The sequence below is a fragment of the Dreissena polymorpha genome, chromosome 11, assembly GCF_020536995.1.
Source record: "Dreissena polymorpha isolate Duluth1 chromosome 11, UMN_Dpol_1.0, whole genome shotgun sequence".
NCBI lineage: Eukaryota > Metazoa > Mollusca > Bivalvia > Myida > Dreissenidae > Dreissena > Dreissena polymorpha.
In genome coordinates, this window is record NC_068365.1 from 32,158,601 (window position 1) to 32,230,689 (window position 72,089).

The 72,089-nt window shown below is 32.6% G+C and overlaps 2 protein-coding genes across 5 annotated transcripts; one reads left to right on the plus strand and one right to left on the minus strand.

The window, feature by feature from the left end:
• Positions 1-11,004: 11,004 nt before the first annotated feature.
• LOC127851751 (uncharacterized) lies at positions 11,005-29,080 on the minus strand. The gene is made up of 9 exons (XM_052385623.1): positions 28,979-29,080; positions 21,779-21,805; positions 17,792-17,925; positions 16,413-17,395; positions 14,717-15,457; positions 12,731-12,808; positions 12,322-12,512; positions 12,076-12,129; positions 11,005-11,407 (listed from the first exon to the last, which is right to left on the minus strand). Exons 1-9 carry the CDS (start codon positions 29,036-29,038, stop codon positions 11,306-11,308), a joined length of 2,370 nt encoding a protein of 789 aa, XP_052241583.1. The 5' UTR covers positions 29,039-29,080; the 3' UTR covers positions 11,005-11,305.
• LOC127851748 (uncharacterized) lies at positions 16,559-53,084 on the plus strand. Of its 4 annotated transcripts, none has more exons than XM_052385613.1 (16): positions 16,559-16,706; positions 34,434-34,648; positions 35,074-35,202; positions 39,346-39,441; positions 39,813-39,955; positions 41,940-41,976; positions 42,516-42,568; positions 42,678-43,546; positions 43,723-43,837; positions 44,212-44,369; positions 45,948-46,017; positions 46,287-46,424; positions 47,654-47,829; positions 48,160-48,328; positions 48,418-48,531; positions 48,690-53,084. In XM_052385613.1, exons 2-16 carry the CDS (start codon positions 34,440-34,442, stop codon positions 48,878-48,880), a joined length of 2,667 nt encoding a protein of 888 aa, XP_052241573.1. In that variant the 5' UTR covers positions 16,559-16,706; positions 34,434-34,439; the 3' UTR covers positions 48,881-53,084. The 4 variants fall into 4 exon arrangements, with proteins under 4 accessions (XP_052241573.1, XP_052241575.1, XP_052241576.1 ...); XM_052385615.1 differs by having other exon boundaries at positions 45,951-46,017; XM_052385614.1 differs by lacking the exon at positions 16,559-16,706 and adding an exon at positions 29,800-29,886.
• Positions 53,085-72,089: the final 19,005 nt, after the last annotated feature.

The following is a 72,089-nucleotide window of genomic DNA, read 5'->3' on the forward strand; positions in this document are numbered from 1 at the left end:
TACGTGCCGCCATACATTGTAACTTAATCATTTAATTAACTGTAACAGGAAGTTCAAATAAATTGGAAATGCAGTTCATTGGTAGTTTCGGGTGTCCACGTATACGTTTATCGTAACGTTGGCGGACATTAAAGAATGGTTTAAATGTTAAAACTGGAAAAAAGTATACTTTCTTCGCACCAAATGTATTTTTGTGTACCAGTCGTTATTACAAATTTATTTAAATTTTACTTTTCGTTTAAAGTATAAATGTATACGAATATGCAAATAATAGATAAATGTTATTATATATTGAAATAAATTGGGATATTTAAACCTGAAGGTAAGTTAATGCTGCTTTACCTTTATTTTATTTTTAAATGATTAGTAACAAAAACAAAGAAATTCAAGACGTCACGGCAAATATATGGTTTTTTATCAAACCAATGTTTAATAATATTAATTGGATTTCTCAAGGAAAAGTGCATAACAAATACTGATAAGCATACCGAGTTACAATAATGAGATTAAGTTTTAAAGAGCTAAAAACTTAAAACCACGTATATCCTGTTTTTGTACATTTAATTAAAAGGAAATTACTTATCTATTAATGAGTCAGCTTTGTGAGAATCAACGGTTTCCTTTATATGATTAGTTTTACAATTTGTTCATTATACCTTTTAGTACTTGTATCAAAAATATTGCAAAATGCTTCGATAAATTACCATTTATTTAAGTAATGCTAGTCCGGTGCGACATATCAGTCGATATGGAAAATAAACCGCATCACTAAATGCCCCATACAATACAAAATTAGGTTGGGTACCAAACCAGACATTATATTCAATCACAATAATATCAAATAACCTTGTCGGATAAGGTTTTGGTAACTTTCCAAAAACAAAAACACATTTTATAAGATGGATAACTTTCACAATGTCAACCATATTAATATGATATATGAAGCAATCACGACTATATTTGAATTACAACAATGTGCGAATGGCAAATAGCTCACTTGTGGAAACAAGCACATTCAATAGTACGGATATACAGAGTTCATCGCTTTAACCGCATCTGATGAATCAGGTATTTAAACTGTACTTAATCTATTGTTTGAACAATCCAATAATAATTTTTTTATCACAGAAATCAATATGTTCACGAGTGACGCAGTCTGGGCGCAAACGTAATGTCTAGACAGCATTGTTATCGCTTATCATGCAAGTTTAAAATATATTGCCATATATGTTCGTCTAGAAGAGCCTTGCGACAGACCTGTGTCGCCAACGCACTGCTCGTTAGGAAGTGTGACGCGCGCATTGTATTTATTCCTAGTTAAATTGATTCAGTAATGCTTAGAGATCAAATGTCAAATACCTAAACAAAACAGTGCGTGGGGTCTTGCAGTCATGAACAGTTTATTGTAAAAAAAATCGCAATTAAGGGTCGATGTGACAAGACGCCGTGTAAAAGCCCATTACTTTAAACGCCAATCTCGCATAGAGGGATCAAAGCTCAATAAAACGTTCTTATATTTTAATGTTCGGACGTTTGTTCTGCAATCAAAATATCCCGATTTCAATATTATTAAAATATTTTTTGACGATTTTCACATGTTATAAAGACACAAATTGCAACGCCTGGAATGGATGAGCATCAACCGGTATTCATAATATATTACGGGAGGTGTTGCAACCTGTCATCAGATAAATGAGTTGGTAATACTAGTGCCTAGATACTTATTGCAAGTTTAATGCTTAAACTATCAAATTACTTTCACTGAAATTGTTATTTTTAGACTTACTCGTTTTGTGCTTTTTTTAATAATGACATTGATTTTGAAAATTAGTAGCGCTGTAACAATGCAAGAATGGTATTATGTTTGCGGTTACAATTTATTCTTCCCACAAGTTTTATGGAATGGATAAAGGATGTTTTTGTGAGTTATACAGTGGAGTTAAATTGAAGTGAATACCCGTTACATTTCGAAAGTTATATATTTAAATAGGATTTTGTAATTTCTCTTTAAATTTACAAAGAACTCTTTCACAAATGGGATAACAGGTATAAATCATTGTTCCATGTTCAACTTTCAAAGCAATATATCAAATTAGTAAAACATTAAATAATATTATGTATTTAATTGCTATTCGCCCTGAACAGTTTTATGATTGATCACTGATAATATATTAAACTATCTTATATTGAAAGCATAAACACTTTATATTTCAAAATAGCATATGTTACTGTCAATAAAACAATGCTGATGCGATTGACAATCAAGTAATTTAATTTTACATTTTTCCTAAGTTTAACATTGACACTGGTACAGTCCTGTGGTTACCGTGTGCAAACATTGGCGCCAAGCTAAAATGAATCATTTAATACATCGAAAATAGAACAAAAAGCCATATATGCGGTGCGTGCGCTGACTTGTTTATGAGCACAACACCTTATAATTTAGATAAATATATGTGCAAAGTTTAAATACGTAACCTTCAATGTATGCGGAAGTGAACGAAGATGCTCTTTTATTTATACATATATTACATCAAACGTTGCGATGTGTGAGAAAAAAAATGACATTGAAATATTCATAACAACTTTTGTTGTTTTGTTAACTCGTATGACTTCAGAATCTTAAATTGTAGAACAGTTCTCCTATGAACGTACTTTTACGATGTGACGTTAATAAGTTCGCGAAATGCCAATCATAATTCGTTAATAATTTAACAAAATACAATCGCGATATGATACTTCTTAGGTTTGGCTCACATGTTTAGTTTATTTTTGTTCAAGTGTTCATAACATATACGGGTTAATTCGATCAAACTGATAAATATTTGGTTTTTGAAGCCTTTAGTATGATTGTTTGATAAAAGAACAATGCAAATGTAGAGCTAGGTTTAGTGATTAATGATCTTGTACTAAAATATTTCCTCATAACAAAAAGTTTATGTCAATAGAGTAACCCCATATTGGATTTGAATAACGATATAGGTTCACAATGATATAACCAGGTAACAATTTCTAAAGCAAGTATAATACTACGTTTACTTAAATGACGCGTGGCATTTAAGGTAAAAAAAATAGTCTTGGTTCAGGGAACCCGACCGACCCTTTTTTTTGCCCCCGACCCTAACGATTTTTTTGGTCCTCGGAAAAAAATCCAATGGCGATGTTTTTCGCCGGTACGGTATGGTACGAGTTTTACCTATAGGGCATTGTATCCGATAACGACAGATCCATTCGTTTACGCTTTATAAACATTGCGGCGTTCACGTCTCTACTGTTGGCGATAAACATCGCAAATTGTGACCACAAAAAATAAATTTCATCTCAACACAATTCGGTTCCCAAGTAATAGATTCATACCAAAACATGTGCTAAAAGTCGATGTAACATGGTTAACACCGGAATTGAAGTACTAAATTGTCCGTCAGTGTTTACATTACCCGGACGTTTGCATTTTGGTAGATTCTATTCTAATCACTGCTTATTAAAACAGGACAATGTTCAAGACGAAATCATCGATGATAACATATCGGATGTCTAACACCGATTGGAATAAATTCATAAACTTACTTCAAAATAAGTCAAAATTTAGCGCATCTCAACTTCAGAAAATAAAAATCTATTTTTAGCACAATGCACATATCTCTCTTTTGTACATCCGTGACTTTTCTGAAGTTCAACAGTGACTTCCAAATTCGGCCTTACCAGGGATGGAAATTAGTGGTTGCCCGTGAGCCCGGGCCAGTACATGTTGACCTGAGCAACTCAAATTCAAAAGTTAGTAGTCCGGCTGGGCAACTTGCTTTTTAAGCTTGAAACAATTCAGTGCATTTTACTCCTTTTAATATGAGGTCGATTTACATGACATATTACGTCTAATTCTTTGGACTAAGTGCATGTAAACATTTAATGAAAATGGCGACTGTGAGTTAATAATTAGTTTAATAAAATTCATTTATCAAAGCCAATGAAACGATTTAACGCAGACTTATATTATGACATAATACACAGAAAGTTTGTAAATTAAGCAATGTTGTTGTTTACTTATCTTTTATTTTATTTTAAGAACTTCTTATATACACACGACCCTACATGTTCATCGTACTGGACTCGTTAATCTTAAGCTGGGCAACCAAAATACTAGAAATGGTTGCCCGTGTGGGCAACCAATTGTAAAACGTTAGTTTCCATCCCTGCTTACACTACTAAATTAATACTGTTTACTTTGCGATCATTTTCGCGGTTTTTATACATACTCAGTGCACTGTTTTGAAGTACAGCAAGACCTAAGCTAATGCCTTACATGGGTCTCTGTGAATCCTCTTACCATGTCACCATGTACACATGTTACTGACAGAATTCACAAAAGCCAAATATGTACTACAAAACAATCATTTGAATATGTGATAAATGTAATACCTTTATGAATATAACAAATATTGTATTTATGGATGAAAAATGAATACATGACGTGTTCTCTTTTGTTAATTCTGTGCGCAGGTTAGCATTAGTACAGATGGTGATTAAAAGGAAAAAGGTGCATGAAGAGCTAGGAATGATGAAATGATGAATATTATGCAACGACCTAACACCACATGTGCAATGTTAATCATATGGTCAGTGTTTAAACAATCATGGGTGCAATAACTGACCCTTTTTCACCCTGAAATCAGTCCACTGGTAAAAATATTAATAATAAAAAGAATTAAAAAACCTACCTACCCCCCTACATTTTTCTGGCCATGTTCCCTGAACCAAGACTATTTTTTGTTTGGCCTAACAGTGTATTGCAAATGGCATGCAGTATATCACCCTTTTTATACCGTAGAAGTTGAATTGCACTGTATGAACTGTCATACATTAGAATCAAAACTAATTCTGAATGCAATATAATGAGTTTACCTTTATATACGAGTTTGTGATAAAATACTTTAAACACAATATTAAAATATGAACCTTGATGGCATTGAAATAAATTGGAATGCGAATAGATTTATATTACATTTTCTGTTCTACGAGATTAATGCGAAATAAGAATATGTATATTATTGATGTGAATACCCTTTGAACAAAAAATTGATTATTAACGTAAATATAAATTGAAGGTGATGGCCTTCATACACGGATTTGAGTGTTACGTCATTCATACTATCATAGTCTTTCTGTGGAGACCAAATACGAAAACCATATTCGCCAGTTATTCTGTCGCTCGTATCATTAGCGTGTTAGCCAAGAGAACGTTTGCTAGTAGCAACACTTGTGACTTAACGTGCTAAATTGCTAATGTATGCTGTTATCTTGGTGGTGTTGACATAATAATTTACGCAAACAGTCGCTTATTTAAGATGCAAACGCATTTATTCAAGCTGATTTCATTGGGCTATTTGACGGTAATGAAATAGCTGCTATCATGCTTACATTCGCTGTCTGTGTCGTGCTCTAAGAGTGCTCAAAAATGGCGAAAGCCATGTACATATGTAGCGTGAAAACTTAATCTGAAGACTGTTAGCCCGCAGTTATGTATAATTCAAGAACTTAAAAGCGAGTGGAGGAGTATTTTAAGATATGTGGCCGAAGAAAGGATGTAGATAAAGGCAGGGTATAAATCCTTTAAGTATTGTATGAATGACGTTAATTCCATGGGTTTGAATGAATTAGGACAAATAGAGGTTATATAAAACTATAGTGTTCGCTTTCGTAAGAGATTATATAAAATATAAAGCAAGTGTATGTTAGATGGCTCTTCCATTACGAAACTTTGCTTTCTAATGTAAAAATGAACGACGATTCTGTAACAAAACGCGCTATTTCAGAGCCATTTAGGTAAAGATTTGAAAAAAGTTTCAAAATATTAATTATTTGTGGCATTTTAACTTTAAGACATCGATCGTGAGTGCGCCATTCTAATAAACTAAGCTTGTAAAGTATATCAACCACCAAATTAAGCACTATTTTGCGATCCTTTGTCCTTGGAGTATAATCACCGCCAATAAAAATGAATGTTAAGACTGACAAAACGTCATAAAATATATGTCATTTCTGGCACATTACTTGACAAAAAACCCATGTGGGAAAAACATACACTCAATGCATAACAGTAGGATATAGATTATTATATTTTACTTTTATATTGAATTCATGTGGCAACATTGAACCTTATAACCTAGTCATTGCATGTGATGAGACACACCGTCTTATAATGCTTGTCAATTTTGCGGAGATATTTGAAATTCCAATCATGTCAGACAATTAATACTCTGCACAAAATGTGATTTCACTTTGAGCATTTCTTGTGCGTTAAATGCCATATAACAATGATAAATAATGAAACAATACTCCATGGTTTAATTTCTCCATTTATGTTCATTAATAACTTTCCAGAACATTTCGATGACTCGCAGTTAAAATCCCGGATAGTTAAGTTACGAAATATGGAATGTAAAGTATGCAATTTAAGGTGTGAGAAAGGTCTTCGTTTTTAAACATGTTTTATGAAAATATTTCGCTATTTCAAACTAGATCACATTCGTCCAATAGAATAACCTGTGCTGGTTGTATATTAGTTGTGTGTCTATGCATTTACCATTAAAATTTAGCACGAATAGAGAATATTTTAATGGTTGAAATCAAAAGTACGAAGCGTAAAATGTACCACAATAATTCAGTTTTCTTTGTCTGTCAAATTAAGCATATTATTTATTTAAGGCAATGCTTTAACATAATATTTAATTTTAACACAAAGAAATGTTATTTATTAATGAACGTTTAATAATTACTTAATATGACTTCATAAAATGAATGTACGAGTTTATCTTTAAAGTTCAATGAGATTATTGATCAATTTATCCTAAATATCCTCAGTTTTTAATTGGTTTGGCAATCCGCAATGTAAAGGTTGGTATGCACTCGTCAACTTTATGAATCGACGTTTGTGTTCTTGATTTTCCTTGTTTGATTTAAGATCTTAAAAGAGTTTGAAACATGTTTTGATATTCTTGAATACTAGAGTCATTCTGGCGTAAGGCCAGTGTAATACTGCAAGGTAAAAGGGTTTGTGCTTCCGATGCCGTATATGTTCCAGAATTATATCAAATTTGAAGGATTGTCATGACACTTGGCTATAATTATCAGTACTTTAGAATGATGTGCAGAAGGCATGAGTAAGGCACGCTGACCCAAGGTTAAGGTCGTTAAATGTGAATCGTAGGAGCTCATGTGTCGTATCCGCACCATATCTGTGAAGGATTGTTAATGACATTGGCTCTTATGGCTACACTGTTCGGTTGTGTCAGATCCTGTGCAGAGGGATTGGGTTTGTTCGCCTAAGGTCAATGTCAAACTTCAAAGATAAAAGCTAGAGCCTTTTTTTCGTGTCCGCTTACTTTACGTTAACATGCGCATAAAGTATTATCGCAGACAAGGCTGTTATGGAAAAACACTACTTATATGATCTAAAATATATACGAGTTAATCTAACGCAAAATCGTAGCAATTACTAAACATGAGAACACATCCTTTAAGTACACACGCTCTGGCGCTGACAATCTTCTTAACATAAAGGGACACACACAAACTGTTTTGATATCAAGATATGAGTGTGAAACTGTTCTATCTCTCAAACCTTATCATTAGAGATAAAATTGAATCATGCTGAACACATAGTAAACAGCGTTGCTAAACAAACTGAAGTATCACTTTTCATAACTTCCCAAAAAAGTCGATTGTATTATATTCATGTAAATGTGAAAATTGTTTGTAGATTGCACGATTTATACTTCGAAAAGTTTCAGGCATACCGGCGCGAAATTTCATATTCAAATTGATTTGCCTCTTTCAAATGTCAGCTTAGGTGAAAAGCTGGGTTAGACAGCTACGCCAAAAAAGGAGCGGTTATGTCAAGGATTTAAATTCTTACACAGATGTACATTGTTACCCAAGACAAAACATAAATGGGCCAGATACTTAACAAGTCCAAACAAAAAATATCATGTGCCAAAACGTTTGAAATTTTGTGAATGATGTTGCCTGAAACGTAACGGAATATGTTCACATATTGGCAAAATGAAAACTTTAAACTTTTCCATGGATTTCAAAAAGAAAAAACACATATTTGAGTGTTCCATGCTTAAACTCTATCGCCAAATTCTTGAATAAAAACACTATTTTAATAAGTAATCTAAAATAAATATTCTTCTCAAGATACCCGAAAGCTGAACCTTGTAAACATCCATACATCTGCAAAGATTACAATAATAAATTGTGTATTATCACATGTATTTTTCTGGCCGTCTCAGCTTTCCTAATTTGACGTTGTGTTTTTCTTTTAGTATGATTTTAAATAATTTAACTATTTTGTTGTACATCTGCTTGCGGTTTGTTATTGCATTCTACTTTCTTAATGTGTTCGTTTTGATTGCAAAATTGATTCAAAATGGAAATAACTGTGATTTTGAAGTGTTGAATTCCGTGTGCAAGACTTCTTAAATCCAAGTTGTTTTGTTATAAAAAGAAGCGTTTCTGTCGTTTCCGGCTCTACGAATGAATTTAACATTATCAATTTTGTATATACCGTCCAACCTGTCTCAACAGTCATCTGAAAACATCGGTAACCTGCCCATAGCGGTCAGCCTATATTCCCCGACGTAAATAATTATATATTTCATTTGGTTAAAACGCTAACCTGCTTATAGCGGCCAACTGTCAGTATGTTGTGCTCCAAAAACCATTTTCACCTATCAACAGCGGTCAAGAGCGTCTTTTTGTGGTAACTTCCTTTAAAGGGACCGTCAACCGCGATTGAAGAAAAAAGAAAAGTTCCGTATTTGTTTACAATTATTAGTTTATATTGATTGAAATATCACAACTCATACATTACATTACTTGAAAAAAGTAGGTATGTTTTCATATTTTCAGTATATTCGGTAATAAATTTTACTGGGTACATGTACCAGGTACCAGTTAACTATAAATAACGCAAGTAGTTTGATCATTATCGTCACGTGAACCCAGGAATGCAAATTGTGCATGCGTAGTGAATTGTCTATATTTAAAATATAAAATGATCAATCTACTTGCGTTATTTTTAGTTTGTATATAGTTATGTCACCTATTTTCGCGATGAGCTTTCGATTTCACATCGCGACATTTTATTACCGAATATACTGAAAATATGAACTTTTTTCAAGCAATGTAATATACTAGTCGTGATATCGTAATCTATATAAATTAATAATGGTAAGAAATACGGTATTTTAGATGTTTTCCTTTTTCGTCAATCGCGGTTGACGGTCCCTTTAATATAATGATGCGGAATACTGTGGAAAAACAAATGATATGGTGTTTAGGACTGTTTACCTGATATAAATGGGGAATCTTAAAAATAATTGTGTCAGCGTATATGATTATCTATTATAAAATGTATATTTGTTTTATTTCCTTTGTCTTTTCCTTCCAATTTTGCCGCTGTTAAGGCCAAACGTTGTTTTTTTCAGTTGTATGGTGTGTTGGTTTGCTTGGTGCCCCGATGTGTTTTTCCTTTTGTGAGTGTCTGTCTGTTTAATAAATTTAACTTTGATGTAGATCTTGGCTAGTCGTATACTGATTTTGCGTTTACTAATTTACAACTGCTTCCTATTGAGTATCTGCAAATTTATTTCCTTTAACACAACTATTGCAAGAAAATCGTCATCCAAATGCTTATCTATTTAAACACATTCTTGCACGATTTTGTTCCTAATCCCACACATCAAATTCTTTTTTTATAAATCATTATACAATCTCATATACATTCTCGTCTAATTTATAACCGTTTAACAATTCTGTAAGCTTGTCTTTCTTCAACAAGATCCATTTTTTAATATCTCGAAGACTTTATCGAAAGCATAGTGTCGAGGTTTTGCGTCGTTTCTTCGTTTATTCAATCGAATGAACAAAATATTCAACTTTATCAATCGCACGCAGAAATTCTTTTCCCATTAAATATGGATCTTTGGTGGTAACGGAGATAATCTTGTCCTTTCGGAATGTTTAAGATTAAATCTGAATGTAAATGTGTTTAGCCATATTTAGAAAGATATTACTGGATTTATATAGTTTCAGTTTAAGGTCATTTTAAGACGTATTTTGTACTAGGAGCAATATTTGGCAGAACGTATTCTTAAATTTTCAAATCTTACTTCTGTATATATCACCTGCATATTTTTTATATCATGGTGAAAGTTCGTAATTGGTTGGTATTGTTTTAATTTATGTATGTAGACAATTTTGGTGAGCTAAAACAACCTTAAATTTTTCTACATGCCAATAATTGACTTTGAATAAATATATTTATTTTCGTTGAATGTGTCCTTATTTACATTTTTCGATAGGACTTCTGTATATTTTTCTTTGTTTTTTTGTGTAATTGTTTTTATAACTATCACATACTTAATTTTCTTTTGCTCATAAAAGCCGACAAAAACGTTAAAAAGAATTAAAAACGCTATAAATAAAATAAATGACAATTATCTTTTTTCAATATGAGAACATCATTTCCTGGAGCATATTTTTCTAAAAAAGGATGGCATGATTTTGTTTCACTTTTTAAAAAAACAGTAAAAAGTCATAACATTTTCAAAAAAATTGTGTGGTTGATAGTAGAGTATAATGAGAACCACACTTGCTATTATGACCATCAATTTGCTATTCCTAAATATGTGTTGTTCATACAGGTTATCCAATATTCAGCAGAAGTGACAATAAATAAGTTTGATCATTATGAAAAAACAACTAATTCAGCATGTCAATCTGCAATAAACATGTCTTAAATTGTATAACAGTGTTTAGATGATAGTATATGATTTGTGAGTATAGTAAAACACAGAGCGCATTTTTTACATTACACGCACATCGTTTTATAACTACAAACAAGTGTAATTTTGCTGATAAATGATATGGTTAATTGATTTCGTGTAAAAATATGATTTGGCTCTTAAAACAATAAAATGCAATAATTGTTCAACGAGTGTAAAATAAGTGTGTTTTATTTTTTTTAAATATTATCAAAAGAACCAAAACAAATAAATTGTTATTCTTCATTTCAAGCAACAAGAATTTTTATTTATCAAATGCGTAACGCAAATTGTATTTTACGTAACATTTTCACAACAATGGTACGACTTTTCTTCTTCACCAAACTTTTAAAGCATGCCTTCATTAACAGTTTTCCACAAAATGGAACAGTACAGACACTTTTCACTACGACACCATTTAAATGTTCGCGTGATAAATGATGCATTTTATTTGTGGCCGTTCATTTATTCTCGTAAAATTAAATATGTACGTTTCGCAAACGTTGAAAAGCTTCAGCTGTCTTATTAAAACACTCCAAAGTTTTTGACTGCCTGGCCTTGTCGCAAAGTTGTCTAGTGTCCTGAAATAAATAATTTGAGGGAAGAGGACAATTACAACGAGCGAGGCATGGTAGAGGGGAGATAACCCTGGGATATGGTTAGGTTAGGGTGATTGTTTGGGGTCGGGTTAGGGTTAAGGAATGGGTTAAGGCTAACCCTAACCAAAACCCGACCCCAAAACCTAATCCTAACCCTTACCCTAACCCTCTAACCCCCCAAGCGCATTACAATGCCATGCCTAGCCCGCTGTCGTTGTCCGCTTCCCATAATTTGATGACAAAAAAATAAATGCCCCAATTTGTGCTGAGTTTCTGTTCGGTTTTATTGTTTTGGATCAATTGTTAATTTCAACAATTAATCGTTGCATCACACAATAGTTTATTACATTTATGAAGTATTCTATTTTACACTTAATTCGATACACTATTTTCAATAGAGTAAGATCCATTGTTATTTGAAGTATTGCTATTTTAAATAAACGTATTTACAGTTGTTACAATAAGTTATTTTTATGTCATGGTTTATAACACGTTTAAAAAACAAAAAGGAAACAATATAATTAAGTATTTTTATGCCTGAGCAAACGAAAACACTAAAATTGTTACCGCATTTTAATAATTAATGCCTTTTTTAAAAACCTTTCAACCCAATAACAACGCTATTTGATAAAATGAAGAAATATAAATACCTTTAAAATATCCAAGACCTTTTTAACATGTTTTTCATCTCGAATAAGCGGACCCTGATGAGGAAAACAGAAAAAAGTTATTTACCGAAGTCTTTCTTTATTTTTGTTTCTCACAATAACGAGAAAGTTAATCTTTGTAACAAATTAATCTTTATACAAATTTTGTAATTAGTATAAATAAGCTTACAAAAACAATATATTTACCAGTCATAGTACTTTTTTAAGTATGATATAGCAAGAACAAACCTGATTACATCTTGCCAATGCATTGCTGACTGCGATCACAGCATTATGTATGCCTCGAATGGTTACTTCTTTAAGGTCTTCATCCCTTTTTGATGTCTGCGATAAAGCGATGTGATCTCCAAAAACTGTTACCAAGTGCACGTCCTTTCCATCTTGCAGCAACAGCTCACCAATTCGTGAATATAATTGACCTGGTATTAATCACGACATGAGAAGAATTATGTGAATACTTTATTTCAATATGCCTTACAATATCAATTTACAATGTTTTATCAATAGAAAGACTAGCATTAAGCTATGTGAAGACTGACTACATACTCTTGGAACAATGGACTAGCGTTAAATATTGTGCATTTTATATCATGAATCAACACTGTATAGCTACTTGAACGATGGAATTATTGATTACCTGTTAGTTTTCCAGTGTTCTTTTTGTACAGCACTGTCATAACTGTATCTGTATCACTTGAAACTCGATATTTAGAATCTACAACAGAAGGAAAACATGATGCACAATAATAATACTCAATTATGGTATATAGTAACCATGCAGTCTTATACGTTCAAATACTGCGGCTAAAACAACATCCTACGATTTACTTCTGACACTTTTTAAATATAAGAATTGAGAGAGGGTTTTCATTTTAGTATTTTTCTCTTGATGTTTTACATGCAATAACGTACAGTACGCAAAGGATATTTTGAGTTAAGTTAAGAAATGTGCGTATTAATGTCTTGAAGCTTTGTTTTATTGAAAAGCTTACATTTATCGGAATACAGCATTTTGTCTCAACACGTTGTCCCTTAATTCAAACTCGTAATAGGACACTGAAACCAACATCCGCTTTTCTGGCAATACAACCATGCCGTCATACCTCTATAGACACACTACTCACATGTCTAATGATTGTGATAATTTATCGGGGATCTATTGCTAATTGCAACTGGTTATAACTGCATTTGTAACGGTCATTTATGGTTTAATATGTTATCACTTAACAATTATTTATAATAGTTTGATGTTTTCTTTTGCACATAAAAGCATTAAGGTATCTGAAGATATGTCTTTTGATTGGTGAATGGATGCTTATGTGTAAGTGATACACGTTTTTCCATTTATCAATAAAAAGCTCATACTTTTGTATAATTACACGACCATGTTTGTAACAAAATAAGTTTATTTGGTTCCCAATTAAAATACTAAACACAAACGCAATCAACAGGGATTCTTATTTATTTTTGATATCATACACATGTGACAGTGTCTCGTCAGCTATCTTAGAGAAAGCAAACGACCTTTAGTATCAATCACTACTAGTATAATTTTAAAAACATTAAATATAGCAGGGCCCTCAATCTATTAAATCTGCCGCCGAAATTTGGCGGCAGTCCCCCACCTGAAAAGTATACTAAATTATAAAAATGCAATGAATATAGTGCAAACATGTACAAATGTAATAATGAGAGAGTAAGTAAAAAAATCCCCCAAAAAGGGAAACGCCGCGAAAATTCCCCCTCCTAAGGGCTGCGGACCCCTTCCCCCAAAGTAGTGTGAGGGCGCTGTATAGTTGTGTCACTTTCTTTTCGAATACCCTTTCACCGCTTTGACAGCTTTTGCTTTTTTCAAAGGCAAAACCCGAAGAAATGTATACATTATATTACACAATATAAAGAAGTGAGAAGAAAGTGTTTACATATCTACACTTCATGGTAATTCTATTTGTGATCTTTATATTGAAACGCTTTTCATTTATGCGATTAGTCTGCTAATTGGAAACATTTCATGCGGGCAAATCGTCCGACCCACAGTATGACCAAACGACCGATTGACTCAATAAACCCCCATCGGAACTTAGTTTGAAAATTTAACCTATTTATTTATAGTCAGTACACATGAGCAAATCTCTTTTTTGTCATATTAGTACTGTACCGTACCCGTTTTAAACTCAGGATGCATCGTACTTACTAGTATACTTTACAACGATATAATTAAAATTACTGCATAATATACTCGCATATGATGCATACTAACATTACTGGTGTGGTATTATCTTCAATAGATTAAACTAGCGGCTATTCACAGAATTTGTACATGCATTCGCATCATAACATATTAAATTTTGAAATGCATATAGGTCAGTTTCATCTTAATATTTGCGAGCTATTTACATCCATCCCTAGATATTTATTAACTTTTCACCCACGCCTCAACAATTTTTCTAACAACAACGAAAGTATCACTACTTGCACATACAGATGACTTAACCTAATGATACCTACATCGCAAAACTAAAAAAGTTCGAGAAAAACAAAAAATGTCTTAACGAACATGAAATCCACACCAAACAGTGGATTCACATATACATAGTATATGTATACGTGTGATATTACTAACCTGTTTTACATCGGTAGAGGTTTATTCTGTGTAAACTGTGTTCAGTACATTCGCTTGTCTTCAGAAACTCTTCATATTGGTCCTTGTTTATCAAGAAGTGCACTACATTAATCTCCTCCATAAACGCTGGAACGCTTAAGGTTGGCGACGTGCTTGATAATTTACCTCTACTTATCTCGTCCTCAGACAAATCACAAGCTAAACACAGTTTTCCTGCAAGCACAAAGCCTTGATAAGCAAATGATTTGTCTATGGTCATCTCAACTGTGACACTTTGTTCTGCTTGCCATCCACCAGAAAGAGGAACAACATACGAGCTGACGTCGAAGTCTGGTTGTTCAGTCCCGCTTGAGCTAAGCGGTAGAACAGATAATCTTAACAACCATTCACGATTTAATGTCACAGAAGTAGCATTTCTTATCGTTACAGAGACAGTAACAGCATTCCCAGTGCTGCTGTTCTTGCAGTTTACATTTGTTAAATGAAAGCCCAGGTTAAGTTCATTGTCATCGTTTTCATTCATGGCAAACATATGTGCTGAAACATTTAACTGATGTAAAGCATTAGTTCTTAACAAACGTTGACTGGTGATTCTCTTTGTTTTTAACGCTTCTTCGTCCATCTCTTTAATATAGTCTCCTATTGATTCACCTCTTAAACACCCCACGCCATTTTTGCTTTCGGTTGTAATTTCTTGTATTTCACAATTTGACATCAAAAGATGCAAAACAGGTGGTGCGTCTGTAATCCGATAACAACAAATCAATAACAATAATTTTATCAAATTTATATGCATTTGGAATAACTAGAGCTGTAATTATCATGCATAAAATACTCTCAGCATACCGCTGTCAAAATACGTTAGTAAGAGGAATGGCTCTTGTGCAATACACTTTCATGCGTTTAAATCTTTAAACATATGAAATCCATTTAAATTTGTTTCGAAAAGTAGTTTTAAGATATGTCAGACAAAACAATAACTTTAACACTCGAAAAGAGGTAATAACTCAACTATAGAAGCTAGACTGATTGATGGTTGTTGTTTACTGCACTACCATATGATGCCATTTGTCTACCTTTTCAGATTAAAGTTGAGACATCTTTTAATTTTTTGAGAAACTTTCCGGAAGAAATTATATACAAACGAATGATTAATGGGAAATTACTCTTAAATACACACATATATATATATGGAAGCAATAATAATGGCTTTTATGCACTAATTGCATTTTTAGGTCTATCTAAGCATAAAGTTTAAAGTTGATAATTATCCTGTTTAACATTAGTCAACTCAGTTTCTGATTATCGGGTATTTTACAACGTTTCTTTCGTCCGTGTTTACTTTCCTGATTACATTCTCTTATGTTTCACATACAAAAAATAAATATAATATTTTAAATTTTCTTTTATAGTAACACAGTAAGCTTCTTGTTTCTGGTGTATTTCATAACGAAAAGAATTCCAGACAGTCTCACAATGTTATTTATCTGACATAAACGTTTAATTACAGTTCACCATACTATTTATACAGGAATGGTTTAAGACAATAAACAGGTAAGATTAACTCACCTCATACATACATAACGCAGTTTTAATTGTTAAATGTCTTTTTCATAAAAACAAAACAAAAAACTTTCATACAAAAATGAAGAATATTAATGTAAAAATTGCATCACATATACTAACATAAACTAACCTGAAACAGTAAAAAATCCCTCTTTTACTTCCTTGTTGATGTGTATAACATTTCTGTACTCCAAGACTTTAGTAATTCTAAGCGCAGGAACAATGGCCTTTTCTTCTCCATTCATGATGTTAAACGTATATTCCAGAAGATTGCGTCCAGTTGAAACATACACCTTGTCGGCCACACTACAAACAGCTTTGATCGGCCCATCAACCATAGACTTTGACATCACGGGCAGAGTGCTGGTATCATCTGGTGTGAACAGAAGGGCGCTTCCAGATCGATCCAGGACCAATAAACAAGGTGAGTGGTCCGAAGACTGCTGTCCATGTTCAGAAGTTGTTGTTAAATTACTATATTCAATAGGAAGCAAAAAGGGAACACCAAATGACATCTCACAAAACCCCACACAAGTGGAATTGGCTGTACGGGTATTGCTCAATATTGAATCTCCTACTTCAGCTCTTTCAAATTGATAAAGTGCGACGTAAGAGACATGTCCACTTGGTAAACATATTAGGAGAACTGGGGACCGTAAAAGCGCTATTTCACTTCCAAATAATTGCTGAAATAGCGTGTTATTAATGCATAACACACTTGAGGAGACACTGTTTGGTAGTTTCCTTGAATGTTCTGTTGTCACAATATACATTTGAATCGCCTGATCGTCAATTCCAAATGATGTGTCGGTCTCCAAAGATGAATAACGTATTTTTCCAAAGACAATTGTTTTAAAAATATTTTCTTTGACTAAACCATTTATCTCCTGATACAAAAACATTGTGACAATACCCTCTGTTTCTACCGCAATTATAATACTTCCTTCAAATACACAGACACAGTGACATTGCTGGTTTTGTTGCAGTATCACGTCAGATTCCTTTAAAATGTAGACTGTATCAGAAGCCAATTTCAGTGATATTTCTTCCTCTTCTCCATCAAGTAAATCAGCGAAAATAGAGCGAGTAGATTGGTCAATGGTGTTGTTGATTCTAAACAAGGATATAAAACAAAACGTTCACATTAACACAAATCTGTTCAAAGGCGTCTTGTAAAGTCTGAATCCAGGTCCCAATATATCATTATATCCATATAAATACATGTTTCAGGAATTTGAAAATGTATACAGAGGTTCAGGAGAAATAATGCAGACTCAATCACAGACGCAAACATACATTTGTAGATACATTATTTATGTCAGTGAATCCTGACAAAAAAATGAATATAATGCATGAGCAACTTAAAAATATGTTTAATTATGCATCCATACACCGCGTCAAAAATATAACAATATGCGTCTATTCAAAACATGATAGGTAAGATTTGTTTACAAAATCAGTTTCCATTAAAATCATTAAAAATTGTACACATTTAGAAACGAAACTTACGTCATAGTTGGCAATATAATTTCGCTATCACACTTGTACAGCTTTCCACATTGTGTAAGGCAATAGAGGTTCCATGAATGATCTTGTGCGACGTAACTGTAGCTTATTATGGCAGTCTCTGAGTACAATGTCAACTGTAAACATAAAGGATTTGTTACCCAAATGGAACGAATAATGTTTAATCTTTCATATTATAAAATAATACATAAAACGGTATAGAATATGCTTAGCAACATAATAATCTTAAATAACATGAAATAAATAATTATTGTAAATAAAAATGATCGGGAGCTGTTTAATAAAAACATATGTGTATAATACGTACAGTACTCTTACTAATATAACAAGACTATTGCCAAGCAATATAGTCCCCTACCGGCTCCATCATTGTAAGAAATTCCACCATTGTCGGAATTTTTTTGTTTGTTTTGTTGCCATAGCAACCAGAATTTTTGACGTAGGAACAAAATGAAATGACGTGCGTAATGTCCATATTGCCATCTATCCATGTTTCAAGTTTCATGAAAAAATATTAAGAACTTTTAAATTAATCGCAGGCTCCAGAAAACCACCATTTTCAGCAGCATTTTTAGTCTATTTGTTGCCATAGCAACCAGAAGTTTTGACGTAGGAACACAATGAAATGACGTGCATAATGTCCATATTGCCATCTATCCATGTTTCAAGTTTCATGAACAAATATTAAGAACTTAAAAAGTTATCGCAGGATCCAGAAAAGTGTGACTGACTGACAAAGTGTTGGTAGATTTTCTACATAGTTATTTGAAACTTCATCCATGATTATTGAAGATTTTCTCCAAGCCATGTGTGACCATTGATATTTAAGTGTGATATTGACCTTTCCTGGTACCGAACCACGCGCTTCTTCGCGCAATTTAGATAATCTCTTGAAAGCGCTTTGACATATTATCGATGGCTGAACAAGTTGTATTCAGGAAAAAAACTTTTTTTCTTCAAAATGTAATGATTCTATCTGCTGCCTATTTATAAAAAGTCCATTGTTTCTAGATGAAGATATGCTTTTGACAATAAGTGTTAAGGGTTGGTCAAAATGATAAACAAGAGGGCCATGATGGCCCTGAATCGCTCACCTGACTCATTTAAATCAGATGAAAACTGTGACCTCTATTGCCTACACAAGGTTTTTCTATGATTTGACCTAGTGACCTAGTTTCTGGTCCCAGATGATCCAAATACCATTTTCTTGTTCTATATATTTTCTAATGAAATGCTACATTGTTTACATTTATAAATAGCAAACTTAATGTCAACGTCGTTCTTTGTGCAAATTGTTGTATCTCAAAACGGATTGACCTACTTGCTACTGCAAGTTAGGAAATCCGACCAATCAGAGCCATGTTTTTAAAATGCAGTCAGCCAATAAAAATTTCGCTTTTTAACAGCGTTAGGCGCGGCGTTGTCCAATTAATGTGTATTGCGTACACACTGCAAAGTATCTTATATTATAAATGGTACAGCCCAGTATAATCGGGCTGACCATATGGCCGTTTTCGGCTTTTTAACGCAGAGTTTTTATGTTGAGCAGTGTGCTTGGGCAATGTTTTTTTTTATTATCCACCAGACGTAAGTTGTTAATCACAAAATATAGATTTCAGAAAACGAAAGTAATGTTTACAATTTCAGCATACAATGTCAAGGTCGATCTATAAATATTAATATGCGTGGTTCAATGCTGGACACTTGCAGACAGGGAATATAGCCGTAATGCTCTAACATGAGACCCTGTCTGTTTGGAACCTCATGAGAATTGGGCTATGAAGAAGAGACGACCCCCAGAGTGGCGTTAAGACAATATTAAAAAGGGATAATAGTAATAACCCTTACAAAACAACAGCTTGTCACAGTAGTGCCAAATCCCCGCCCTAATGTGTTTGCTTGTATGACAACATTTGTTTTAGAGAGTAGAATATTTGTAAAAACAAATAAAAGAAGAGAATTCATTATGCTCCGGACAAATATTAACTTTGAAATTAAATAAAGAGATATAATTCAAACACTAAGGTAGATAGAGTTATGGTTCCTAGTCACTGCACTTCTCCTACTTGCCATCTGTTTAAGTTTGAAGTTTCAAGTAAATCCCAGTAGATTTAGAGTTATGCTCTGGACAAACATTTAATTTAAAATTATATAAAAGGGAAGATAATTCAAAAACTAAGGTAGATAGAGTTATGGTTCTTGGTCACTGCACTTCTCCTAGTTGCCATATGTTTATATTTCAAGTTTCAAGTAAATCCCTTTAGTAGATTTAGAGTTATGCTCCGGACAAAATTTACTTTAAAGTTATATAAAAGGGGAGATAATTCAAAAGCTAAGGTAGAAAGAGTTATGGTTCTTAGTCACTGCACTTTTCTTACTTGCCATCTGTTTATATTTTAAGTTTCAAGTAAATCCCTTCAGTAGATTTAGAGTTATTCTCCGGACAAAAATTAACTTTAAAATTATATAAAAGGGGAGATTATTCAAAAACTTAGGTATATAGAGTTATGGTTCTTGGTTACTGCACTTCTCCTAGTTGCCATATGTTTATATTTCAAGTTTTAAGTAAATCCCTTCAGTAGATATAGAGTTATGCTCCGGGAAAAAAAAAATACTTTAAAATTATATAAAAGGGGAGATAATTAAAAAACTAAGGTAGATAGAGTTGTGGTTCTTGGTCACTGCACTTTTCCTAGTTGCCATCTGTTTATATTCTAAGTTTTAAGTAAATCCCTTCAGTAGATTTAGAGTTATACTTCGGACAAAAATTTACTTTAAAATCATATAAAAGGGGAGATAATTAAAAAACTAAGGTAGATAGAGTTGTGGTTCTTGGTCACTGCACTTCTCCTAGTTGCCATCTGTTTATATTTCAAGTTTCAAGTAAATCCCTTCAGTATATTTAGAGTTATGCTCCGGGCAAAAATTTACTTTAAAGTTATATAAAAGGGGAGATAATTAAAAAAATAAGGTAGATAGAGTTATGGTTCTTGTTCACTGCACTTCTCCTAGTTGCCATCTGTTTATATTCTAAGTTTAAAGTAAATCCATTGAACAGATTTGGAGTTATGCTCCGGACAAAGTTTCAGCCGGACTGACAGACGGACGGACAGACGGACAGGACCAATGACTATATCCCCTCTGAATTTTTTTTCGGCGGAGATAATAAGGGTAATGTCTTACGTGTCGTCAAACAGTCACCTTCATAGGGCCACATAAAAATTATAAGTAAAACAATGAACTTTACAGTTAAAAATAAGACAGAACAGATAAATTTATACATAAAAGTAGATAATTTACATTATGTACAGTGCTAAATGCATTTATTTATATAAAATACAAATTGCCACCCTGGAGAATTAGAAGAAGGAGAGATTTGTAAGTGTAGGCTGGTGTGAGTGGGGGATTAACCAGCAGGGGCATTACCACTAGGTTGGTCTAAGGGAGGTAATTGTGGAGGTGGAGTCTACGACAGTTGTTTCCCCTGGACCAGAGGGAGTGCACAGTAGATAAACAATTTAAGGTTAATTAAAACAGTGTGATATAAAATTGGTAAAAAGACCAAATAATACCTCAATGCAGTGAAAAACCCACAAAAAGCTCTTATCCAACCAATATTATTTAAATATAGGGGATAAAAAGAGAGAAAATAGTACAAAAGTACCTTATCTGCTATAAAAAATAGCAATTTAACACAAAAATAAGGAAATTTGCTATATAAAATAGCAATTTTAACAAGAATTAAGGAAATACAAGGAACAAAATTTGCTATGATGGAAAAACAGCAATAATAAGAAAATTTACCATAACACCAAAGAATTGATATTACCCTGGATAGGGCTTAATAAGGGTTTTGCAAGGTATAAGGCCCTGCACTGTGCACTCCAGTCCGACATGGCTCTTCGAGTTTGAAGGGGAAAGGGTGGGGTGTCAAGGGGGAAGGGAGGGGGTGCAATGCATTCAACATACCTGGGTTACTGGACAGCCTCGACCTTTCTTTTAAATAAAAACTGCCATAAAATATGAATATATTAAAAAACTGAAGAATGTAAATGGTGGACTCATAATTTTTTTTTAAATAAGGAATACCCGGTCAATACCATTGGCCTGATTTAGAAAGGGCAAGGTTGAACAATAATCCTGTTAAAAACTAAAACAAAGTTGTGTCGAAATGACACAAATCCAACACAATTACAATGACTACGTCAGATTTGTGTAAAAATTACATGGTTTAAAACAGAACAGTCACATTACTTCAAAAATGTCACTGTAGGGTATATATATCACAACATAAAGTGATTTGTTAACAAACCCATTTTAATTATAAACAAGAGTTCCGCGGTCGGAGATGACCGCATTGAAGCCGGATTTTTTATTTAAATGACAGGAAAGTACCTTTCGTGTTTTTGTCAATGCAATACTTAAATTACTGAAATATTGTTCAAAGGTCAAAATGAAATGTAAGTACTTTTCAAGGCATGAGCAAACCTTGTGTTATGTTTTGAATGCATGCATATACATGAACAACAATAACATTTAAGGTCACAAATATGAACTTGAATTGACAATTAGGAAAGTTTGATCTCAATTTTTTTATTAGCAAATTAGTAACATATTGTTTGAAGTTTCCATCAATTTCATTATCAAATGTAAGAAAATAAACTTAGATGAAATAATACTATTTATTGTTTTGCTTTCACATACCTACACAGAAATCCAGACAGCCTTATGATCACTCCAAAAGGTTTCTATCACACCAGTTCTAGCAGATAGATTGGACACATAAATATGAGTTTAAGGTTTTCAAGGTCAAGTTTGAAGACTCTATGTCCAAGCATACCAAAGTTATAACAATTTTAACATTTTAACATTTAAGGTCACAGTGACCTTGACCTTCAAATGAATGACATTGAAATGACCAGTGGTCATCTTCTAGTACTGGCCAATCTTTATTTCAAGTTTGAAGACTCTAGGTACAAGCATACCAAAGTTATAACATGAAATAAGAACTTTAACATTTTTACATTCAAGGTCACAGTGACCTTGACCTTCAAATGAATGACCTTGAAATGTCCAGTGGTTACTTACTAGTTCTGGCCAACCTTCATGTCAAGTTTCAAGACTCTAGGTCCAAGCATACCAAAGTTATAACAACTTTAACATTTTTACATTCAAGGTCACAGTGACCTTGACCTTCAAATGAATGACCTTGAAATGTCCAGTGGTTACTTACTAGTTCTGGCCAACCTTCATGTCAAGTTTCAAGACTCTAGGTCCAAGCATACCAAAGTTATAACAACTTTAACATTTTTATATTGAAGGTCACAGTGACCTTCACCTTCAAATGAATGACCTTGAAATGACCAGTGGTCATCTGTTAATCCTGGCCAACCTTCATGTCAAGTTTGAAGACTCTAGGTCCAAGCATACCAAAGTTATACCATGAAATAAGAACTTTAACATTTTTACATTCAAGGTCACAGTGACCTTGACCTTCAAATGAATGACCTTGAAATGACCAGTGGTTACTAACTAGTTATGGCCAACCTTCATGTCAAGTTTCAAGACTCTAGGTCCAAGCATACCAAAGTTATAACAACTTTAACATTTTTTATATTGAAGGTCACAGTGACCTTGACCTTCAAATGAATGACCTTGAAATGACCAGTGGTCATCTGTTAATCCTGGCCAACCTTCATGTCAAGTTTGAAGACTCTAGGTCCAAGCATACCAAAGTTATACCATGAAATAAGAACTTTAACATTTTCGAGCACGCCGCCCGCCCGCCCCCCCCGCCCGCCCGACAACATCAATCTATAAGCCGAGATTTTTTCGAAAAAAATCCGGCTAAAAAAAATCAAAAGGATATGAACTTTTTTGAATTTTATAGGATTTTACCAGTTTTCACAATACCTTGTTCTTTTAAACAAATACAAGTTTTTTTTTACAGTCTTTCACTCTCATTATAACAATGAAATTTGTTAATAGTAACCAAATTGAGATACTTTTTGTATCATTTGTTAAAAATATATAAGTGAATAAAGCATTACATGCTTATGACAACCTTTGTATGAAAAACAGTTTTCTTCACAATCACAAAAGAACTACAATGTCAAAAGTCTGAAACCAGTTCACATTATGTGATTCTACCAACCAAACCAAATATTTCATTCTCATTCTATATTAACATTGATTTATAACATTTTATCAACATTTGCCAAATGAGAGTAAATTAAAAACAAAACAGTTGATATATCTGCCAGGTATGCAATTTTGTAACAAAACTAATTTTTTTCACATTCATTTTTACCAGACACGTGGCCTGCCAGTTTTATCAGAGGTCCAACATCTTTTGAATGGATTATTTTCACAAGTCAGTGTTTTTTTTTCAATCAAATTTTGGGCCAGTATATGGCCAAATTCCCAATGGAAAAAAGTACATGTTTTCCCAAAAGGTACCTAAACATTCACAAATGAAGGTTTAAAAAAATTAATATTTTTTTAGATCTTAACATTTAGTTCATCTCCCATCCAGCTCTAAAAGTTGAAAATGCATTGATTCATGAATGAATAGTCACCATTTGATATTGGTAAAATAAAAGAAAGTTTGCAATGCACACATGCTTTTCAAACATAATTATTTGAATAATATTAATAATGAAGCATGTATAATGAAATACTTCAAAGGCATATTTTTCGAACACAACTTTGTTTTTGAAAATATAATTATTTAAGACTTATCATAACATTATCGGTATATGTTTGTGAAAAATATTATATTTTTACACAGAACAAATTCCACTCTTTTCTGATATATTTCGCCTAAATAGGCTTTTTCAAAGTTTGTTTTAACAAATTAACTACATTTTCTTTCTGTTTCTCAACAAAAACAATTATAAAATGACGTAAAAAAACAAATAAACAGGAAATGACGTTAAAACGGCTGTGATGCTTATTAGCGCCAGAAACACATGCATGTAAAATTCACTGTAACAGTAATAATGATAATGAAAATATAAATATTCTTATAATGAGATAATTAATCATAAACTAATTATGAAAAACTAGATACATGTAATAATAATAATAATAATAATTACTAACAATAATAATAATACAAATAATAAATATAAATAATAATAATGAGATCATTAATTGTATAAAAAATGTCATTAATATAGCATATTGACAAGTATAATAATTATAACAAGAAATATCTTTAAAAAAGATATACGGCGTAAATAGTTTAATGAATGAGATCAAGGATAGCGAATGTCTTTTTCTGTGCAGTTCTTAGCTGCATCACACGCAGTACGGGATGTTACGGGGAGTTTTCGCGGCTTATTTTACATTATAACATATTGCTGGTCATAAACCTATAGATACAAAACAGAAAACCAAAAGAAGAATGGAAGTGAAATTTAAACATATGAGTCAACCGGCCACACGAGAAGTATCCGTATTTATAGGCGCGTTCTTCGAACAAACCTGTTTTAGTGGTTTGTCGGGCATTGCTATTTGATTCGATTATTAACAGTATCAATTATCATCGTGCTAATGCTTAAAGTGATATTATGGGCATTTTGCACTGTTGAATTGAGCTGAAAAGAATTAACAGGTCAAAATAGTTAGTTAAAATGTGGTTACTGATTAATTATCTGCAACTCACCTTGCTACCAGTTGTTTATAAAAATATATTTTATATTCGATATTCTTACGTGACCCACCCAGTCCTGTAAGCTGAAATGATCCGTAAAACAATTTCGTGTCTTTGTGTCGTATGAACAAATCTGCACTAAAACTAAATTTAGGTTCAACTCGTAAACGCATGATCAGTTGTCAAACGAAAGTACGGTTGATATTCAAATGCATTATTTTTCTCTTTCTGGTATATTGTTTTAGTATGATGATGCTGCATTAATTAATATAAGTGTATATGAAGTAGAAACATCAAAAATAATCAACGGTTGCGATAGACACCTATAAACTGTTACATGCTCATAATATCACTTTAGTACATTAGGCAATATGGACGAATAATTATTGTTAAATTTATCAACAATAATATTTATCATTGTATTGTTGAAAACACATTAAGAATCTATTATTTACATACCATAATTATATTGCTGAATATCTTCATTTAACATATTCCTGGTCTAAAGAAAATTCCAGGTCACCTAGTTCACGGATAGCGTCTTTATTATTTAACGATTATTTTACTGGCCGCCAACTCCGGTGATGACCTGTATATAAACTCTGAATGTCCGCGAATTGACCCGATATACCTCGCGAGTTGAAATGCAATGCTTTAAAGTGAGGCCTCGCTTCCATTGCTCTTTATACTTTTACATGTTAACAGGAATAAGGAAGTAAGTACTAAATATGAGAACATAGCCTTTTAAGTATAAACGCTCTTGCGCTGGTAATACTCTGAAAATAAAAGGTGTACGCACAAACTGTATTGATGTCGAGAATTGAGTGTAAAACTGTTCTATCTATAAAGCCTTTTCATTCGAGATAAAATTGTTTCATACAGTAAAACAGTGTTACAAAGACGCGGATATGTTTCCAATGTTCTGGTGGTATACTCAAATCAGCCAATGGAATAAATAAAGTGTATTCATTTGTACCTAGCCGCGGGAAATTTTATTGGAATTTTATTGGACACTTACAAAGGTCAGGCTAAGGTGAAAAGCTGGCTTATGCAGCTTACGCCGAAAAACACATGTATTTTACTACTTGCATAAAATACAGCAAATGATTAAAGTAATTAAATTAATAAAAACTGAATTAATTTTAATAATAAATCAATTATCAAAATGATAACTATACTACTGCTTAAAATGATAATACATGTTTGTGTTATAATACTAAGATTAACAACTATTTTATTAATAATAATTATAATAAAAATAATGATATACTAATGATAATAACAATAATCCCAAACTTCATGATCATTAAACTTATCATCATCATCAACATCATCATCAACATCATCATCAACACTATCATCATTAACACTATCATCATCATCATCATCATCATCATCATCATCATCATCATCATCATCATCATCACTATGATCAACATAGTTGTGAATTTGAATGTTATTTTCAAGTCCATTACGTATTTATTTTAAAATCTTGTCGTACCATTTAGAATTGCAAAATCAAGTTATGAATATTATTTTTACATCGGTTCGTATCGATTTTTATTGAGTTCTTTTCGCATATTAAAGATCTTTTTGGTGCTTATCATAGAATGGTTATCGGGTTTGTTTAACAAAGCGCATTTTTTCCAATAAAAGCGGCGTGTACAGTCTATCTGTCAAAAAACAATGGCGGCGCCCAAAGAGCGTCCTAAAAAACTGCAAAGCCTGCAAAAACACGCTTTTAACATAGTGTACACAAAGTGAGCCGAAGTTAAGGTTAAGAAAGACATTATAGAAAATATCTTATACGATGTTGTATGTTCAGCTGCTGACACAGTCGGACAAGCTAAAAAAACGCGACACGACGAGTCCAAACTTAACAAAAAAAACCTTGAACGAGTGGAAGGGACATTTCCCGTGGCTAATCGTTGAAAAGATTGAATGGGAGACCCATTTTAATTGTGAAATATGTAAAAAAATTAATCAAAGTCATGCAATCTAAGCACAGTTTGGGCATATGAAGGTATTTGAAAAATAAAATTGTATAATACTGAATAGACACTGTTGAACTCGTATAAATAAAGTTGCTAGTATGTTTATTTTGATTTTTTGCATGAAAATAACCATCATTATTTATTTTTAGGTCATTTAGAAAAGTTAAGAATTATTTTCCAAAACTTAGTAGTAACGTTAAGAATAAAATTTCAGAATTAAGAAATCTTTTTGAAAATCTGGTAGTAATGTTAAGAATTTCACAAACCCTTATCTGGAGCTGTTTTTTAAATCAAATATCATATGGTGAAAACATTAACAAATATAAAAAACACGCTTTAGTGTTCTTGGTGTGTTAATGATGTATTAAATGAAGTTAAAATAATATATTTAATTTGTTTACCTTTCAATATCTTGCACTTGACATAATTCTCAGTTCAATGCTATTTCAGTAAACTGTACAGCATGACAAACATAATAAAGCAGAATATGCATATGAATCTGATTATACACAGATCCACTAACAAATAAATCAAATCATGTTTGTCTCTTTCCATTTTCGAATGATACTCATCTAAAATGCTTAAACTTTTTGAATACACTGAAGTCTGAACTCCAATTTTCCAACACTGGTTTCCGTGACGCACATTCACTGTGCAGATTTGATTATCCAATACATATTTGTTGTTTTTATCTAAAGCGTAGTATTTTGCATTAATTGACACACGCATTAAATTATTCCCCTATAATCATATGATATCCGTTGTGAATTTGAATGTTATTTATCATTTTCGACGCTCATCGCAAATTTCTCGTCTGCTTGCCGCCATCTTGGACATGTGTTAAAACTGTAGTGTTCAATCGGGATACACCGACTATCGTCGGTATCCTTCCCAATATAGAGAAAGATGTGTGGATAGTATCTTAAAATCGTATTCGGCTACATTCGCGAACAATACGTAAGTCAGTTGTTGTCCGGAACTCTACAAGCTCTACAAAATTATCGCTAAATGACACTGTAATCTTATTGACTTTATTGGGAAAATTTGGTCATTTTTTGGGAAATTTCTGTCAGATTTTTGGGAAAAGACTTCTATTTTTGAAATTGGGAAGCCGCCGAATATTGGCTGTAATTTTTGGCAAAAAAAACACACTGATATGGATGCCGATATCAGTCACAGCAAATAATGTCAAAGGCTCTGGGAGTTCGTCTATATTGACTAATTTAGAGGCTTAATATGGATGCAAACAAAATCCCTCTAATAACAAGGTTTAACATCAGGAGCTGATACTTATGCTAGTCAATATAAATTGCCGCCTTAGAGTCTTTTGATGATTTTTGCTTCGGCAGATTTATTCTGAACGCGAATTATTTCAGCTAATACTTATGCATGTTCGATAGAGCATTAGTATATTCGTCAAGTGCTGTTTTATTGGTAGGAAACACTTTGGGTTGACTATCTCAAAAGTCCGGATTTTGCTATTTCACCTATATTTTCGATAAACAATTATTTACAAACCTTTGTGCCTTTGTCACATACTATGATCTTATTAGAGGGAATATCAGCAATCACAAACATTTTCCGGTATTTTCCCACCGATATTGTGATCACTCACCAAATCGTACATTTGAAAATAAGGGAGGTAATTGAGAAATTCGTATTATAGGTTACACACCACTAAATGAGAATCCAATGTTTTCATCTGGTATCTAGAATTGTGGAAGCTGTGCCTTTTGTTAATATTTCCAATACACAATGTGTGCATATTTTGGTGCATTTCATTGGGCACCAAGTCATTGGTCCCTGGTGCGAATCCTGCTCAGTCCACGTTATTTTTTATGATAAAATGTTATTACACGATAGCTCCACTTCACCATACATTTGAGGGGACTAGTTTGACTTCATATTGCGATAAAAATATAAGAACTAAACTTTAAAAAGAGATTTCGTACCCGACACAGACAGCTCCTTTTTTATTTTTGGAGTATTTTAATTACAGCGAAAAATTAATCACCATGTTCTTTTTTTGCAAATTCGGATTTATTTGGCTAAAAGATCATGCACTTATGAATGCAGAAATTTTCTTACTTTACTCCGAAAAATGGCTAACACTTTAAACAGATTTTTCAACGTTCCATAACGCATGTGTGTTGTTAATTGATTAATTATTTAAAACACTTACAATTGTGTAATGTACATAGCGACAATTGCAATATATTTATCAATTTACATTAACAATTGTCAAGTACATGCGAACTAATTACTTCCTTTTACACTATTAAGAAGCTCGTCTGGTTAATACACAGTTTCATTTATTGAAGTCGTTGGAGAGGGGGGAGGGGTTATGTCCCTTTACATATGTTTTTGTTGTAGAAGTTGAAGAATATCATGTACATTGTAAACAGGATTATATCATTAAGTGAAGGGTTAGTCATACCAGCCGTATATTATCGAGGTTATTTTAACATAAACGTATATTATTATTATCAGACGTCTATATGACAATGTGCAAAAAATATTGAATGGGTTTATATTTTTGTAATCCATTTGTAATGTGATTAAAATATAACCTCTTTCGATTTCTATGAAGGGTGTGTAATATAATGTAACCAGTGAAATTTTGATACTGTACAACACTTTAGCTCCAGTAAAATCGGTTTACATTTAATTTAACTTATTACTGAATTCAAAGTTATTTAGTTTCACGGTGTACGGTTTGAGCAGTTTCCAAATCGAAAGTAGGATGGATTTTCCATGTTTACATAAGCATATTGATTAACACTTGAGGAATAAATAAAGAGTAAAGAGATCGGAAATAGGGAAACTTCTACCAGCAATTTTGGTTTTCAGCTCATCTTAGCAAAACGTGCTTATTGGGAGCGTTTAACATATTGTGTTGTCAGTCGTCTTTCAGTCCATGCTTCTGTTTTTTTTTTCTTCCAACGACCCCTCGTGCTGAACCACCTGTTTAAACGAAACTTCAAAGGAATAACCATTTTATGACATTGCCATTCTTTCAAATTTTAAATCGTTTCGGTCTGCACTATATATTTACGAAACAGGAGCTATAGACAATTATTTGAAAACATCAAATCTTCACTGAAATCACATGTGTCAGTGATTGTTATTTTCGTGTATTACCTTTGTTATTGGTTCTCTAACTAGTGTGTTCAAATCACGCATTTTGCCTCAAAGCTTGCGCCAGGAGACTTAAGATTTTTATTCACTGACAAGTAAATGCATTTTAAATTTTTGTTTCATAAATTGCATGAGTCTGCATGGGGTTAATATTTGTTGTGAAACATAATATACAGGTCCTCTAAAACTTTGCTTCAAATAATGCCTCATGGGGTTACAATGGGTCCCGCTCTGTGGGTTTCTTCTTTTCTTTAAAAAATATTCTTCTCTAAAACCGCAATGTCGAGATGTGTTTTTACATGTTACATCGTATGTTGGTCTTCAACAAGTCTGTTGAAATAAAAACTGGCTATGTATAGGGGTCACAAGATTTATGTACACGTACTTAATGAAGAGCTTAACAAATCCCCTTCTATGCAACAACAATAGGTCATGGTTTTAACATTTGGTGTGTAACATCTTATTGTGTTTCTATACACAGTTTTCCTGAATAATGCCAATATATGCAACATTCAAATTTAATATTAATATGTATGCGCGTTGGTATGAAAACTATAAAACTGTTTCCTGAAACCGCAAGGCCCATGGTTTGTAATTGGCAAGTCACATTTTGTAGCGGTAATCTCCTAAATTTGTTTAAATAATGTCCATAGGGTCGATTTTTGTCTGTCAAACCAGATTTGTACACATATATATTTGTTTTGACAAAAACTTCAAAGATGTTCTTCTCTGAAATCGAAAGGGTAATTATTTAAATATTTGATGTGCAACATTGTATGGTATTCCTCTAATTTTGTTTAAAGTATGCTATTTGGATCAACGGTAACGACGCCCCAGTGGTAACATGATTTGTATATGCTTCTGTATCGACTAGTATTCAATTCATATTCTCCGAAACACCGATGGAAATTGGTTTAGGGTTTGGTTGTAGACGTCGTATGGTGATACTCCACTACGTGTTTGTTTGCAAATCATGCCCATGGAGTCAACGTTGGCCTTACGCTAGAGGTTACTTGTTAAGATTATATATATATATATATATATATATATATATATATATATATATATATATATATATATATATATATATATATATATATATATATGTATATATATATATATATATATATATATATATATATATATAGTGAAAACTGTAATTTGTTCTGATGCTGAAGCAAATCTGATAAAACTGTCTAAAGCAGAGTAAAATAACCTATTTAAAAACAAGATTATTAAAGTATTACACAAACATCACCAAGGCTGCACGTAACAGTTTTTACTAACAAGTCTTAAGTGAGCAACCCACTCGCTGTCGGTTTTTGCGCGTGGCAATTATAAAATAGTAGTTTTGTTTATTTGAAGACGGACATGGCAAACCCATTATCGATATCGATCAAACATAATTATCTTGCTTTTGTTAAATGTTGTAACCAGTCGGAAACTACCTGGTAATACCAAGTATTCTATTTCAAAAACAGGTGCATATGAAAATAATTACTTTGTAAAATATAAAATGCATGTATTGTTCTATTTTATTTATTAATTATGTGTGTTAAGCAGGGAATATTATCCATTCTTTTCCAAAAGTTAAACGTTATCAAATTTATAAGAAAAAATGCAGCAACAACAAACAAGCATCGCACTCTGATCTCAAATTTTTAGCGGTTTAGTTATAGATTGCCATATACTGTCGTAGGTTTTTGCAATATTCTGTTGAAACGGCATTTGTTCGTTTATACGACACACAAATGATGAGATGCAAATGTAATCAAAATTCTTAATATTTTCTATTGCGAATAGTAACAACAGTGATTCTAGAAAAAAAATTCCACTGCGGATTCACTAGTGTACGTTAGGTGAAATGTAGAATATTTTAAAGGGAAAATATAAATGTAAAGCATGGTAGCTTGTACATTTGGTTGTGAATGAACATTTACCTACTAGTATGAAGAGGACGTGCGATAAATTGAATTGCATTACAAATAAGAAATCGTAAAATCAACCTTTTATTATTAAGATAAATATTGTTCAATTAAGATAAATATAGTTCAAATAAGTATTCGTACCTGATAGTTTTTTTTATTTCGTCTACAATTGGTAGTATCGTGATTTTCATTACTCATATTAAGAGTGAGCTTTATGCGGCTTTGAACTAACGTACGGTATGGATGATTAATTTTCAGAAAACGTGAAGAGCGACACCAGCCATTTATCAAATGCAATTCACTTTCGGTTTAGATTGGAACAATTGTACCCCTTTGTAGACCTTGGCATTGACATTTGTGTAAATACACCAAGGGCGCATTACGTCATGTTGACTCAATATATACCTTTCCTTTCGCGTATATTTTACCTTTTTAATGAAAGAAATGAATTACATGCGTCGGTATTATCACAGGAGCTTGAAATTATATCCATAAAGCTAATCTTACGGCTAACTAATAAAACATTAATAAAGATTATACCGATATAATGCAAATATCTTTCTCTACAGGGTCGTTTTCAGTCTGGTAATATAATCGTGTTCTATAAGTGTCTACATTGGCCCTGATCCTTCTTGAAAAAAATATGTCATAGTACATTCTGTTCTCTTTTAAATTAACACTAAATAAAACCTTTTTATCGCATGTATTTTTTATTGATGGCTTTTAGAAAATTACCCTAAAGTGAGACGCACACTCCATGTACTAGACCAAACAACTACACAACAAAAACTCACAAATAATAAAAAACATGGGGTCACCACCTTAAGACGGTAAACATGTTTTTGATCGGTTTTATGGAGCTTATAGTTTGTTCAGAGATCTGGAAGCCTGTTAACAATACGAAAAACACACACAATACGCAAAATGAATACTTTTGGGTACCACCGCATATGAACGATCAATGGAAACAACCTTGGATGAATTAGCCGGTCAAATAAGCTCTTTACCTCGATCTTGGCCTAGAATTGTTCCCAAAACATGTAGGTGTCAAATAAATTTTACATCATAGCATTACAATATCTCTTTAGAGGCCCGATTAAAGGAAACTTAAACGTGAGTCTACATTTTGTATTTTGTATTATAACAATAAGATTTAAAAACAATTTGTCACAAATATAATATACTGATCATAGTCATGCAATGTCAATGGGAAGCCGGAAAATTGGGGTAAATCTTACAACTTATTTACTGTGTATTCAACAATCGAAGATTATTGTCGCGATTGCTTACATCGCAGACAACATGCATCATATTCAACTGTCAAATTATCTTCTATTCTTAAAATAAAAACGAGAAAATCACAAATCAAATGTTAAAGTCAATTTTGCGGTCACACATATGCAATTAGAATAGCGTGTACGCTTTGGTGTATTATTCAACCGTTAATTAACATATCAAGAATTTATGTACCTATACATAGAAACATGATTCGCACCTTTGGTATGCAATCAACAATTTAATCGATATGCTTTTGATCCAAAAACTTTCGAAAGAAAGTGTATGTATCTAAATATATTGTTTAAGGTCGGCTTCCATAATTAGACACTAATACTTATAATTGTTATAATTGTTCACTCTCCCGGTTGAACATTACTTGGTTCTTTAAAAACCCAATAAAACAATCATTACATAACCAAGGAAATCATGACAAATTCACGAATCGTTTGTATTTATTGATTTATTTATTTATTTAGATAGTTAGTTAATTATTAATTTATTTATAATGTGGACAGATAAGGTGAAAACATACAATCAAACGTATTTACTTTTAATTAGCGTACACACTGTGGTTATTCTATCGGACGTAAGCCATCAATAAAAATATATATAGTATTATATTATTACAGGAAAACATGGGCGTAGATATCCAAACATATCGCTGCAGAATCGGATCATTCTGTATCAAGATTAGTTCCAGAAGCTCTGTCGGCCGGACGGGGTGCAAACTTAAGGAGGCAAATGGTAGCAATGTTAAACCACTACTCATGGTCGTGCTTGTATTAATTACGTTTCGAAATGACATGTTTGACTTGACGAGTGGTCTAACGAACACTTTTTCGAAGTAAGTAAAACAGATTTCAATTGAATAAACTTAAAGTTTTAATCCAAGTCGCTTGTTCGACATAAACAGACGTGCTTCATTACAAACGGATGTAGTCAGCATACCGAAATGTTTTTTGCCTTGTTGTTTTGATCACATATATGCTAGTTGATATATATTGGCCTTGTTTTACAAGTTTCAACGTTTACCATACAGGTAAAAAAGCACTTCGTATGCAGCAATATAAAATTCCTATAAATAAACTCAAATTTTATGTTTGTGTTCTTGTTTATACTGTGAACTGATTATTACTGTACTGTATTGTTGTAAATCACACTAATATACATATTTGTCAATATCAGAATCGGTTAAAATAAAATTTAAGGTGAGATCATATACATTATTTAAGTATTTAATATTAATTACATGGTGTTAATTGTTTTAAGGGATGTTGCATCATTCAGAGAATCTGTCAAAGAGTTGCTGTCAAACAATTCTGCTATTCAACATTGCAACAATCAAGAATATGGTCATGTAATGCCTCAGAGTTTTCTGAAACCTACATATGTAAACAGGTAAGTGTGTTTTATTGTATGCTCTTGTGTGGTCTATAAGTTAATGTCACTGATTTATAATAGGTAATTTTACTATTCAAACATTGAGCTATAACAATGTATAATACAGGTAATTTTTACGGTTGCAGGGTGAAATGACGTCAGTAATCTGACGGCATGACCTTTATATTCTCGCGAAACTTTTTATTTTAATCCTTTCAAAATATAGTGATATTGTATTGTGATAATGAAATAGGGTTTATTCACTAAAAAAAGCTTTGCCAATTGGGACCATATGATTAATTGTTCTCAATACACCTCAAGTATGTTTTATACAACATTACATTATAATTTAAATGGCTTTTCAAAATTATATAAATTTTTATTTTCCATTATCATGTTATTTTATTTAAAAGGTTATGACTCTACGTTTTATTACCATTCTTTTGCAATTTAAAGCGTTTAGACGTACACCAATGAAAACCAAGTTGTTTGGAAGCTTAAGCAAAGGTAGCACCATGTGGTTGTGACATTTTTAGTTCTGATCTGTATTGCGTGCGCAGGATAGTTGCATTTCATGCCAGTAAACATTTAACATGTGTTTCTTGACATGTTCTTATATTAAGTTAATTGATATTCATTCATCGATATTGACTAACAGGAAAGAACAAAACATTATACAAAATACTTGAACTTTTTATTTTCATCCAACCAATAAAGTATTACGAACTATAAATAAATAAAGCATTTTAGAGATAAATATTTCGTTTGACAAGGTCCTGTCGACTATAGCAAATCAAAACACGGGGCAAGATGTTTATTTGAAACGGAAAATGTTTGTTGATTTTCAGAACACAATGTTTTCTTATTTAATCAAAAGGTTAAAATGTTGGTTTAGTTCACAACTTTGAATTATTCGATGACATGTAAATGCCATGATTATTTCCGAAAGTTCTCCGAGATTCGCGGGCATTCGATTGCTTCAATTTAAAGTTAACACTCAGCAATTGTGTATGTAAGTAAAGTATTTGACAATGTTTGTTTTAGTTACATACGATTAACGACGTCGAGAAGAACACTAATTACGAACACACTGCAAAAATGTTTATTTCAAAGAATCAAAAAACAAAACTGTGCACAAAAGCAGTATTTGTACTTTTTAATGACAGTCGAAAACAAGCGTTATTGCGCACAAGACGGAGAAACTAATACGATGAGCTTGTGTATACTAGATCTCGGAAAACATTTATCCGGACGAAGAACGGGGCATAGCAAAATGAAGTTTTCAAGTAGAAACTGCGGATTTATGGCCTGGGATGAAGCTCCAAGGCCATAGTAATGATACACATTTCTGAGCCTATCCGAATTGGCTGGCTGCCAAAAACCAAATTCCCAAAACTCCGAATTACCACTTAATTCGTGCGCAATAAAAGTAGCTCTTCGCAGATCTCAATAAATCGCCTTGAAAATACAGAACATCACTATATAACATAACAGTGTCATAAAAATTGCAAAAAATAGTATTGAGGCAAAATTGCTAAGAATTGGCTACGACAGTTTTTATTGTTTACATATTCATGCGAGAAAAAGTTCTTCACTTGACGGTCTAGGCCGAAAAGATACGAGTGTTTACGCAGGTATGTGTATTACATATCTGGTTTACGGAGACAGTAAGAAGATTTTTTTTTTGAGACATTTTTTGACGACCTTATATTTTGTATTTATAAAAATATTTTAAAATATTGATATTTTATTTTGCGCAAACATGACATTCCAGAAAAAAAAATGAAAAAAAAAACAACAACAAAAAATATTCACGATCATTCTCGGAAATAGACAAACTAACCGGATATGGTATTTCACTGCACATATCGAGCGCACTAATCGAGCGCGAAAAGTTTTACACGGTGTCTATACCACGTGACTTTTTTAAGATCTGTGTTGGGAGAATAAAGCGCGACCCAGTTAACATTTTTAATGATTTCTTTTTAAATATTTCACCATTTTTAATGGGATAAAGTGGAGAGCCCGCTCATTCAAGAGGTTTCTATAGGTATCATGATCTTTTTAAACAAATAAGTTTTTTTTTCCAGTAAAGTGCAACTGCGCGTTTGTATTTAGTCCCCACACTGATCCGACATTTTTCTAACCGTTTAAACGCGCGGTTGAACGTTACTGAAAAAAATACCTTTTTATTTAAAAAGATCATAGTACCTATAGAAAACTCTTACGAATGGCTCTCCACTTTATCCCATTTATTTGAAATATTTAAAAAGAAATCCTTAAAAATGTTAACCGGGTGACGCTTTATTCTCCAAACACAGATCCGAAAAAGTCGGCACCGTGTCAACTTGAGAGAAAGAACACATTTCTTTATCATGGCAAGCGGATTTTCTTTTGTATACACATTGCAAAGGAAGTTTTTTCCTTATCTGTTAATTATGTAATTAAAAGCTATTTAAGCCTATCGCAAGTGATTTATTTGACGCCAACAGTAACAGTTTTTTTGCGGCTATGTTGTTGTTGTTGTATATCTTTACCGCCTATGTAGACGAACCTCTACCATATGTGTTGAGTTGAACAAAAGGTTATCGTACCCACCACCAGTATCGTGTAGTCCATCACCGTCTTTGGACACTGTAGTATATACACACATATTGTCTTTTCTTACAGTCTCTGAGCTTCCGCACTCAACCGCTAAGGTCAATCCGTGTAATTTCGGACAAATGGATAAATTCAGACAATACTTCTTCCCAAGCAAACTTAGTATAGCCCCAGGCATTCAGCGCCTACAGCGCTTTGATTAACTTACTGCGCAGTCGCCATCCCATGTTTCATTTGCATGACAAACTGATTAATTTCTGCTTGCATGGTAATTTCGGAAAGCTAAAGTTGCATGGAACAGAAGCAATTATCGAATTACTCCATACCAATGAGGGTCGATATGATTCTAATACAAGCATATTGCTTTTTTGATTGTGAAATTTCATTTATTTAAAATTTAAAATTAGCATCTATGGGTGTGCACATAAATCTTGATTGAATATGATTACCATAGTTAATGGCATGCCGAATGCATGGTTGTGCTCTTACTAGCTGTAGTTATGTTGATCATTGAGCCATAAAACTTGTTAAGTGTCCGTTTGACAATTAAAGGAAATCATGATTCCTAACTTGGTTGACAGTTTTTATTAAAATACATCTTAAGGTTGCATTCATTTTACAGTAAAGCTCATGAGAATGTGCATAATATTGTCTTGACACATAAGAGCAATATTAACAAGCAAACGACAAGTGCCATTTTGTTGAAGTCACTCAGATCAGTTTCACCTTCAATATTACGACAATGCTGAACTAAAATATAGAAAATAAACAATTATTTTATTAGTACACGTTATTAACACATTATTATTTTATGATTGAATGGGAGTTTAATACACATATGAAAAACACCAGTTTCAGGTTCACCCTTCGATAAATAATACCTATACTCGTGTAACAAATTAGCATCCAAAAAACCGTATGTAAATGTTTTCAATAACACGTCGATATTATTTTTAATATCAAACAGCCGTGTACGCATGTATTTGTAGTGTTTACGTTGTTGCTATATCCATTCTTATAACATAAATTGAAATAAATTATACACGTCAATGCAAGTTATTATCTGATGCCACATGTCACCAAATATATTGACTGCAACTCAATACGTTATCAATTCGCAATAACACGTTTAACGCAATTATTTTATAATATAGGTCGACACGCAAAAATGATATTCTAGTTTAACGCAACCCTTTTTATGTATATAATGGCAAGCACAGTTGACGCTCACCGTGCAAAGTATTAAGTGTATAAATATATAATACGTATAGTGTGAAGAGCGAAGACAAATAGATAAACAACTGAACGGTTAAAAGTACTCTTAAACAAAATTTTGATACTTTCAATGGATAGTTAAGTGAATCGATTACCAAATATTGCCGTTGAAAAAACTTAATCCTACTTACTTTGTTTTCCTCTCTTTTGCTTGCATTTATATTAAAAACGTATGCAGCTTGTTATGTAAACCTTCAGCGATCGGATATTATTTTCGTAATTACATTTTTGTTTTAAATTTTATGTTAAAATGAATAGGCTTATTGTATCCTTATTTTTTTTTAGGAGCTTGTTTGATACAGCGACTTACCGACATTTCTTGTCGGACACTCATAATGAAGACAACGCTACAATTTCAAACAAAAGTTTTCATACTTTTCGGTAAACTATTTTCTTTTCTATTAATATTGTTTTCCTTGCATTGCACATTGCAGTCATTATTTCATGCGTGTATTTTGTTTTAAATATCTTTCAACTTGTTTTTATGTTAAAAACAGAATCGTGTTCCTGATCAACCCAACATGTACCTGTATATCATTAATTTTATTTAGATTATGTGGGACTCTCTGTTGAACAAAAAGAACAACAATTCAAATTGTTTCGATATACTGTCTTTTAGTCACATTGTGTTGATTCTATATCAAATTTTGCATTTAAGTGCGTGTTAGCCAATATCAGTATTACAATCTTGATAATAAGTGTCATACTACAATAGGTGTTCTGAGTTAATGCTTATTTATTTACTATTAAAGCGCTACAGAGGAGAATACGTTTTTGTATGAATGTATCAATCGGACGCCATTTAGCATCATACAAAAGCATTTACTGATGTCTGGTGTAGAACTTAATCCTGGCCCTTTACCCTCTGTACCTAGAGGAGGATGTTATCTCGAAGGTAGTATTTTATATGGGAGGCGGAAAACTACAACGGGCGAGGCATGGTCAGGGGTGATAACCCCCAAAAAGGGTTAGGTAAGGATTAGGGTTAGGGGTCGGGTTAGGGTTAGGGTTGTGTTTAGGCTAACCCAAACCCTAACCCGACCCCTAACACTAACCCTAACCCTAACCCTAACCCTCTAACCCCCCTTGCGCAATACCATACCATGCCTCGCCCGTTGTCGTTTTCCGCCTCCCATTTTATATGCTTTATCCATTCATTTCAACATATTACATTTTGTAATTATGTTTTAATACAATCTGCTAGTATCCCTCTTGTAAACGATTGCTCATCGTTAAAGAACAATTACCACAACATAACAGTAATACGCGCATACATAATATGTAATTATCGATGCTTGTTAATAAACGAAACACATCTAATAAAATGGTAAACTACTTATGATGTTGACTTCTAGCTTAGGTAACATGTACATGAAGTTATTAAGGGATGGTTCATACTTAAAACAAAAAAATAATTGTAAGAGTAATTGTGTTGACCAATGGTTGTGGACACTTGTTCTTAAAAACATTTTCATATAATTTTTATTTCTAGAGACCTCACATTGCAATATTATGTTTAAGTCTTGATAAGTCCTGTGTGACAAAAGCATATCGATGCCTTCAATATATATACCGCAATATGTCGTTACGAAAATTATACCTAAATAATAAGTTGTTATTTATTTGTAACTTATATTTAATCGACATTAATAATAAATATTCATGTTTCAACTGTTTATATATTTTCATACCCCCACAAACAAAGTTTAGGGGGATATATAGGAGTGACCTTGTCGGTCGGTCAATCTGTCGGTCTGTCTGTCTGTCGGTCCGTATTAAGTGTCCGCTCTCTAATTAAAGTTGTTTACACCTGATCTACACTAAACCTGGCCAGATGTTGTATCTGGATGATGCCTGATCGAGTTCGAATATGGGTCATGCCGGGTTAAAAACTAGGTCACGGGGTCACTTCTTGCGTTTTAAACATTGAGCATGGTGTCCGCTGTGTAATTCAAGTAGTTTTCATCCGAGCTTCACCAAACTTGGTCAGCGTTGTATCTTGATGATGTGTAGGTCAAGTTCGAACATGGGTCATAGCAGGTCAAAAACGTGGTCACGGGGTCATTTAGTGCTTTTACAACATTGAGCATGGTGTCCGCTCTCTAATTTAATAATTTTTAACCCGATCTCTACCAAACTTTGTCAGAATTTGTATCTAGATGATGTCTAAGTCAAGTTTGAATATGGGTCATGCTCGGTCAAAAACTAGGTCACGGGGTTACTTAGTGCGTTTTAACATTGAGCATGTTGTCCGCTCTCTAATTCAAGTAGTTTTCATCCAATATCTTTACAAAACTTGGTGAGAAGTTTTATCTAGATGATCTCTATGCCAAGTTTGATAATGGGCATTGCTGGGCTTAAAACTAGGTCACGATGTCACTTAGTGTGTTTTTTAACATTCAGCATGGTGTTCGCTTTCTAATTCAAGTAGTTTTCACCCGATCTTCACCAAACATGGTCAGAAGTTGTACCTAGATAATTGTAAAGCCAAGTTGGAAAACGGGCCATGCCAGATCAAAAACAAGGTCACGGAGTCACTTAGTACGTTTTACACATTAAGCATGGTGTCAGCTCTCTAATTCAAGTAGTTTTCATCTGATCTTTGCCACACTTGGTCAGAAATTATATCTATATGATGTAAAGGTCAAGTTCGAACATGGGCCATGCCGTTTAACAACTAGGTAAAGGGGTCACTTAGTGCGTTTTAAACATTGAGCATTGTGTCCGCTGTTTGTTTGTATAGACAACATGCAAAATATTCTGTGTCAATGCGGCATGTGGGGGTGTTCGTCACGTTTGTGACAAAGCTCAAGTTATGTTAGTTTTATATTAATTGTATTGTTGTTTAAACCTAAACAAATCTTTGAATTGGATTAAAGGGAAGAGGAACATATCAAATTCGTCAACGCCTGACTGGTATGAATACTATTTTTCGATACCTATTTAACTGTTTTCTGTCTTAATTTGATAATTTGTAAAAGGTGACAATGCAAAAGTTAGCACATGGTTAACACAGTTTTATAACGTTATTGCTGTAAACACTTGTGGATATGAATTCATGACCCTAGTTTAGGGATGGCTATATAATATATGTTATTGTTATTGTTATTGTGTTATTTTTGTCAAAATGGTCAAGTTCACAACTTAAATATTATTTCATTATGCGTTTATCTTGGCTGATGAGTCATGGTAATTTTAGAAATCTTGACCCTGTTGCAAATAAATATATTGACAACATAATTCTTAAAAAACTTCCAATGAGCAGACGACCTGAGAAAAACATTTAAAACCAAACAAGTCTAACTATTGTTCTCGATTTATTAACCATTAATGATGTACATGACATTTTTAAAGTTGAAAACAAATAAATTATAAACCGAATATAAATATGTATTGAATTATCATATTTTATTGCGACTGATTGTTACTTTAATATATGCGTAAATGCATTTCAGCACTAGCGATTCACATAGTGGGAAAGCTATATCGTGTTTTGGTTCTGTTGAAGGTACTTTGTTTATGGACGTTTGATTGTTAATAATGTTACGAATGTATTGCCGATAGAATGTAACAAGATTTTAAATTTGTTAAATGAATATTGCTGTGGTATCTTTCAGCCGATAGTTTTTGGGGCACACATATTTTCAAAATGGATCTAAGTGATGACTTACAAAACGGTTTGCGCAACAAGAATACTAAGAGAGCAAAATCCTTTGCTATTAGTCGGATACTCGATGAAGTGTGCACATTTGGCGAATATTGTCAATTGGAAACTCCACCTCTATTTTACCTTTGGAAAAGAAATGCATTTGTTGTGTTACCGTCAGCCTCATGGTGGAAAGATCTTGAAATAACATTTACTGTCGTTGATGTGTATCCAGCTGCTTTTCTCGCCTTCAGAAATGAGTTTAGGCAATCGTTCGTGTGTCGAGATGGACATAAGCTTTCGTTTTTAAATAAACTCATATTACATGGACATGTCGCTTCAATCAACTTCTATGATATAACTGTGTCGAACCCGTTCGGCGGCTTTCATGGCACAAGCGGCAATCGTAACAGTATGCATATTTTTCCAGACACAAAAGAGAAACATAATAATCCTTTAAATCAATCTGCCGATCAAGATAAATACCCAACACAAGTTTCAGAAGATGATATATTAATTACCGAAGGGACACAGACAGAATTAGTAAGAGACGAAAATACAGAAAGTCTTAATCCCATGTCATCTGATGTGTTGTTCTATCATACAACAGCACAAAATGACATTCATTGGGAGGGTCCACCCACAGTACATACGGATTCTGTCAATAGTGTTCAAGAAATCCGAAACTCCAGCAACCGTTTGGACCGAATTGAATTGAATCATTTAGCCATAAATGGTTATCAAAATGCTAGTGTTGGAAACAGCTCAAATGACAGAATGTTTTTAAACGGAAACTCTAGAAGTTTGACAACAGCAACTTATTTACAAAAAAAAATTCCGGTAGGAACGATTTTTTGCCTTATGTGTGAGACATGTATTATTTCCCGTATGTATACGTTAAGATTGTTAAATGTTTTATCTCTCACTATATTTAGTTTAAAAAAGGTACATTCAAAGAAATAATAGGTTCTTGAAACGCACTAAAATAATTGTGTTTTGTTCCTGAATTTATCAAGGGGGCAAGATATCCTAATTACGAAAACGCGATTTCAAGGAGGGAGACATATCGAGGCTGGCAATTAGCTCAACCAAATCCAGACACCCTTTGTTCCGCCGGTTTTTTCTTCACTGGTAGGTCGTTTCTATTTCAATTTAACCCATAATAGACATATTACATTGGTCAAGGTTTTGTTTACTGATTATCTCGAACAAACAGTTTCTATTTAATTGTGAAATTTATGGTTACGATAGATATGTTACACAATGCTTTGTAAGGATTGGATAATTACTAAGCGAAGTATGCGTTCTTTTAATTTCTATCGTACAATCAACAGACTACGCTTGCTGAATGTTTAAATATTATATTAAGTATGACACATCTGAACACTACGAAGCCATATGCAAATTGAAAATAACGATATCCTGAGAGTGTTATATACTTTATTTTGCTTTTCAAGAAGTATATTTCTTGATAAACGAATATATAAATAAATAATATAAATCAGGTCAAAACTACGACCTCGTGCGGTGTTTCTGCTGTGGTATAGGACTGAAAGACTTCACAGACACGGATAACCCAATGCTGGAACACGTGAAACACACTGCTAACTGTCCATTTATGATTGACCACTTTGGAAGTCGCGAAGCCATTGAACAGTATAAGGTATGTATGCAAAATATAAACATGCCTTTGCAAAACAATATATTAATAAAATCCCACTGCATTAGCTGAATTAGAACTATTCAGTTTAAAGTATAGTTATACTCACTATTGATATACAAAAAAGTTAAAGACATACATTCACATATTCTGGTACTTAATACATTACATTAATGAATTTATGTTATAATCATCTTTTCATTAACAGAAACAATAACAATGATATTTTTCTATAAAAAACGGCACTGTAAAAGTCAATAAAATGGCCAATTACACGATCAGGAAGTAGATCTTTATGTATAATCGTCAAGTCTGCCTAATACTAGAAGATTTATGGTGAATTCTCATATGGGACATACGTATTGTATATTGTTACAATTCTAGTACAATTTGGAAAACTAAATTATTGCAAATTTAATCGCACCTGTATTTACTTTTATACGTTTGTACAAATGCTAATACAAGTTGAAAATTCTTCTAAATCCGTGAATGAATTCTATAATAAGAACGCAAATGTGTTAATACTAACGCATTTAGGAAGTAAACGTTTTAAATTAAAGTCGACTTATATCGGCGCCAGCGGTTTTTTAACACTTATGATAATTTGAACTTTTATTGTAATTTCCGCATACATTTTCTTTAAGTGACCTGCGTTGAAAGAAGTATTGCTAATCACGTTGTTTCCGTGTGTTTTTGTTGGTTGAGTATATTGCTATGTGTATTGTTCTTTGTTGCTTTGTCGCTCTGACGGAAAAGACGATTAACCAGTCATATATGTCCTGCATTTATATGTTTAGTGTATCGGTGCCGGTATTGTGCTAAGAATAACTGCGTTATTCATATTATTAATCTTGAATGTGCGTTCAAGCGCAGAATATTTCACTGCACTGCATTATTTAGTCACTGCTCGTTCAGTATGTTTTTCTAGTAAATCGTCGATTTTGAGTAAGAATGTGTTATTGATACACCCACGTGCATAATTATAGCACAGTCAAGCTTTTGAAATATACCTTAAATCTGTTAAATTATCGCTATTAAAACATTGCAATCAGATTGCATTTATTGTGTGGTAAGAAACCATACTCGCAAATGCCTTACATTCACCGTGAAAAAACATACCGGATTAGTACATAATCCGATATTGATAAGATAGTAGTATAATAATCTGAGGTGATACGTATGCCGTTGCTATTCACATGACGACATGTACGTTAAGAAAGTTTACTGCGTATCTTTCCTATTTTCTTTTTTTTATACAGAGAGGGCTGACATAAATTGTAAAAGTACATATAGACTACTTAACGTGACATTGAATTTAATTATTGTCATAACAATTGTATGCAATGTGTATTCATTCAATGAATTCAATAAGACATTCGTTTAACGGCGAAAAACATAAATAACTGGAAATAACTGGTGTTAAAAAAGTCATTTATAGTGTCTTACATAAACTGAATATCTTACTCGCCGAATTTTATTATTAAAGCTATTTCGTTATAATGTATTTAATATGTTACACATTAACAAGTGTAGCAAAAGAGTGATTATTATATGATACTATGTGTTTCTGCAATATGGTAGCAGAGGCACTTACGTCCAGATCCAGAAGAAATCAGACAAAGGCAGCGTCAGCTATATCAGCAACAACAAGGTAGTGGTCGTGCCTCAACAAAAATGTATATTTAATTCCAATTTGTGTTAAGAATAAGCACGTTAAATAGCAAGCTACTCAATTGTTTTATGCGTTTCATGTCTCATTCGTTTTCATACCAATCGATTAATTACAATAGCCAATTAAAGTAAACATATCAATCGTGGTACGTGTTCAAATAGTTATGTTACATTTGTATTGATATGTACTATAAGTTCCCGTAACACTGTTCATTGCATTTGAAAGCTTATTGATTTGGCACGTCATAGGTCGCCCGATATCAAACTACAGAGCCAAGCACGAGCGGTTTCGGTCGCTGTCAGCTCGCTTAGATACGTTCACAAACTGGCCTCAATATTTATCACAGAGACCACAACAGCTGGCAGAAGCAGGGATGTATTACACAGGTAATCTGTTTAAATATTATTGATGACACCACTCGTACATTTAAGCTCATGCAATAATACTGGTGATATTGTGGTACGTGTCATGCGGGTGATTTATATGCCAATCACATATTCTATTCATACAAAAACATGTGTCAATAAAATTCTAACAATTGTATGAATTGTACACGCCATTTCGAGAATCGTCTGTAACATATCTACAGTATTTAAATTATATATAATATATTTAATAAAATTAGCAACTGAAAAAAATGCGATCGCTACTTAGTAAATTTTTATTATATTACAATTATGTTGGCAAGTTTGAGAAAGCATACGTTTTTCAGTCTGATAACCTAATGTTTTGCGTGTGTTTAAACGCATCATACCTTTAACTTGAGACTGGGACACCAACTTTTGTTATATTAATGTAGATAGATGTAAAATAAATGTAAATTTTCAAGTAAGACTCTTTTCGTTTAATTATCCATACGTCTTCTTGAAATTCCGTCGATGATCCGCATTTTATATTTTAAGTTAACACTCATTTGTTCTACAATTTCTTGACACGTCAACGCTGTACATAGTTAATTCGGAAGAGTAAATCTTTCTATTGTAATATTTTGCCTGACCTTCCGTTTTATTGCTCAGTGCAGTGGCAAAATGGTAAAACATTTCCATCAGCAGTGGGAAAATAGAAAACATTTCCATCTTAAATTCACCAATACCGATATTTTTCGTACTATTCCCACTACTGTATGAGATTGTTCGAAAGAATTTGTATTTCAGTTTTTTGTAATGTTCCTGAGTATTAACAAATATCTTTTTTATTTTAACATCGGTCAAGTCCTTCAGGCTTAAAGAGTTTGTTTTTATTTCTTGCCTATCTAAAAAGCGGGTTTCAATTAATCTTAGTATCAATATTTGCAATATCACACCATTTCGAATATTAATAATACCAACAAAGCGGACGCAATGGTTTTCCGAACCTCTCTATTGTTTAACGATACACAACTGTTGTCGAGCAATGGTTATTGAATTTAAAATGTGTAGTTGAAATACACACACACCATTAAAACCAGTAAACATTACATATATATGATTTGCCAAACAATAATTTAATGTATTATTGTGCAACTCATGCAGAAATTTTAACAGAGATCAACTGATGATGTATATATAAAACGGAACCATATTCCTACTTTAAACATAAAGTTTAAATCGTACATATGCATTTTTTTGTGTAACAGGTGTTGATGATCATTGTCGCTGCTTCGCGTGTGACGGCGGCTTAAGAAAATGGGAACCAGGAGATGATCCATGGATAGAACACTGCAGATGGTTTCCGGCCTGCCCATATGCACGCGAAGTAAAAGGGGACGAATTTATCGACCTTATTCAATTGTCTGCAGATCAGGCAGCAGCAGTAAGAATTTTCTTGTGTCAATCACCTGAATGTTTATCTTTTACTTAACATACTTCACAGGTTATGTTTCGGCATTTCTTTTAAAAATAATATGCTCCTTTTGTATATTGCTGTTATATGGGTCTGACAAGAATGACAACCAAACGAATATGAGTTTAATCTGCCAAACTCAAGGTCCATTTTCAATTTGTATTGACCAAATCACCCAATAAACAGCAGTGGTTGAATTTATTGACCTCATTTGGCGTATGTAGCAAATTCATCTCGCTATGATAACAGTTTCCATCAGATCGTTACCAAAGTGTTGTCAGAGCATAATTTTTGTGACAGGAACACGCTTCAAATCAGCAAGAGGAAGTGAATGGGGCTATGGCTGCATTGACTGTGGACGACAGAAACGTTCAACGGATCGTTAATGCAAATCAAACAATACTTACGCGTGACATGTGTTTTCCTTTTGAAGATGTCAGAAAGGCTGTTCTTGAACTTGTACAGCAAGGTAATTTCTTATCAAAATAATATGTTTGGCATTTCCAAAGTTTCAAACTCAATATTTATCAGTTGATAATAAGATAACATCTTTTTCAGGAAACAGCGATCCCAATATAGATGATATTGTTTTGCGTCTTGAGATAATTAAGGAAAGGAAACACATCGGTGAACATTTTCACATACAAGAATCAATATCTCAACCAAATACAAGTAAGTCTTAGTATAACAAATTGTAATATAATATTATTCATGTTTTTTGCGTAACTTTAATATTTATTTATGATTTAGTGTTGTTAGTAATACAGTCAGTCAGTCGGTCGGTCGGTCAGTTAGAGAATGCAACTGTTGTAATAATGTTAACTTTTCAGATACATTATTAGAACAAAACCAACATTTAAAAAACCTTCTACTTTGTCACATGTGCCACAAAAACCAAGCGAATGCATTGTTTCTACCTTGCACCCATCACAAGTACTGCTTGGACTGCACACAACACAGCGATATATGTCCAGATTGTTGCAGACCGATAAAACAACGTATTCGTACATACATGGGGTGAAACCATAAACAATACTTATTAGACTGCACACGAACTACAATATGATAGATGTCTAGACATCTGCAGACCGATGAAAAACGGAAAAGTACGCGTGAAAAAATAAAAGTCAAATATGGAAACATATTTCGCTTTGTTAAATGTGTGCGTATGATTAATTCATTGATTGTAGCTTGGCCTCAAACAGGTCAAATAATGAGTTAATTACTTTACGGCGATGTGTGATTGTCAATCCATTTTTTCAGTGTAACGTTACAAGAATACTATTTACACTATTTAACAGAACAACCATTTCTTGAACAAAAAAATTAATCTACATTATATGAGGAAAATTGAATACCACTTGTTTAGAGTTGTATGCCCGAAGGAATATATCAGTTTCCAAGCTTTATATTACATTGAATAGTTTATTGAATGAAGCGTATATTGTAAATCGAAGTAATACGTTATTTGAAGTACTTTTTATTTTTAATGTTTAAAAATTAATGTGATTTTGGATACAGTTTTATAAAGGTAGATCAGTAAGAGTACATTTTACCAACAGTGTATTTATACCATCATGTTATTTTTAATTAATTCTCTAGGAAAATCAAGCTATATTAAATATAGTTTTTTCTTTTCTAAAACATGTTTACGTATTGACATTTTTAAACCGTGTATTTCGGTTTGATTCTGGAAGCAATAGGCACAATTGACACAAAGCCGAAATATTTAATTTAATATGAATACTTTGCATTATTTTGTGCAACTTAATGTATTTTATATGTATAATTGTAAGAACATTATTTTTGCCATATGCCATTTATTTATTTGTTTTAAATAAATCTTTAACTTGGTATTTGTCATTAATTACACAGTTTGACTGATTTTGTTTAACGTGTACACAAGCTTCTTTTTTATATTGCTGTAATGATCGTCTAAATTTAATAGGAATGCACTTAACCAACGTGTTATTATTCAATAAACCTACTTTGTTTACACCATGAACGAGATCAATGATTTCTGTGAACGCATAACATTGATTGGTTCTTTAGTCGAATACGTTTTTTTAAAGTGTATATCTTTTTCAAAAAAAGTTTCTAAGACAGCCATTTTTAAATGGAAAGGTGATCATATTCTTATGAAAAATAGATTTTATTTTATGTTTTGAACGTCATTGGGGTTTTAATTGATTTAAATATGTATTTTCTACCAAAATTATCATGTATGTTGTTGTAGAGATTTAATAATTTAATTCTGTACACATGAATTTTTTTTATTTAAATGCTTACATAATTCATTATAATGTTAGTTTGCAGGTTTACTTAATTGCAGAATTTAAAGCTGTTTAACATTGATCTTTTTGATGTTAAATACCATTACATACATATATTTGATGAATGAAAGACAGCAGGACTAAAACTAATGTTTGTTTTGGTAGAATGGTATGCAAATATAAGACAAATGCGTACCATAATTAGAAAAAAAAACAGGTCAATTTCTTTCATTCACTGACTATATGTAAATTTTAACGGATATTGGTAGGCAATCGTTTCGTTATTTACCATGAGTTAATATAAAGAGCGACAGTTGCTTTGTTATGTATCTACATGAACCATTTTGATGTTTGAAACAATGTTCGTCGTTTTAATATTATCACACATATTGCATTCAGTGCTAAAGCACACTGGAACATTTTTATCAAATGTTTTTTGTTATATTTTCTGTTTCCTCTTTACAAATGTGTAATAAAACATTTTCGCATAATTTTTTCAACGAAATAATGCAAACAGTGCTGTCCATATGAAACAAATGCGGATTACTTGCACATTATATCTCGAATTTGTTTCAAGATTTTAATTTACAAGAATGCTCATTCATTAACCGCAATATAAAATTATTTGGGGTCTACGCACTAAGATTGTAATTTTATACGTTTTACGACGGATACATTTTGTTAATCCATACCGGAACTGCTACATGTTTTTATGTTAATTTGATGTACGGTTGCGTCTGGTTAGACCCTTTGAAGAACTATTACTTCTGCAATAGGGGTTAACTACTTGATTTGCGATGTCTGTTGATAATGAGGAGTTGCTGTTCTGTTAGTGGGTGGTCAACTAGGCGAAGTAGTTTCAACTCCTACTCCTGGGTCATGCGAGTTTGTTTAGTGTTCATCACACCGGGCATGTTCGATTTCCTCCGGGTACTCTGGTTTTGCCCAAATCGCCACAACAAATCAAAATTACAAAAAATGGTATGCTCATAGAGTACATCAATTCGCTGGCGGATACTTGAGTACGGTTCGGTGGTGTTGTACGCACTATGTCAAGGTGTAAGTTCGAATCAAATTAGACGAGGGTATCAAACTTATACTGTCTTAACGATGTAATAAAGCAATCACAATTTATAGATAAATAATTTGTATACAAATGGACTTTGGATTGTTTTAAAGTATTTATATCATGTGGGAATTATCGTAAATATACCCCTTTAACAATTGTCAAATGCGTTTACAATACATAACGTATATTGACAAGCTATTTATAATGCATTTGTGAAACTGATGTTTCGATTGTAACACAGTTTGTTACTTGTATATTTCTACTCTTATTTGATCTTTACAATTATGTTAAATTATCTTCAGGCTGGTACAGTAGGGATGTCGTTTATGGCATTTGTATATGTACCTTCGTCCAACTTGTAATATTTCGGTCAACATTTGTAATTTATTTCCATTAAGGTAAACTTGTAGACTGAATTGCGCAAATGTAAAGCGTTATTCACTACGTATACTGTTTGCGACGATAATTCTTGCTATATGGTAACATAATCTTTTAACAATGCTTTAAAAATATACCAAAGTTTTACAATAATACATACTTGCATAAAGTAAAAACACTCTTAAACTTCGTTTTTGTTAAATACTAATTTTCAAAATAAGTGTGCATGTAATGTTAAGCTCGTTTATAAAAACGTGTTTACAATAGCACAGGACAAAGAAAATGATACCAATTATAAGGTCTTGAACGAGTGTGTTGTCGGCGAGAATGTATATCGTTTAATCTATGACACGTTGAACGCTTCCTTGGAAGTGATTCACGTTTGATACTTTTGTAAGCTTTTTGTGGTTATTTTGTTTGTGCTATTTTTTAGAAACATCCTTTGTGTGATTAGTCGTAAACCTAGTTGTAAATTTAATCTCTCCTGCTCGACATAAAACCTACGAATATTGTATTTATGTTAAGGTTCTGTTTTCAATTAATCATGGACGGACGGAAGAAGCAGCATGTGATTATTGTTTTTAATTTGAGTGCTTAATTCTCGACTGCGTTAATTTCCCATTTCCACGATTTTTGATAAGTGTTAATGATCATTGCCCTAAAATCAAGTAATTTCAGTTATGTCAAATTTTACAATTAATTAAAAAAATACATTAATTATGTTGCTTGTATAAAAATTAACGAACACGCTGTTTTTGCTTTACAGTAAAATTCTTTTTTTTTCTTACATCTATCAATAAATTATATCTTTGTTGTTATATAAAATTAGTCATAGCATATACTTACTCTGCTGCTGTGATCTTAACAATTTAATGTTGACATTATATCATCACGTACTCCAGTCCATTTTACAATATAATCAAAACATATACAGGATTGTATAATATATATAATATCTCAAGTACGAAATGTCCATATATATTTAACCGTTAATTGGAAAATCACTCTACTTCGTAAAAATCGACCGATTGTTCAGGGGAGATTCAAATGATAATATTATTTATTATTGACTATAGACTATAGAAGACTGTAATAAACTTAATTGAAAAACAAATACAGTTATATCATGTGTAAAAGTGTTTGCTTTAGTGTACATTGTAGTGTTGTTCTATTATGTTATCATGTAATTGTATTATCACCATGTTATTTGAATATATATTTAGTTTTTCTCGGCAGCATATTGATGAATCAACATGAATGTTCCAGCGCAGATAAAAGAACATGGACGAAGGTGTTTTTTTCGAGGATGAACACAAACTAAGGGTTGATCACAGTAGAATCTCAGCAACAAAGTAAAGCTGCAGACGATTGATGTCAAATGAAATAATGCTTTAAACTAATATGCATTCATATTTAACGAACTTTGTTTTGAGTGTATGTGTATGTTTTCGTCGCTTCAAATCTTTCATTTGTATTGAAAATCAAATAAAAATACAATAACACTAGATTTATGTTCTTCTGAAATGCAATTACTTTTCTAAAATTTGATTATAAAAACACGAACGCTTGGGAATTTACCGTTATCATCTACATTATATAGATGTATAAGTTTACAAACTGAATGATACTACTGCGTTTTGAGCAGTTGCTATGTTTAACAATTTGTGAATTAAAAGCAGCCAATATGTATTCCTGTCGTGAATGGAGTAATCGTTATCGCATTCAACAAACATCATTAGATGTTAAGCGTTATCTCTTCTATATGGTATAAATGCCTCCAAATGTCAGACAATTTTAATAATAAGATGTTAAATAAATGCAATAATTACCTGTCATTCGTTATATTTAGCTGTTTTCTAGTTATGGTACAAGTAACACATTAGCATAGTTTTATCTAAGTTTAACTGTTTATTTAAAGACGGTACCTGTCTTGCGGATTTTTAAAACAATTCTCTCACAATAAGTGTTCTTTGCTTAATCAGTATATCAGGCATTGTCAATAGTTTGAGACTTTGTGCTATCAAATCTTATCAACGATTTGATTTCCAATTTACAAATACAGGTAAAAAAAAGGTTCGTCGTAAAAGATTGCTTATTATTCTATGCTATAATAGATTCACTGAAATTATAAACTTCGCCAATAAGTAATCCATTAAATTTCTCGAATGTAAATACAATTATATCAATCGATGCTTTAAATAATGGAATATTTAATTCGCTGATAAAACTATATAATGTATGTTTATTGCATTTGTTCGCTGTTTTCGAAAGAATATTAGTCATATCAAACTAACACCTTTCATGAGGTGTCAGATGGTTTACTAGTAACAAATGAACATAGTTATGCCGGGACTTTTGACCTCAAAGTATTACCTTGACGTGTGAGGCAGTGGACGGTTATTACCCAAGAAATGCATTCTCTCGATGGTTGTCATTTGTGGCAAGTTACCTTAAAGTAGCATGGTTAATTGCAATCTTACCGTGCAAACAAGCAGTTTTATTTCCAACTTTGGTTTTAAATGTGACATTGACCTTGGATTAATGTTTTACACGCGACTTTTAGTTTTATGATAGATTGCATGTGCGATGGTTATTGCAAAATCTCTCCATACAGGACAAAACTATGGCTTATACAATAATTATCTAGCTATTTTACAGTGACCGTGGCCTTTGAAGTAGGGAGACGGGTGCCACACTCGACACGCCGTCTTATTATAGTGGACATTTGTTCAAAGTTAAGTTTAAAATCGATCATTATATAGCAAAGTTATGGCTGAGAAAGGAAATATTGCGCAGACGGACAGACGTAGAGAGGGGCAGGGCGACTTTGAAGGTGGTGCATGTTCAATGGTGCGGAAATCAAGATTTCCTCGTGCACAGACACGTAGGTTTGGTCATTCGACAGGCAAGTAGGGTAGAGCGTTGACGAGGTTTAAATCGTTTTATTTTCTGCTCAACCACATTTAATTGTGAAATTGAATTTATTTTTGTACCGTATTGGCATTTGCAATTTGTAAAATATGGACAGTCAGGACGAGAGGCGTGAACGCATCGCCGGCGAAGACAGAGCTGACACATTAAGTGGACAAACGGAGCGACCACGTGGTAGTAGGTAGGCCCTCGGGGGATAAGGAAAAATTGTTTGACATGTTTGATTTATTTAGAAGCTACTTTAATTCACAGTTGTCATCGTTAAAAAGGGATATTACAAGCAATAAAAAACTGTTGATAAAATTGAGGTGCCTGCTTTCAAGAGTTCCTCGTGTAAACATCAGTTCATATTCAATACAAAACTTTGCTCTGTGCTTCAATGCATTTTGGACAGCGAAAGTCTTGGCTTTGCGAAAGAAAAGGCAAAAGAATGTTTTTAAAAACTAACTTACAGAAATAAACTTGTCAGGTTGGCTGATTCTTTCCCCGGGGGCTGGGCGACTGTTGCTGAATATGAAAAACCAGTAATAGGGTCGGATAGTGATGATGAAAAGAAAAGAAACAAAGTCGAGTCTAGAGCTGTCAAAAAACTGAAATCATATCCTTCTAATTCGTTGAATGTACGTTCTGTTTTCAATCGTTTGACTGATCGACCATCTGCTTTCGCTTCCCCGACTCCACCAGCGACAGATCCTTTTGTTGGTCCTCTTTTCCCATTTCCGGCGCGAGTGCGAGTGGGTTAACCGTTTCCAGGCAAACATCATGCCTAGACGTGAGATTGGAAATCCAGATATAAAACCTATCCAATGATAAGTATATTGCTGGTTTAGACATTTCTGACATTGACGCGCATTGTGAAGAAAAGTATCATTCATCACGTTCTTCAACTGTAAAAGGTAGTTTAAAGAGACATGTACCTTTTTGGAAAAGCATCGGTGCCAACCCTGATATAATTAACTGTATTGTCGGCGGTTACAAATTGCCATTAATAGAATTACCTGAAAAATGTGTATCTGCAAATAATCAATCAGCTTTATAGCATATAGAATTTGTAAACGAGTCGATGCAGGATATGTTAAATAATGGCTCTATTGTAGAATCAATAGAAATCCCTCATGTTGTAAGTCCATTAAGTGTAGCCGTGAATTCAGCCGGTAAGAAAAGGTTGATTTTAGATTTACGATTCGTTAATAAATACATTTGGAAAGAAAATGACTTTCGAAGACTGGAAAACGGGAATTGAATATTTTGATCCGAATTGTTTTTGCTTCAAATTTGATTTGTCAAAAGGTTATTATCATTTGGACATATTTTCTGCACACCAGAAATATTTGGGATTTTCTTTATTTAGTAAATACTATGTTTATACAGTGGTTCCATTTGGTTTGTCGTGCGCACCTTTTATTTTGTTAAGTGTCTTAGGGAGATCATTAAATACTGGCGTTTTAATGGCATAAAAATTGTTATGTTTTTAGATGACGGTTGGGGTACTAATTCTAATCTCGAAAATACAACACAAGACGCAAATTTCGTTCGAAATACATTACAAGAAGCTGGACTTGTGATCAATGAGGAAAAGTCTATATGGGTACCAGTTCAGAGGTTAGAACGGGTAGGATTAATCTGGGATAGCCTAATGTTTTCTATCGAAATTCCCGATAGAAGAATGCTTGATTTAAAAAATACTCTTTTGAAGGTATTATCTTCCATGCCAATTGTTTCGGCTAAGGATTTAGCTAGATGTACGGGGAAAATTGTTTCTATGATGCCTGTTATAGGTAGTCTAGCAAGGTTAATGACTAGATTTCTTTATTCCGAAATCGCCTCTAGACAGTCATGGGATAGAGTTGTTGCACTTGATCCACATAGCTTTTGCATTTCTGAATTTAGACTTTGGTTAGATCTCATAGATGACATACAATCAAGACCTCTTAGTAAATGTACATGTGTCGAAGTTTTAAAAGTTTACAGTGATGCACGTGGGTTCGCCTGTGGGGCTTACATTGTTGGTAGGCCAGGTTTCATTTTTCATGATATATGGACAAATGGTGATTTCAATAAAAGCTCCACTAATAGAGAAATGAAAGCAGTATTTCTAGCTTTACGGGCTAATGAGAATGTTTTAAGGGGGAAAACTGTAAAGTGGTTTTCTGACTCTCAATCATGTGTATAAGTGGTAAAGGTAGGAAGTTCTAATCTCGAGTTACATGATCTAGCTCTAAGCATTTTTAGTATGTGTCTGAAGATGAATATAGGACTTGAAATACAATGGGTTCCCAGATAATTAAACTCCATTGCCGACAGTATAAGTAAAATTAACAATACAGATGAATGGGAAATTTCAAGAGATTTCTTTGAGTATTTGAATGGCATCTGGGGTCCATTTTCGATTGATCGCTTTGCCACTTTTGAAAATAAAAAGACTTTGAGATATAATTCAAATTTTTATGATTTTGAAACGGAAGCAGTTGATTGTTTTACCCAGTTTTCGGGTGCCGATTTGAATTGGTTAGTACCACTTATTTATCTGGTAGGAAAAACAATTATGCACCTTCTAGAATACAACGCGAATGGCGTTTTGTTGGTACCCAGATGGCCTAGTGCAGCCTTTTGTCCATTCTTATTTGACGCCGGAGATATACAAAAGCATTTTGTAAAGGATATTATTGTGTTCGACAAAGGTCAGAATATTTTTGTGAGTAACAACCACTCTGTATTTAGCTCAAGGCGTTTTTCAAGTAAAGTTCTTGCTATTCGAATGTAACTACAGTATATGTACGTTGTTATGTGAATCGGTGATATGTATGTTTTCGACAGTTTTGTTATACTTATGGTATAGTTTGGATATTTCACGTTTTTTTGTATTTATGATTTAATGGATATTGTTTTGAATGTATGGCTATAAAGAATGTATAGAAACCATGTTTGGTGAATGTTTTGTTCGACTGGTACCGTTTGCACCTGGTGCTTACGAAGTCGTGTACAGTACACGAGGAATGGAATATTTGCAAAAAAGAAAGCTAATGATATATTTTTAAAAGTATGATACTTGCAAAAAAGAAACAATGGCTAAAATTAACAATTTTTAAATTATAATACTTGCAAAAAAAGAGAGCAAGGGTAATGAAACTTTAAAATGGAGATTACTTGCAAAAAAGAGAGCAAGAAAAACGGTTTTTATTACAGTAAGTCAATGTACAGTATTTATGTATGTTTTTATTGGAAATGATTTATACATTTGACAGATGCCTTTAAGATGGGTCGCTGGATCAACAGAGAATGTCTTCCATCAGAATTGCAAAAGTCGCAAGAAATTCTGAAGGATTTGGTCAAAACATCAAAGTCAGATAACACTTACAAACAGTATAATATTTTATATATTAAAGCATATAGTGCATGGTGTAGAAAGTACGACTTTAATCCTTTGCCATCTACGGATTATCATGTCAGTCTGTTCATGGCATCACTTAAAAATTCTTGTCCGTCTGCTTCAAAAATTAACGCGATTGTATATGGTATTTCATAGGCTCATAAAATTGCGGGATTTTGCGATCCTTGCGATTCTGATCTGGTTACTTTTGTTAAAAATGAATGGATTAATAAGGTCAAATCGAAAATCACCAGTTCAGAAATTTGCGATAACTATAGAGGATATGAAAAAAATTGTTAAACGCTTTGTAAACTCTGATTCTTTATTAGATTTGAGATTCATCACAATGTGTTTGGTATGTTTTTCAGGTTTTTTTAGATTTAGCGAATTGGTTTCTTTAAAAAGATGCGATATAACATTTTTTGAGGGTTGTGCTATAATAAACATTTTTAAGAGTAAAACGGATCAATTGTGCAAGGGCAAACAGGTGACAATTTGTAAAACTAATTCAGATTTATGCCCTATCTATTACTTGCAAAAATATCTTTGAAGCAACTATTCCAGATACTTCAAAAGATTTTTTGTTTAGGAACATAAAACATTGTAAGAAAATGCATAAAGACTTTTTAGTTGGCTGAAAGCAGATGGGTTACAGTAGAGCACGAGAATTCTTACGCGACAAACTTCGTGATATTGGACTTAATCCTAATGTTTACGTTTTGCATTCATTTCGGTCAGGGGGAGCAACTGCTGCTGCAAATAGCGGTGTGGCTGATAGATTGTTAAATCAAAGCGCTGAAGGCACTGAAGATGTTCGCTATTGCATAATTTAACACGCAATTCATTTTTCAAAATCAATCGCAAGTTTGAAATGAACACACGCCATTCAACTTCATAAAATGTGTGTCATAGCGCACGGGTCGAGTTTTGTGTGCACTTTTTATAATCCTTATTATTTCATAGAAATAACTTAAACAAAATAAAAACAACATGCTTTTTGGACGTTCTGAAAGCATAAAAAGTATGATGAAAATGGTAATGAGAACTTAATATAAAGAAAATGTGCAGTCACCATCATATTAAAGGAATATTGTTTCTAATATCAAATAACTATCTCACCAAGAATATAACTTCATAATGAAAGTTCCATGTACAAAACTTTTGATTTTTGAAACCATATACAAATTCAAAATATACAATAATCTTCGTATCGTGTATATGGAGGAATAAAAGTAAATAAACATTGCTGTTTATGCTTTACTTGTAACCCGAGCAGTCCACACGGTGTCAACAACGCCGACATAAACATAGGTATAGAGCACTAATGCGCTTTTTGGCATAGCTGTTTTACTCAGTTTTCATCTTTTACATAACGCCAACAGACAAGCATGAATATTTTCGAATATTTAATAAGCTGATTCGAGATACAACCTCCGAATTTTTGCTACATCACTGCGTATGTGCTCAATTCAAAAGATGTAGCACTGTTCAGTGTAAGGAATTCCGGACTACTCTCTGTATGCTCAAACGACACAAATTGTGGCCCTGTTACAATTACGCGTTACAATCCATCTCGCAGAATTTCTTTTTCGCCTCCAAGATGAAAAAACAATAATTAGCAAAATAGTATAGTATCACGATAAGAGAAAATCGTTTAATTATCATACCACAATGTTTGCCGTACTTGGTCAGCACGTCTGGAAATCATTCCTTAATGTGTGGATAGGCTGCCATTATTAACAAGTTGGCTATTTTGAAATCAATTTTGTATCAAAACGCATTGTTCTTAAATGTGGCATTTTTAATTCGCACTGAGATTTGTAATGACCCTCGTCATGCGAAAATGGGTCTTATTCCATATGCGCCCATCATATAAATAGCCCACTCAGCTATCTCTCCTTCTGGTAAGGAGAAACATAACATATTGAGTGATTTTATAGCGAACAGCATCGCCTATGGCCTGACTGCGCAAAAGCACATGTTGGGTTTAACAAACGCTTGCCGAAACGCATAAGACCCATTTTCGCATGACGGCGTTATTGACGTGTGATTTTAATGTGTCGAAAGAAAACTGCGTTTAAATCAAATATCAACATACCATATATTTCGATAGTGAAGAAAGATAGTCATAACAAGGCATATGAGGACACATATGAAGTGCTCTCCCGTAGTATTTGTTTTTATCTACTCACGCTAATGTGTGGTTTGACAATGCTAACACACATTTCATGCGGTGAATATGCAACTTACAAGTGATAAACACAACACAATAATTTAACTTTTGTTTAATTATATTTATTTATTTAGAAAAGTAAATTGCAAACTTTATTTCAAAGTCAGCGTCTACGCCGACTACATTTTTAAAAGATATTTATTGTTATAAATATATTTAATATAATATATTTAGTTGATTTCAGTTTTAGCGATTATAAAGCATTTTCAAGGTTGCCTATAGTATGCCTGTAGTAATTGATGAACTCATATCATACTGTCTATGTATTGAGAAATGTGAATATAAACAAGCTAACCTTCTACTATTGCGTTGCTAGCACCCGTAAATACAAAAGATCGCCGCTATCTGTTGAGAACCAAAGAACGTTTTCCAGAAATACCCGCTGTAGTCGCATGAACGAGGTTACGAAACAGGTCATTCGTATTATTATTATAAATTGTTTGTTATATTCGGGTTTAGCGATTATGAAACACTTTTTTGTTTTTGTCTATCATATCGCTGAAGTTATTAACGTTTTATAAATTGAGAATATAAATAAGCGTTAACTTTTTCCCGAATCTATTAATAGCCTCACTTTACGACCTGTACTACGTAATTGAGGTGTATGTGAGAGCGTAACCTATTGCGTTGTTATCGCCCGTGGACTTTCCATTGTTTATCGACAGGCGCATCTTTCAATAGCCTCATATTATGAATGGACTGAGCAAAAATATAAATCATAAAGACGCTGCAGAAAGTGGACTTTTTTATTCATTCATAAACAGTCACCTCCGCGACACGTACAATACGATCATTGTTTATTGATTCTTTTCTATAAAAGCACCATTCGAAACTATTGCATTTAACACGATATTAATATCATGTTTCCGTTTGGCAATGAATATAATTGGAGAACTTAAACCTCTTGCATAAATTATACAACTCGTTCTCGCACGGATACGCGTAGTAAGCGGGTATTGGGCTCCTAGTAGCTAAGCCGACTCGACCTGAATTTTTGACTAACCACCTTAGACGGTCGCTAAGCGACCATCTAAAAGCATGGGCGGTGGAAAACTGATAATGCGAAGGATCGATACGTGAGAGATTCGGAAGAAACACAAAAAAATTGTTTCTTCTCATTTGGGTTTGTGAATATATATAGTACTTGATGTTGGAAATTGAAAATGTTACATCATATTTTGCCCCGTTCTTTTTCTGTCGATTAAATACCCTGCTTGTCATGACACCTAAACAAGTGTGTTTGTTTTTATTATAAATGGTTATATGATAAATAATTTATGTTTGTCATAAAATGTAATGGAATATAAAACATAAATATATTTATTGTCGGTGTGTGATTGAATAAAGTGGTTATACAGGTTTTGAAGGTGGTGCATGTTCAATGGTGCGAAAATCAAGATTTCCTCGTGCACAGACTTGTAAGTTTGGTCATTCGACTTGCAAGCAGGGTAGAGCGTTGATGTAGTTTAAATCGTTTTATTTTTTTCATGCTCTTTTACTAAAACTCATATGTGATCTGTTTTAATTTGTTTATATTATATTCGCTCAAATCGACTATAATGTTTCTTTGTAATAACTAACAGAATGATATTGTCAGTATATTATGGATAACCTAACTTTCGCTTGAATTTTCGTTTCCGTTTAAGGTAAAGTAAATTAAGTTATCGATAATAGCTAAATAGTGTGGTTATTGAATACTTTATAAGTTTATATTTTTACAAAAATTACACCAACTTTCGCTTTCGACTTTGGTATGTGATATTATAAATACATGTATAACAACAGCTGAAATGATATCATTAAGAATTGTGTGTGTGTGTGTGTGTGTGTGCGTGCGTGCGTGCCTGCGTGCGTGCGTGCGTGTGTGCGTGTGTGTGTGTGGGGGGGGGGGGTGTGGGGGGTGTGTGTGTGTGTGTGTGGGTGTGTGGGTGTGTTTGTATTTATTCATGATTATATATTTTGTAAATTATGCCACTCTTCCTATGTTGGACATGCTTTGTATTTTTTGTATAGTTATGATGTTTGAGTCTTCGATATCGGAGGAAATAAAAAAATATATATAATGACACTTATTTGCCATTCATACTTTATGGCATTTTTTTGGAACCAGTGTTTGTGCGTGTGTTTCAAGAAATAAAATACCCTGCTTGTCATGACACCTAAACAAATGTGTTTGTTTTTATTATAAATGGTTAGATGATAAATAATTTATGTTTGTCATAAAATGTAATGGAATATAAAACATAATACCATTTAAAGTTGTCTTAGATAATATTTAAAGAAATTTTGAATTCAAGATTGTGCAGTACATAATACCCATACATATATTTGTATACATTTAACTAATTATCTTCAAGTCTCTGCATTCTTTTGTTCAAGTTTTAAGGAAACAGTTATACGTGCTTATGTAAATGTAATTATGTACACCCGATGTTTCGGAAGCTGACTTTGTCCCAATATATATTTTTATATAATTAAAGCGTATTTGGAGATATATAACGAAACGCGGGATACCACAAACTATTTATCTTGATAGTACAATAATTGATCGTATTGATTTTTGCAAGCATTATAGTAAACACAGTATAATCAATCAATATGGTTATGTTTGCAAGCATGAACATAACTAGAGTTTAAACTATTTTATCTCAATTAAAACTTTAGTGGGGCACAACAAATTTTAAAGGGCATCAGATTTGATGAAGTTTTAGAAAAAATGGTTGAGTTAAATTTTCAAAACAAAATAGCCAGTTTACAAAGTGTAATACAATTTTGGAAAAGAAGATATCTTACACCATTAGGAAAGATAATCATAATTAAAACATTGTTGCTTCCCCTTTATACACACTTATTCATTTATCTTCCTAGCCCAGGATCCAATATTTTGAAAAATATACACAATTGTTTTAGTAGCTTAATATGGGATGGACCTATAAAAATTAAGCATAGTAAACTTGTACAATCTTATGAAGATGGAGGGCGCAATATGATTGATGTTTGTAAAAAGTATGTAGCTTACATGAATAAAGAAATTCGTCATGTAAATGATGTAATAATGAATTGTTGAATTCCTGAGTCCTTTACCATAGGTTACTTAACAGAGATTTAAATCTAGAGTTATAACTGAATGGGCAGATTTGTAGCTAGCTTAAATTTCAGATTGTCTTATATGTTGCACAAGATTGATAGTGAAACGTAAAAAATCTTGTCTGGCTTGCTGAAGAGTGTTTGGTTTTCTGCATGTATATTGGTTAACATCACCATGGATTAACGTATCTTTCAAGCTTCTATCATTTCTATCAGTAGATAAAATTTCTCTTGACGTTTTATTGTTATCTAGATTTTTATAATTTGAATAATCTAGTTTAGTATCTTGTACAAGATTAAAATCCCCACATATAATATAGGTGTCATTGCCGAATATGTCAATTTTAGAAAAAAGCTCTGCATAAAAATCTGGTTTTTCATTATTGGCTCCGTATACAGTATATAGAATAAATCTATTTGTCTCAAATGTTAAATCCAAAAGTAATTAATTTTTAGTTTGATCTGTTATGGTGCATTAATGGTTACTGCTGAATTCTGTTTAAACAAAATGCAATACCCTCTAGAGTTAGAAGTACCAGGACTGAAATAACAATCACCATCCCACTGAATAGATACCAGTTTTTCTGTTGATGGGGTAAAGTGAAAATCTTGTGAACAATATGCATTTGCTTTTTGTTTTTTCAAATAGTTTAAAACATCATTACGTTTTTAAAGTCATTCAGGCCACGGCAGTTGTAAGATAAAATCTTAAAGTCAACCATTGTTTTACATTATGAAGTTTTAATTATTATTTAGGTACATTAAACTAAAGAACCCAATTACCAATAAACTTAATATATTACAGCTTGTTTTGATCCTAATGTTTTAAATATTTACATGAAATGCAAAAAGTTTGTTCATTACACAGGTGTCCACAACGGTAATTGAGTGAAACATTTACAACAAGTGAAATAGCATAGCATTCTGTTTTTGTACCAAATACTCAGTTTTAAAATGTGTATGTCAAACACAAACACACACACACATGCACGCACACAATTAGCTTTTGAGCATTGCAATAATATGATCAAAAAGAGTCAATGTTACTTAAAAGTATTGAAGCTATAAGTAGGTCTTGAATCGCATGTTGTTTTTATATAAAATCTCATGAGAACCGCAAAATATTCTCAAAAATATCCTTTATTAATTAAAAGCATTTATCAAAGAAGTAGGCAGGAGTTGCATTACATGATGACTTTACACATTTATCAAATTAAACAATTTAAATGATCCATTACACAAATGCCAAATTGTCTTAGAATTGCAAAATAAATGATTGTTTTTCCATTAAGTGAAACAATAAGCTATAAACATGGATACTTATTACTTTTTCATTTTTTTGTGAAAACAGCATATACTATCTAGTATTTGTGTAGTGGTTATATTTTATTTATTTACAGGTTAAATGTTTAGCCATGCTATATTTAATTAAGCACATAATTACGTAATCATTTATACATGTGAGATCAATATACAAATGTACATGTGTGCAGTAGCTGCATCAGATTAATGAATTAGTTATAGAGGAAAAAAAATATAACTAAAAATAACGTGTCTGCATATATTGAGCTATTGGAGTGTGTCAGGACATTGGAAAAGCCTTTTACACAAATAGATTTGAACTGCAATGAACTAGCCATAAAATTTATAGCTGTATATATAGTTAATTATTTTCATAATACAAAAAAGACTTGATTAGATTTCAACATTCGTTACCAGCTAAATACAATGGCATTTGGCAATATTTTAAGGATAAGCCCTAAAGTTGATCCTAATACACAAATAATGCGATGATACTGCAATCAAGACGTCATGTTATTTAAAGCTGTTCAATCATTTTCATTGAGAGAATTTAACAATACAGAAAAACACTTTGTTTGGTTTTAACAATAGTTTTCAGCTAAAGAAAATGTAATTTGACAATATTGTTAAGAATAAGCCCTAAATGAATGAATGACAGTTTATCTAAACATATATAACAAGTGCGCTTATAATTATTTTCTTACTCGCAAACGTCCTGGTATGTCCATACTGTCTAAATACATTATTGTTTATTTCGGACGGTTTTCCCGGTGTTCGCTTATGACACTGTTGATATTGTCATGGATGTCAAACTGTATGCGCTCTTGATTCTTGGTGAGGTCAAAAACGGAATGGTTGAAAAAACAAGTGGTCTCTATGGCTGGATATAGGGAGAGTCTATTCATCAATGCACTGTTGAGAGCCGTAACATCGTCAACTAGTCTGTGCCCTGCTGCCTTCATTTCCTTCCTTTTGCGCATAAATATTGTGTTGTCATTGTTAGACTTTAACTTCAGAAGCTCTGGTCTGATTTGTTCTTTCTGATTTGGTATTCTATAAATCGCAACTTTTTGGTCGTTTAGCAGTTTGACTCCTTACTTTAAGTAGACCTATTACTTTTAAAGTTAGGGTTGGAATAGATTCCTGGTGATCTTGTATGTCCATTATTTTTACATTATTTTTTACGAGAATACTGCTTGTTGTAATTTGAGCGCGTTATAGCATCATTGCATCTGTGTGCATTTTCATTATCTTGTGTTGTAAAATTTGCAATTCTTTGACTATTTTTGTTTTGTTTTCAACGTTTTTTAGACAGGATTTTTATTTTGCTTGTTAGCATACATTGTTCTTCAATTTGTGATATTTTTGTAATTGTCATGTCAGTTTGCAAAACTGTGAACAAATCCCTTTATAGCATTTATAAATTTATTAAAAAACAATTGTTTCATCTGTTTTGTTTATAACACAAGTTTGTTAATCTCTGTCATATAAGTCATTCTTAAATATAACACCATCATATAATCCAAAAGAAGTTATTGTCTGTGCACCTTCAATCTCATTGAAGTTATTAATTTATACTGCCAACACATTACTTACCCATTTTTGTAATGAACTAATTTTTCGACGCAATGTATTCCTTTATAGAGAAATTAGATTATAATAGCTGAATGCAATAACCAACAAATAATTATTATTTAAGCCATATTAATGTCTGTTTTTGTCGTTCAATTTTGATTACACTGGTCAGTTCGCTCGCAAAATGGTGCAGCCGAATAATCACATTAATATCATTATCACACACGCTTGACCCATGTAGTTTTTTTTTTGGTCAAGTACAACATAACTGATGTTTATGGTGTTGCCATGGCATTGTGTTGGCTATTCAACAATAAAAGCATATTAATCATTATATTATCAATTGTTTAATTACAAATTATATAATTATTGACTTAATAAGAAATTTGGAGCATTCAACTCGTCGAATTCCTTGAGCTTGCTTAATTTACTATTTTAAATTTAGTATAAAGTGTTTAAAATAGCAAGGCTTTCACAGTCGTACAATGGACAGGTCAGGTTATGAGGAGTTTACTTACACAAATTTGGGCAATATTAACTCATGACAATTTGCATAATACATCCTAAATCAAAACATTATTACATTATGCATTAAATATGTTTAAACGCGAATAAACATTATTTAAATCTGTTTCACACTGGTCAACGAGATTGAATCATTCATGATTCATGGCGTTTTGTTTTCGCATCATACGTCAAATATGCATATGCAACATTCAATGCATTCTCTATACAAATGATAATCAATGTTAAATATATAACGGTTTGTATATTACTTTTCGTCAGTAAAATTATTTTATGGTCATAGGTAATCACTTGTTTTAATGATGTTTTTTTCGGTACATATCTGACACGCAGGATCTTAACACATAGCAGGTAGATGATAAATGTGTATTTGACCCGCTAAATACATAATATGTTTATCCGAAATTGTACAATATTTAAATAATACATACATTAACTAATTGTGATTCATGTGGCTTAATTTATGCGGTTAGAACTTTCTGTTGTGGACAAATTACTTTTATGTTTTTACAATACTTTACATATTAAGTGATTGAAATAACAGTGAGGAGTTTTTGCATTGAATGACTACTGCAAAGAAAATACATTAAAGTAACAAAAATAATTTCAACCGTTCATGGTATCATATTTATGGTTAAGAACGGCACGGCCAGTATCTGGTCATAAACAGGAAATAGTTTTCTGTTCAACAAAGGGGAAATTCAAACCCCGATTAAAAAATTATGATTGTTGTGAACAATTAATTTATAAGAAAAACGTTTGTAAAGAAAATTGATTTAATTTGTTAAACAATGTCTGTGTTTGTCTATACATTAAAAGTTTTAAGGTAATTCTTATATGTGTTGTACATTTGATCGATCTTTTTGTTGTGTTTGTGTGTTTTCATCCTTATTTGATTAAGTACATTATCTTTTCATTTTCATTGAAACATATTCCATATGGATATGTTTCATGTACAATGTTTAATAATGTGGTTATATAGATACCGTTACTTCTTGAAATAAATAATATTTTGTATGCAAATTCTCGACAGAACGAATAAGAAAGGGCATAATGAGCTTATTTAAAACATGACTACACATTGGATTTATCGGGTACTTGAATATTGTTAAAACTTGTAAATTCAGAATAGTTTGTTCTATATAAAGATGCCCTAAGTGAAACTGAAGATGCAATCTTATTACAGCATGTGATCATTTATTTATGACAACGAAGTAATTATCCAATTGTGAAACACAAACTGAAAGAACTAGAAAATATCAAACAATTACACGGTAATTGCATACATATGAATACATGTATGGCCGTTGCATAAGATCGGTCAGAGCATTGGGGATGAAAACCGGTTTTATGATGCTCAAAACGTCACACTTAGCCCAGAGGTATCTTATAAAACGGACAGTGGACAATGAAGACAACAAATTATACACACAATGACTGATTTTATTTGCGACCGTTTCGCACTTGAAATGTCAATGCGGCAACACATGGGTGCCTTTTCGGTAAAATATGTTAAAACCTCACGCATAATCAAATATTATTCACAAAACATTTATGTTTTTATAACGATATACATAATTTACATCATAGTATGGCAAATTGAATTCAATAGCAATACAATGGAGGACATCTGCATTTAATGACAATTAAGTAATTAATGACTAGACGTCAACAAGGCAAAACGAATTATTACTTTTAGTTGCACTCAATCAAGTATAAACTACATCTTGTCTTCGATCAATAATCTTTTGGGGCATAATCATCGTCATGCAGTATTTATCAGAAGAATATGTAATAATGGGGTATACTCTTACATCGTATATAATACACATATAATACACTTGTCCATTAACCACTGGTAAGTTCTAAGTCATTATTTACATTAAGGTGATAAGAAAGAAGGAATACCATTTAACTATTTTGTTTGTTGAGCAAATCATATATATTTATTTAGTCTTATGTTCATGTCAATTTCTACCTCCAAGCTATTCAACTACTTATAGTGTAATATTCAACAGTTAAGAAATAGTGAGTAGACTTATAACTTACTAGTTCTTACAAAATGACAAAATCAGATAAGAACAATTCGTATATATTTGCCCATCAATCTCAAAACAAATCTCAATGATTTTCCGTTTTAAAGAATTCCAACCTTCTCTGGAAATCAACAATGTTATCGTTATAATTCTTTTTTTCCCATGAATAAGCTTTTCAATCAAAGTATATGAATCTAAAGTCATGTTTTGTATGTCGTCGAGAATATTTAGCCTAAAATACTTAAAATACAGATATGCGTTTTCATAACGTAAAAAAAGAAACGTATATTGAATAAATTAAAGAATCGATGATGCTGATATATACTGTGACAAAAAATTGTGAATTCCTACACTCCATCTTACTAATGTTATCATGTTAAATTAGTGTATACACTGTATGTATAATATCAGATGCTATCCATTTTTTAATTGTATTTAACATATATAATGAAAGTGTTATATTTTTGCAGCAACACAATAGGGGATAATATCCAAACATATCGCTGTAGAATCGGATTAATCTGCATTAAAAATAGTCTCAGAAGCTCTTGAGGCTGGACACGATGCAAACCTGAGGAGGCAAATGGACGCTATGTTAAACCACTACTTATGGTCATGCTTGTAGTATTGATGACGTTTCAAAATGGAATGTTTGACTTGACGAGTGATCTTACAAAAACTTTCTCGAAGTAAGTCATGCATACTTCATTCCAATATACTGTTAGTAGATATATACATTAAAAATGGTAAAATTATCCATAATACATACTTAAAGTATCTAGTTTGCGTGTTCCCTTGATTGTATTAATGTAAGTTAAAATATTGATATATTTATGTTAAGCCCGTTCGTACAGGTTAAGATGCATTCTATGTTAACGTTCATGCGAACGTACTGTAACTATGATTTTAACTTCGCAACTGTATTGCTCTGGATTACATCAATGCACATAGTTTTCTATATCAGAAACTGAAATCTTGCTTTAAAGGGATGGTCAACAAGATTGCTATTTATCACGAAAAAAAGAAATGTTCTAAAATGCCGTCATTAAATGCTTTATGTTGATAAATTTAAACATTCGATCTAAAAATCTCCAGTAAAAAATCAAGAATAAAATTTAAAAAAGAAAACAACAAAATGTAAACCCTAAACGGGACTCAAGCCACTGACCCCTGAAGTCTTGGAGTAAAAAGTCTCCCATATAGACCACTCGACCATTAATGCTCATACAATGAGAGTTGTTTTTTATATTTCATATACGCAATCCTCTTAGTTTCACAAAATATAATGACAACACCAGAACTCTCCAACTTACCTGTTAGACATACTCAGTAAAATTTAATTACCGAATATACTGAAAAAATGGTTTAAACTTTTGATAGACAATTTATTATTTTGCATAATTTTCTTTGACTGAACTTATTGAAGTACTTATGCACCTACCTAAATATAACTAGTAATGAAACATCAACTTCAAGGGAACAATGGTGTTATCTTTTCAGTGATAAATCTGTACAGGATGAAAATGAGATCCGACAGATTATGAACTCACATTCAACCAAGAAAAGCTAGGAACGTGCAGCCACTGAGTGTTCTTGTTTACAGTCATGTGTTCAAGGCCGCAACAACATAAAATATCATAGCTGGCTCTGGACTCAACCTCATTCATCTTTGAATGATCTTTGTAAGTGATCATGAGGATGGTCTCATGAACATTTATGTAATGAATCACTCAGACGGTTAGCCCAAGGTCACAAATACTAAGCGGGTTTTGAAGACACTTATTCCAACCCGGCGGAGTTCGTCAAAAACCGACACTGAAAATCATGTATTTGTTTTGTATATCACGTACAATACGTTTAATATTATCACTATTCATTTATAAACCTATTTTCCTTTAAACGTGTATGATTTAATGATTTAATGTGCCTCGTTACTTAATTTTGGATTGTCTAATGTCCCTGTCACATTTTCAAATATTTTATATATAAAATCACGAATTTCAAACTAGGTTATCAAATGTTACTGCACTGAGCAGGTTCACATGATATGAAATCTATAAATGTAAGCTGTCAAAGAGTTTATTTTAAGCTTTTCCTCATTTGTTTTATCTATTTTTTTGAACATTTGAAATCATCTATATGCCCACATGTAAAAGTCTCAAATTAAGTATGGCGTTTATGGCAAACGAGGATACTCTTGATTGTAAAGCAAGAACTTTTCATTTTCACTAGTGACCCCCAATTGTGTCTTTTTTCCATTTAAAAATACATTGTAGATAAGTTCTATGTTCAAAGATTCAAAAGTAATTTCCAATTGAATTTTTTGACAATTTATTTGAAACGAAAGACTTTTGACTAGAGATTGTATTTTTTCTCATTTTCCGAGGGATGGTGACAAAATTTGTTTGTGTATATTTTCTTTATTCCTTTTCCCACACACGTTATAAACATATTTGTATAAATTATGCATTTTTTATTAATACACTCTTTAAAAGTGTTGCTTGTTCAATAGTTTGATTAATGAGAGTGAAACTTGTAAATACATGGTTCGGAAACAATGAAAAATGAGATTGACAACTTAAAATGTCAAATTATTGTGCGGGGAATTGTATTTAAACTTTAATTATCAATGCAGCATACCACAACACTAAGAAATATGCGAAGAAAAAGAGTAAATCAAAATGTCGTATCAGAGGGGTAATACCTTAAAAAGGAATATATTAATTAGCCCACTACCACTGGTGGCAAATCATTTTCATCGAAGCTCTCTAAGGTGGGTGAAATATACAGCATACAAATCGATTTAAAATGGATCATTTTATCCTTTCACATGCCAGTGTCAGTATACTGCCACTGCGTGCGATAGATACAGCACATTTAAGCTTCCGATCATATAAAATGTTACTTCATATTTAATGTCAGTTCTATTTGTGTATTCTGTATGTATGTATGTATGTATGTATTTATTTTGACCTTGCAGTCAAGAATAATCCATGAAAGTGCAAGCACTTATTTCCAATCTGGTCCTTTGTGGTTTTTTGCTGAAGAGACAGCAAGAAGAAGAGACAGTATTGAGATACAATGAATCCGGGTGCGATACCCTTGTTCTTTGCGAATAGATCCCTTGGTTCTTTTACGTGCTCAGTGCACCGCCACACGCGAGAATTACATGGGTTTCATACCAGTTCATCTCTAGTTGGGTGGGAAACACTTGAAGCTTTTCTAAAATTTCCATTTCCCCGGCCAGGAATTGAACCGGGGACCTCTGGAATGGTAGACCACTATGTTACCACTCGACTACCGCACCACCACGCGGTAGTCGTTGAAGTTTGAAAATGTTTAACTATTTGGGTTTAAAGGAACATAATGTTTATGTTAAATCGTACCTTTCCCGCACAGCAACAACATCATAAATACATCCCCGTGAAAGAGGGAGTATGATTTTTAATTA

What these genes read in the sequence shown, in the direction of transcription:
- LOC127851751 (XM_052385623.1), bottom strand. Translation starts at nt 29,038, where the DNA reads ATGTTTGTGATTGCTGATATTCCCTCTAATAAGATCATAGTATGTGAC. An exon ending in GAGGCTGTCCAGTAACCCAG is followed by an intron (nt 17,926 to 21,778) that starts GTATGTTGAATG and finishes TTATGTTTACAG; the next exon opens with TTGACATTGTACTCAGAGAC. An exon ending in ATTATATTGCCAACTATGAC is followed by an intron (nt 17,396 to 17,791) that starts GTAAGTTTCGTT and finishes ATCCTTGTTTAG; the next exon opens with AATCAACAACACCATTGACC.
- LOC127851748 (XM_052385613.1), top strand. Translation starts at nt 34,440, where the DNA reads ATGGGCGTAGATATCCAAACATATCGCTGCAGAATCGGATCATTCTGT. An exon ending in ATTTACAAAAAAAAATTCCG is followed by an intron (nt 43,547 to 43,722) that starts GTAGGAACGATT and finishes GAATTTATCAAG; the next exon opens with GGGGCAAGATATCCTAATTA. An exon ending in AGCAGGGATGTATTACACAG is followed by an intron (nt 46,425 to 47,653) that starts GTAATCTGTTTA and finishes TTTGTGTAACAG; the next exon opens with GTGTTGATGATCATTGTCGC.